General features: G+C 36.4%; 1 protein-coding gene across 1 annotated transcript; it reads left to right on the forward strand.

Moving 5' to 3' along the window:
• Positions 1-1,267: 1,267 nt before the first annotated feature.
• TTLL7 (tubulin tyrosine ligase like 7) lies at positions 1,268-58,875 on the forward strand. The gene is made up of 20 exons (XM_026057640.1): positions 1,268-1,429; positions 1,614-1,748; positions 3,424-3,545; positions 4,249-4,316; positions 10,737-10,895; positions 11,882-12,098; positions 16,402-16,566; positions 17,124-17,282; positions 28,046-28,140; positions 29,026-29,173; positions 29,264-29,337; positions 32,327-32,462; positions 33,281-33,367; positions 37,739-37,934; positions 39,034-39,242; positions 42,185-42,319; positions 45,365-45,445; positions 50,350-50,510; positions 55,086-55,259; positions 58,755-58,875. The coding sequence occupies exons 1-20, from the start codon at positions 1,405-1,407 to the stop codon at positions 58,873-58,875; spliced, it is 2,667 nt and encodes an 888-aa protein (XP_025913425.1). The 5' UTR covers positions 1,268-1,404.
• Positions 58,876-72,089: the final 13,214 nt, after the last annotated feature.

The raw sequence follows: 72,089 nt of genomic DNA on the forward strand, positions 1-72,089 counted from the left end.
AAGAACTATCCTGCATGTGATTAAAAACTGAAATGAAAAGAGCCTTTACATTGTTTAAATGTGCTTTATTGTATATTTTACAGTAATTTAATGGTGTATTTGTATGTTTGATGTCCAGGATTTAAAATCTACATGCCAACTCAGCTTCAGAACTCTGTATTTTGTCATCATGCTTATTCTAGGTTGAAGACAAATACAGCAGAAGAAACTCATCATGCTCTATATAAAGTTATTTTAAATAATTTTTGGAAACGCTGTGAACAACAATGTAAACTCACCTAAAGCTGGTGTAAGGAACTTTAGCCACACTTACAATTGCAGAAAAGAAGTCAAAGCATTTTCAAATCAGTGACTTATATTGTATATGTTTCACAAGAAAAATCCTAGGTTAGTTTGAGGCAGCCTGCCAAAAATGGCCTTTGTCTTCTTGCAAACTTTAATAACAGAATGCTGCATGTCTGAATCCAATCTGGTGGTATAGTTAGAACAGTGTTTTACTCCTGAGGGTTTCTTTAATCTTTTAGCCAGTTGTTCTTATAGGCTTAAGTTGGATTTTTTTAAAAATGTTTTAGCTTATGAGATTTCACATCTTGCATTATATTCCTCTACAGAAAAAAAGTTGGAATTTTGTATCGGTAATGTAGGTATGAAAAATAGCATTTTATGTGAATACTTGCTTTAAAAACTGACAGTTTTAGATACTTGACAGCCTAATGCATCTTCGAAATTATGTCAGTGGTGTCATGAGACTGACTATGTGTTAACAAGTGTTTATTGGAAAATCAATTTAAAAAACCAAAAAATGAAAAAGTGAAAAAATGATCATTAAGGTAATTTCAATTATTTCCCATTTGGTACCTTAAAATACATAGTATGCACTGTATGATTTTAAATTTTTACTTATATTATGGTTTAAAGTTACCATAAATTCAATGAGTTTTGTGAAGAAAAAGTTTGAGGCATTGATCTAATTCAGTGTTAGATATTTTCATCCCCAAATCTTGCGCACACAAATGAAAATAAGAAAGTGAGATAATATATTCTTATTCTGAAAATGAATACAGCAAAATGATTTTTCCCAGAAACAACACTACTGAATTGTAATGAACAAAGCTTCATATTTGCAATAACTTGATTAATCCTTTAAAAGAAGCATTACTTTTGACTTGCTACTAAATATAGTTTCATATTTGCTTCTCTACTGTTTATTTTCAGAATCTCTCTGTAACAGTCTTTCTTATTTTTTAATGCTGATATCTGTCTATTTCAGAATTAATATTTGCTACAACCAGAGATTAAAATGATATGACTAGAGCTTTAAATAATTTGGTTTTGATAGCCCCATCATTTTCTGAGAACTTGGAACRGAATTTGGACTCTGCTTCTGTACTATCCTAGATTATAATGCCATCCTTGCCTAATGAAGGAGGTATGTGAGTTATGTATTTTTAATGTATCCTATTAATTATTTCAATATACTTGTACCTCTAAATTAATTAAATGTTTGTAACAGACTAGCTCAGATGTTGCTTTGTGGTGAGGCACTTGTAGTTCATTTGTATACATTATTTGAGTTATAGTCATGTTGATTGTTACAACCTTATATTTCAAAGATAACCATGGAACCACTCATCTGACTTTGAGTTCGGAACTACCTTATCAAAGCACAATTAAAAGAAAAGTCAGGAAGAAGAAGAAGAAGAATGGAGTCATCACAGCAAATGTTGCTGGCACAAAATACGAAATTGGTAGGAAACTACATATTTTTTCATCATAATAGCCATTGACGTGAATGAATTGCTAACTAATGGGGTGAATTAATGGACTCTGCAACAAGCTGACAGTGAGTCATTTCCAAAGGATTTTCTTTTCTAAGAAGCCTTTGTTCTTTTTTTAACATCTAGTTGATAGTTTTGCACACTGTGCATCTATTACTCTCCATTTGTTACTCAGGAAAAGGCCCTGAAATGCAAAAAAAAAAAATTAATTAATCAAAGAAGCTGAAAAAAATCTTAATTATGAGTTGCATACGTGTTGGGGAGTATATGTAAAGCTTTAAAAGATGAAAAGGGTAAGTTTAATGTTAAATACAGGGATCCCTTATACAGAGATTTCTTGATTAAAATCTACTCATGTTTTATATTTTGATTCTTGGGGCTACTATCACACTAAATTTGTAGTTTGTCTTTCTGTTGTAGAAGAAAAAGCATACTAGCATACAAAACTAGAATAATATAATTTGGCTTCAGCATTTTAAATAGCAGGCTTGTGGGAACAACTTTATAGTTCAAGCTTTTGGTGGAATATGAGAAGAGAATTTGGGAGGTGGGACCACTGCTGACTCTTGGTTAACAGTAAACAATGACACTAAATATATGCTTCTATTCAGCCTGTAATTTGCATGACGAGTTTGTTCTGATAGCTCTCCAAAAACAAAAAAAACCCCAACCAACCAAACAAAAAAAACCCCAAAACACCAAATGGCTCAGTATCAAGGCATGAAGCTTTTCCTTCTCAATGGAATAGTTATTTGTGCCTGAAGAATAACACTTCCTTCAGCCTTATCTCCTTCCAACTATATAAATGGTTCAAGGAGTTTTCCAGAGAAGTCAGAGCTAAAAATTATTTCTGAGACTCGCAGTGACATCTGTTCCATATGGACCATTTAGATGGGAAGCAGATCCAGTATTTCTCTCTGGCTCAGGTTTTGAACCAAAAGTAGTGACAAATTTTCAAACTCCAAGCACAGAATACTGAAATGGACCTTGCTGACTTTTACCAGGTGGGGAAGATGTAAAAATCCAGAGATATGTCCTCTCTGGGGAGAGGTATCAGAATAAAAATTCATTATGCAGATAGCAAAGTGGATAGTTTAAGGTAGAAGAATATATATATATATTTGTTTTGTGAGTTTTTCAGAAAAGTCTTTTCTCCTAGAACCTGAGTAATGTCTCAAATTTCCCCAAACTTTTATATTTTTTAAATTTTTCTCTTTTTGATGTTCAAATAATGCATCATTTGCTCTTGCAACTACTGTACCTTGCCTTGAGAAGCCGCCTTGTTTCCTGTCTGCAGTGACACTTATATTCACCACTGTTTTAAAATTAACGTCTATGATAGCTAAGATTAAGTCTTAAAGCCATTCAAGTGCAAGCGGACTTGACTAAATCATTGTGGCATGCCTTGAAGCTCTTTACGGTTCCTATTAGTGGTTGCACTGTGCTTCCAGCCTCAGTACAAGGTCCTATAGTGACAGATTTGCAATAGACTGATAGAAATACTACAAGTTAAATAATAACTTGCATACTAATATTGTTCTCTGGCAAAGGGCTGAATATTGAAAAAGTTCAAAATATTTTTTTTAATTTTGAATATCTCTTTTAGATATTCAGAATATTTCTAAACTATGTAATTTCTTTGTAGTACGTGTAGTAATACGAGAAATGGGATTTGTGAAAACACGTGATGAAGATGAAACAGCAAATCTTATTTGGAGTGATTGTGCTGTGCAACAAGAAAAGATTGCTGAGCTTCGGAACTACCAGGTAGAGTGGGAGATGGCATTTCTGAATGGCCAGTAAGCTGTTTCAGGCTGAAACATTCCTTGATATGCCACTCTTGGTCAGTTACATCTGCATGGAGAGAAAACACAAAACAAAGCAAAAACAACCAGACCGCAACAAAGTCAACCACATATTTTTAAATCCTATTCTCTTTTCCAGAGTTATTTGTTCATACTGTTTGGAACCTGGTGTTTAAATATTTGGGGCTGTTCTCTCATGCTTTTGTCTGCCAGTTGGGTGTTGTGATTGATCAAAGAGTTTGAAAGAAGATGCAAAACATCATTTATAAGTTGCTCATAAGCTTTTAGGAAGCAAGTTAAGCAGAGCCTCTCTCCCTAGTCTTTGTGAATAAATAATTCCTTTTTTGCTATTACTTTGTGACAGCATTCTTTGTTCCTAGATAACTTTTTGAGTGAAAGAATGATAGATCCTCCTTTCATATGAAGTGAAATCAATGGGGATGCTCAGGTGAAAATCTGTTGGAGAAGGAGAACACAATTTATAGTATCCTTAGTAGTGTTAGGGATACCCAGGTTAACATTAGATATTCTTTTGGATGATTTATATATAGTATTAACTACATTTGTGTGAATATGTAGTTGAATGTTTTAAATGATTTCTTGTAATAGTTACGACAGGAAAACTAAAAAGTTCAACTTCCTTTCATTTTTCTCTCCTACCTCAGAGAATCAACCATTTTCCAGGAATGGGAGAGATCTGCAGAAAGGATTTCCTGGCAAGAAACATGACTAAGTAATCTTTTTCTTTTAACATTAAGAAGTTTTTCAGCCATGTTATTTAATGCAATACAGTACTAATTTACCACTTGTGAAGTTTGTTTATTTTTACTGAGAGGCTATAATAGAACCAATGATAGTTTCCAAGGTTCCTTAATAGCTTTAGCTTTGGTCCTGGGTCTGTGGCATCTGAGTGGACTATTGTATCTCTGCTGTTGACTTCAGTGGAAAATAATTTGAGTTCAGTTCTCTTTCTACATGCTGCAGAATGCCGGATAGGGCCTTAAATTATTAGATAATACATGTAATACATAATACACCCAGGCATATATCATGTAATGGTAGAACAGGAAAAATGACTAATACCTGGGTGAATATTATCTGTTTAAAGTAATTAGTGACTATATTTTTGTATATATCAAATGCAAAAATGTGAAGTGTCTTACTGTTTATAGAAGAGTCAGAGAGACTCATTTGTCTCAGTAAATTCTCCTGACTCTAGTGAAATAACTGGGTTCTGAAGAATTATATTAGCTAAGAATCTGTGAGTAAGACCTGTTAGAAAACAATGCTAAATAATGATTCATCTGCCTGGTAATAAGTAAGAGTTTAGGGAGAAATCTGTGTGAATATTTTGATTCTTCTAGGCTAAATTACTTCAAACAGCGATTAAAAACAAGTTAATGTTTTGGCCCCAAATCTTACCTATAGTACACCATTACCAAAACAGAATTTATTTTCATATATTCCTGTAATTAGTGTGATATCTCCTCTCTCTCTTGTTCTCCCTTTTCTGTTTTGTAAATGCTAATTATAGTATGTAGAATGTATACAGATATTCTGGTGCAAATATTATTTGCATTGCTATATTGCTCATGTGTCCTACCTGTGGTTCAAAACCCCATTGCATCAATAAATGCTATACAAGCACTTCTCACTGCCCCTTCCAGACCAAAACTCTAAGTAAAAGCATAGAGATAATACATGGATGCAAACAGCTATTTGGAGATATCCTGGAAACAGTGGAACAATATTGGTCAGCATGGTAAGCAATGGTATCATTGTGTATTGCTACAGTTCTGTAATGTTTGGAAAAAAAAAAAGGGGGGGGGAAGCTTATGTTATCATGCTCACATTATTTTCAAATATAGTCTGATAATATCTCTCTCAACCTGCTGAATTCTCAGTTTGTGACACATTCTGAAGGTATTGAATATGGGAATTACACATTATACATAAAGCGGAACAATTTCTCTGATATGATAACTCTGGGTCAAATATATGTGTTATGACTTCACTTAATGTCAGTAGATACACTGGGGTTTTATCAGTCTGTTTTTCATAATACTGGCCTCACAATTCAGTACTTGGTATTCATAATTCACAAAAATCAAAGTGATATACCTTGAGACAGCTTGTGGAATAGACACGTGTATGTCAAAACAAGTCAGTTGCATGTGTCTGGGAAGGTGTGGAATGGAGGATTTTGTTCCATTTAGCTGCTGTTCTGTCTTAATATTTATTTGAACAGGGAAGTGTAGAAACTAATTCTGTTCTCATGCTTTTCTGCTGCATACAGTCTTTTCTATTTACTTGTTTTCTTATTTGCAGCATATACTGCTTTTTTGGATCAACCCACATTTGAACTATGCTAGTTTTCCTTGAGATGGTGCTGGATTGTTGGTGACATCTTAAAAAAAAATTATTTTCCCTTTTTTTGCTTCCCTTAGACAGCTCCTTTAGTAACAGTTGCATTTTCAGTATGATCAAGTACAGCTCTTGGATTTTGATGAGGCAATGAAACATGAGGACAACCAAGAACAGAGTTCATTTTTTCAAAGAGAGGCTGCGGATATCCAGAACTTACCTATTTATCTCTACAGCCATTCATTTGGGGAAGTAGACAAACAACATAAAGTGGCAATGAAAGGATTTAGAATAAAATTTTATTCCTAAAATGATATATAATTTAAGAGTTAGAGGTGCATATAAGAAACACTTGCATATTTAGCACTGTTGTGCATGGTAGCATATTGTGCCATTTGCATTGGTCATAAATGGAGAGGAGATGACTAGAAATTGAGGTGCAGAGGAACGCAAGGGGTTTGGTAAGAGATTTCATTACAAAGGTCTCTTAGATGTGATAGCAAATCTATGAACAATTACATTTTTTGGGCCGTTCTGAGGAGATGTTACTGCGCAGGATCTGCTGTAAATTCCTATTTCAGAGTTTGAAACTGAATGTCAGGACTTAATACCTCAGTCTGTCTGTCAGTAAAGAGTATAATGCTAAATAACATTTGCCACATAGCAGTCATCATGAGATCTAATTAACGAGCCATATTTGCCAAGTGCCCCTAGGAAGATTTGATGTGCTGAGATAAAATGCCCTCTCAAAAACCAACAATTTTAATGATGACTTTTGTAATACAAAACTGGAGCTTTTTGACCTTTATTGGCAAGTTTCAAAATGTTATTTTAATCACATGCTGTATTCAAGTAACTGTGATCAGTTTACTTCAACAGTTGTAGAATTAGGATAAAATAAGCATAGTCTATAGTATAGTTCTGTACATTCAGTTCAAAATAATTTTTTTTTAATTTACAAATTAAATTTTAGAAAGGAGTTTGCTCCAATGACAGGAAAAAATAACAGCAAACTCCTGATAATTGACTCTTACAGACTAGCTGTGGTTTGTGGATCATTGAGTGTTCATGAAACAACTGCTGAAAATTGATGGAGAGTGGACTAGTGTTTATTCTTCATTTTCTTTTACTTCATTCCCTGTCATTATACTGGTCTCACTCTTCTATTTTGTGCAAGCTGTTGGGAATGGGGCAGAAGAKTGAACCTCCCTGCCTCTGAGAGGCAAATGCTACTGGGGAGGAATTGCTCTTCAGAAGAAAGTGGAACTGTTGTTACAGGCCAACATCCAGGCCTTTCCCAGTTGGAGAGCTCTGTGGCTTTTGCATGCAGAAGGGTGGAAAGGAACAGTGTAACATGTGGCGTGTGTAATGTGGGAGAAGAGGACCAAACAGAAAAGGTAGGAACACAGAGTAACTGAACAGATAGAAGCAGCAATGTAGCTGAGAACAAAAGGAGGCACGAGCATCATTTTGAAGGGGAATAATCAGCACACTGGAAAAAACAAAATTAGGTGGTAGTGTAGGGTTAACTGGATCTTGATTTCTGTGAATGGTCTGTTAGAGATCCTCCTCATGTGAGTGATAGGTGTGGATGCAGTTAGTGGGTGAGAAGGCGTACAGGATGAATGGGAAAGAGAACATGGACGTGGATGGTCTTTTATGCATCACCTTTGGTGCTTACATTTAAAAGGTTTGTGGACTGATCATGGTCCAAGAATCGTTCTCATCTATACCTACCCACTAACCTCCTTTCATACTTGGAAAGTCAGAAGATCTTGAAACGTAGGCAGTGAACCCATGTTATTAGATTGACAAGTCATGACTTTAGTAACCCACGTTTTTTTCAAAACATTTGATTCTTTGGCACAGAAAGCATTCTGGCAAGCGTGCTTGTTGGACACGGGCACAGTCTGACCACATTCATGAGTTAGAATACCACTTAGAGGAACAATAACTTCTTGTTTAATCTCAGACCTCCTTGTAAGGACTGTAAAGGCTAAAGGACAGAGCAGCACAGTAAAGAAATGGTTAAACACAGTAGTGGGTAACGTGTTGGAAAACAGGGCTATTGTAATGGAATAGGTCTTGTTTCAGCAAGCTGCTTGATGATCCTAAACCATTTTCTGAATAGGGCCAGGCAGGGAAAGAACAACACTGAATTCTTCTATTAAAAGTTTTAGTGAGCACCAGAATTTGTAAACAATAAGTGTTCAGCTTCATATTATTAAGTGTTCAAAGTCTATTCAGTTATGCATAAGATACAGAAAGTCATATAGTATTGATGTATTTGCAGTTTTAAAATAACATTAATATATCTATAATACCATGAAATTATATTATTTGAGTAGGGTATATAAGTATTGAAACCTGTAAATGAGTTAAATGTCAAGTTTCTGTCATGTAACACACTTCAGGATGTATATGTAAGTAATTTGGATAGGGATGGAAACTCTAACACCAATATCCCTTGTTGCATAAAAATAGGATAAGTTCTGGCTAAATACACTATTCAATTAACAAGATAATAACATTTGTACATATATAGTGGGTAGAGAATGGTTTAGAAATATGCATGAATGATGAATTGTAATATCTATTTTTTAACTTATCTGAATATTTGATGGCTTGCATCAAACCAGATCTTTAACTATGATAGTTACAATAAAGCTGTAGAAGCACTGAACCTCATGCAGTGCTTCAAAACTACTGTAGCTATTATAGTTTATGGCAGAGTGTTTCTTGGGTAGTTAGATAAACAATTTGGTGACAGTGTATCTATTATACTACTAGTCTTGGCTACAGTCCTAGTCTTACAGATGCGGTTGGCAGTTCTGTAATTTCTGTTAGCGTCTGAGCCACTTAAAGAAAAAGTGACTTATTGCTGCATGAGGAGTATAGTGTAGGCTTGTAGTAGAATTAAAAAATTTGGAATTATATTGTCTCTTTTGCATTTAAGTTATCCTGATACTATTAGTTTCCATTAGAAGAGCAGAAGTGTACCTAAATCTGCAATTAATTAAAAGCTATTAAAATTCATCATAGTGGTATTTTTTTTAAATCAAAGTTTGGATGACTTGCTATGTCAGGTCTTTTTTTTTTTTTTTTTTTTTTTTAAACTTTCAGTCGTGTTCTGTTGGTCTGTGGATATTCATATTTTAGATGTGTTCACACTGCATGTTAAAGTAGTGTCAAGTTACCCAAACTGACTTCATATGAGCTGCTCTGAGTACCTGAAACAAGCTAGCTGCATTAGTATTGAACTTGGTGAGGACTCATTTATCCTGCTGTGACCTCTGGGATACTAATCTATGTAGTACCACCAAATGCACATTGCCTCTATAGCTTGGCTGCTACCAGTATTCAAACTATCTTGCTTAAAACTAACTCAAGTGTATCTAGCCAGTACCGCAGTCTGGTGCGGGTATGTGCTTGCTATCTGCCAGAGGTACAGCTTGCTGCTGCTTTGGGTGATGGAGACTTCTAACTAACAGTAGTCACTGAATTCTCTGGTGTTCTTCCTCTTTTATTCCTCTTTCCTGCGTTCAGGCATCATAGCTACAAAATCAGGTATGCTTGCCACCTCAGCTGCCCCCACCTGTTAAAGCAGGGAGATCAGGAACTTGCTGCATCCTTCAATGAAATTCAGTTTAAGAAATTGTTCCCTAAGATGCCTTGACCTTATTTTTTAGTTAGTACTTATAATTTTTTTCCTTGTCTTGTCTTGCATTTCCTTACTTTCTTTTGACTAAATAAGGTGTTCAGGGAATCTTAATCACAATATGTTGGTGCCAAGCATCAATCTAAACTTACATGTTTTGCTCTACTTTGGAGGTGCCTGTGCAGTCGCTTGGCCTGTGTCAAGGTCAACTTGCTACATATTCTTACTTTTGAAATATCTTTGAAGACCAGTAAGGAACAAAAAACCCTTCTTGAATTACTTCCACTTTCTTTTAAGTTCAGTCCTTGTTATTAATATTTTTCATACCCATGAAGAAACTCCAAGGTCATTTTTTTAGGTTGGTCTCCATTTACATTTAATCTTTGCCAGGACTTAAATTTGGCTTTTGGGTCTTTCTGGCCCCAAGGGTGTGTGTGTTTTTTTTTTTTTKTTTTTTTTTTTGCTAACTAACATGTAATATGTTAAGCATCAAGAGATTTGCTTTGTGGTCTGAAACACAATTAGCTTTCTCCCTTCCCCTTTCGTTCCACCCATGAAGTGAGACACTTCTTTTTTCTTTAATTCTTGAAGTGTTTTGGCATTATATTACAGGATCTCCCTCCAGACAAAAATAGCCCTATTGAGGATATGTCCAAAAAAATGAACAACCCCCAAAATCTATACCAATATGAAAATTAAAACATATGCCAAAATGCTACAAAAAAAAAATAAAATAGGGAGGACAGGAGTCTCTGTCAGGAAGGGAAAGATTTACAATCACGTGGTCTGTTGTAAGTTTCCTCTTTCTAAGAACAGGACTATCATTAAATCATCTGACTAACTGAACAAAAGATGTAACAGAATTGAGATGAATGCCAATAAGATAGTAAGATAATAAGATATGGTAATAAGCAATAATGCATTAAATAGTCAGCTTTTGTTGTTCTTAAAGTAGGCATATGAGTACATCATAGAGAACTAACTATTCTTAACTAACCATAGATGTTTGTTCTCCTGTTACAGTACTTTGCCAGTAAAATCACCTTGTCAGATTTTGTAAATGCTGTTTAATCCTAGGATTAATACATGAAAGTAGTTAAAAGATTTCAACTCTATTACGCTTTTTTGCAGAATGATCAAGTGTCAGCCTCAGGAGTATAGTTTTATTCCTCGAACGTGGATCTTCCCTGCAGAATACACACAGTTTCAGAACTATGTAAAAGAACTGAAGAAGAAACGTAGACAGAAAACTTTCATAGTCAAACCAGCTAATGGTGCAATGGGGCATGGGTAAGCTGCACGTTAACTTCAGTCTTCCTACCTACAAAAGGCGAAATCTTAAAAAACCCCAAAGTAAATAAATAAAAAAACCCAAACAAATGATTACAAATTTTGAGATTAAAACAGCTTTTTTTTTTTTTTTAATCCAGTGCTATTTACAACATTATCTGGAGCAGTGTATTAGTAAGAAGTTTGTAGTTGAAGTTGTATGATCAGTATAAGAAAGTTAATGTATTGGACAAATGCATACCAACCAGCACAGCTGAAATATAAAGCTAAATGGAAGTGGTAATTTAGTGTTCTGAATGTGTCATGTATCATAAAATAGTAAAGGGTAGAATTAAGATAACAAAGCTATGGGAATTCAGAGTTAGAGTTAATATTGATACACTGAAAAATATTAGCTATTGCAATTATTTGAAAGCCTCTATACTCTAGGAATGCCAGTTTACAGTCTGTATATAAATGATTTTTCATTCTGATGTGGGCAAACTGGAATACAGAAATACTGAGCCTGATCTTACCATCCGTAGTCATACCAATTGGTATCTTGCTCTGCAAATGGTATCACTATGTCAAGTTACCCCTAAAATTCTTTGAAGTCTGTATCTCAGGCAGAAGTTATGACAGAGCGAGACTGGAAGCCTATTTTTAGAGCTGCATGGGGAAGAATAATGGCAGAAGCTAGAGACTTCATTCTGCCAAGCAACTTCTAACTGCAGAAGGAATGCATTATTACAAATTGTTGAATCAGGGGAAGTAGAAAGTTATTTTGAAATGGCTCATTGCCTTTTTTTCATCCAGTGAAGTATCATGAAGGACAGGAAAATAAAAACCACATAAGTGAATGACACTTTTTCTCAACCCTGTGAATCAATTACATGTCTCTTTCTTGACACAGACTTTTGCCTACCTGGCTGTGTGACCATGAAAATGTATTTCAAAGAGTTATGTCAAAGTTCCATGTTTTTAAATTAACCTTTGTTTTTAACCAGAATCTCTTTAATAAGAAATGGAGAAAAACTACAAGCCCAGGATCACTTGATTGTCCAGGAATATCTTGACAAACCCTTTCTTATGGAAGGCTACAAGTTTGATTTACGCATATATATTCTTGTAACTTCCTGTGATCCATTAAAAATATTTTTATATCATGATGGACTGGTGAGAATGGGCACAGAGAAGTATCATCCACCCAGTGACTCAAATTTGGTAAGTTGATGTTCATTCCAATTTATCCCTTTTGTGTGTAGAATTTTACCAGAGTAGTGTTTGGAGGAGGAAAAATAAGATAAGTATGTGACATGAGATTTAATTTGATATTTATATGGCAGAACTTGTGCGTTGTTACTGAAGAGGGAAAAACTCAAAATGAAAGATATTCCACTCTTTCTTTTTTTCCTGTCAGAATTGCAATTATAGCCTTATATTACTTATGCATTCAAATTTTATGACTTTTATATATGCATGCTAAAGAGTTTAAATATTCCCTAAAAGCAAGCAAAAGATATCAATTTTTAATATTCAAACCAGAACAAAAGAAAAAGATAGTTGCTTCAAGAACAGTTATCACAGAATCACAGAATGGTTGAGGTTGGAAGGGACCTCTGGAGATCATCTAGTCCAACCCCCCTGCTCAAGCAGGGTCACCTAGAGCACATTGCACAGGATCGCATCCAGGCGGGTTTTGAATATCTCCAGAGAAGGAGACTCCACAACCTCTCTGGGAAACCTGTTCCAGTGCTCTGTCACCCTCACAGTGAAGAAGTTTTTCCTCATGTTCAGATGGAAGCGTCTGTGTTTCAGTTTGTGCCCGTTGCCTCTCCTCCTGTTGCTCGGCACCACTGAAAAGAGTCTGGTCCCATCCTCTCGACACCCTCCCTTCAGATACTTGTACACATTGATAAGATCTCCTCTCAGCCTTCTCTTCTCCAGGCTAAACAGGCCCAGCTCTCTCAGCCTTTCCTCATRAGAGAGATGTTCCAGTCCCCTAATCATCTTTGTAGCCCTTCACTGGACTTGCTCCAGTAGTGCCACATCCCTCTTGTACTGGGGAGCCCAGAACTGGACGCAGTACTCCAGATGTGGCCTCACCAGGGCTGAGTAGAGGGGGAGGATCATCTCCCTCGACCTGCTGGCAACACTCTTCCTGATGCACCCCAGGATACCATTGGTCTTCTTGGCCACAAGGGCACATTGCTGCCTCATGSTTAACTTGGTGTCCACCAGCACTCCCAGGTCCTTCTCTGCAGAGCTGCTTTCCAGCAGGTCAGCCCCCAACCTGTCCTGGTGCTGGGGGTTATTCCTCCCCAGGTGYAGGACCCTGCACTTGCCTTTGTTGAACTTCATGAGGTTCCTCTCCGCCCACCTCTCCAGCCTGTCCAGGTCTCTCTGAATGGCAGCACAGCCCTCTGGTGTATCCGCCACTCCTCCCAGTTTTGTATCGTCAGCAAACTTGCTGAGGGTGCACTCTGTCCCTTCATCCAGGTCATTGATGAAGAAGTTGAACAGGGCTGGACCCAGTACTGACCCCTGGGGGACACCGCTAGCTACAGGCTTCCAACTAGACTCTGCACCGCTGATCACAACCCTCTGAGCTCTGCCATTCAGCCAGTTCTCAATCCACCTCACTGTCCACTCATCTAGGCCACACTTCCTGAGCTTGTCTATGAGGATGTTATGGGAGACAGTGTCAAAAGCCTTGCTGAAGTCAAGGGAGACAACATCCACTGCTCTCCCCTCATCTACCCAGCCAGTCATTCCATCATAGAAGGCTATCAGATTGGTTAGGCATGATTTCCCCTTGGTGAAGCCATGCTGACTACTCCTGATCACCTTCTTTTCCTCCACATGCTTGGAGATGGCCTCCAGGATGAGCTGCTCCATCACCTTTCCAGGGATGCAGGTGAGGCTGACTGGCCTGTAGTTCCCTGGGTCCTCCTTCTTGCCCTTTTTGAAGACTGGGGTGACATTGGCTTTCTTCCAGTCTTCAGGCATCTCTCCTGTTCTCCATGACCTTTCAAAGATGATGGAGAGTGGCCTAGCAATAACATCTGCGAGCTCCCTCAGCATTTGTGGGTGCATCCCATTGGGGCCCATGGATTTGTGAGTGTCAAGTTTGCCTAAATGATCTCTAACCCGATCCTCCTCAACCAAGAGAAAGTCTTCCTCTCTCCAGACTTTCTCTCTTGCCTCCAGGTCTTGCTTCCTGAGGGCTGGCCTGAGCAGTAAAGACTGAAGCAAAGGCAGCATTCAGTAACTCTGCCTTCTCTGCATCCTTTGTCACCAGGGCACCCACCCCATTCAGCAGTGGGCCCACATTTTCCCTAGTCTTCCTCTTGCTACTGATGTATTTGAAGAAACCCTTGTTGTTGTTCTTGACATCTCTTGCCAGATTTAATTTCAAATGGGCCTTAGCCTTCCTCGTTGCATCCCTGCATACTCTGACCACGTTCCTGTATTCCTCCCAAGTGGCCATTCAGACACCAGTAGATTTGAGTTTCTTATACCTCACTCTTGTACTCCATTGCTACTATATCTATCTTTTTCCAGACCCGTATACTTTTAGAGCTGCGTCAGCATAATTATGGAATAGGCAATGCAGGGAGAGACACTTTCCCTACTTGTCATTTAACATTGTGTCTGTCTCTTAGTGCTCTTTTGAAGAATGCAGGTGTAATTTGGAAGCCAGAAGAAATGGTCCTTTGTACCATAGGATTGCAGTGGAAAGAGCATAAGCCAAAACTAATTATAGTATTCGTTTCCAGCCTTTAAGACTTTCCACAGGCATCCCCTTTCAATCAACCACAGCTCTTGGAGAGTATAGAATTTTACTTGGAGATGTAGTGAAAATGTTGGTGTTTTGAACATTAGTTATTTATCCTCTGATATTCTTTCTTGAAATTATCACTTATGTGTTACTGTTTTCAGATGTTTAGGTATTGGTTGCATGCTTCCTTATTTACTATTGCATAAAGATATTTGGCCCTTGCTATAATTAGTATTCATCAGTAAGTATAGCTGTTTTCTTATCTTTTCAATGTGATTATCAAGGGTATTTGGAATAGTTTGCTATTAATATTTTTTATTGCTTGTACTAACAGTATTAGCAGCACTGAAATATGCTCTGAGCAGATAAACAGGACAGCAGAGCTGGCAGTTTTCTTTGTGTTCTTGCAACTGTTCATGTGATAATTCATCTATAGTAGGAAATAACCTGGCTTACCAGTAATGACATTGTTCTTCAGATGACATTGTTCCATGCTGACATTGTTCCAAATAACTTCAGACTAAATATTAGTTCAGATGTTTAACAAATGTTCCAAAAACACTTTTATTTTTTATAGTTTGAAAAAATAATTACCTTTGCCTGAGATAATCTGAATTTCATGGAAAGATGACACTTATAACTACTTGAAAACAATAGGTTTTAGAATGATTCTCAAAGCAGTAATCAGAAGCCATGGAAGAAATTCATTACTTGTAGTGCTAATACAATATATTGTGAACTAGCCTGCGATTAAGTTGTTCAGTTCTGTTAAYTTCATTAAGTTTTTTAAACGTAAGTACAGTGAGATCAATGACAGCAGAAGGCTTGTGTTATCTATTGGCTGTCTTATCAAAAAGGAATTGGAACAGAAGGCTTACGGTTACATCAACTAGCACTCAAGTAAGGAATGAAATATGGCAAATAACTCACTGTGATAAGGAGAGTCATTGTGGTAGTGTAGGTGGAAAGCTGAATTAATACCTGCACTGGAAGATATGTAAATTTATAAATACACTGGCCTTGGAAACGCCCTATATTTTAATCTGTTGTACATAATATACTAGATGAGTTAAAATGCAACTGATAACATGAATCAATTGCTGCTTACATTTTGTTCTATAAAGGAACCACAGCATGCACTCATTTATGTAATGTTTAACTCCCCCTAATGTATGGCTACCAGCCATTCAAAAATGAGCAATTCTGGCAGATACCAACATGGTGGACGAATTCATATGTAAAAAATAGTTTAAAGTGTCAATATCATGAGAACATTTCTCATAAATAAACTACAGGGAAAACTGAAATCGAGGATTTTCTATGATACCAGATACCAGAGTGTTTTTACCGTTTTTAAAGTAGCACTGTAAAGTATCATCTTTATTGTTTGCTTCTTGTGGAATGTAACCATTCTGTAAGTTATGGTAGTTGCTCTTCACATTGTTTTGTTGTTTATGTATAGACATGTAAAAAACGGCAGATATATTATAATGCTTAACCARATGTTGAATAGTAGATCCGTTGACTACAACTGGCTTAAATATGAGCACAGGTTTTGCTATATCTAGGCTACAACATTCGGTATATGAAATCTCCAAGAAGCAGAAATGCTAAATCCGCACACATGCATTTGCGAAATGTGAACTGTTTGACTAAATCATTATTGATCTAATTTTTTTTTTTTTGGATTGACCATTCTAGAACTGTATTTAAGGGTTTTTTTACATCTTTTCTCCCTGTTTTTAGAGCCAATTGTATATGCATCTGACTAATTACTCTGTCAATAAACATAACGAACATTTTGAACGGGATGAAACAGAAGACAAAGGAAGTAAACGATCCATAAAATGGTTTACTGAGTTTCTAGAAACAAATAACCTTGATGTCTCCAAATTCTGGAATGATATTTCAGTAAGATAAAACTCATACACATTTCTTTGTTGTGTGTATATGTTTAGAAAATTAATAGCTTCTGCCATCTGTTTTACTTGGAATCCAGCAAAACTTTTGAAATTCTCAACATGCACCACAAAGGATGTAATATAAAAGATGAGGAGGAGGATTCTACAAATGATGATTACATTTTTAAAAGGATAGATTCAGAGTTTGATTAAAATCTAGTTATTAAACTATTTCCATCTGATAAACAAAAGGCCTTTCAAAGAGTTATTCACATAAGTAATATTATGCAAAGGAACAGTTCTATTTAAATTAGTAGAGACTTTTCTAGGGCCTAAAGTGAATTTTATATCTGAATATAACTATATACTGTATAGCTATATATAAAATATATCCATCTGTTATTCAATAGGAACATTTTATTTATTATAAACCATTTATTTGGGGTGTGGGGTTTTTTTTGCATTTAATTAAAGTACCTATTAATGCATGAAACACATTATTTTAATATATCCTGGTATCTTCTCTATCTTCTCTCCTGATAATTTTTTTCTGAAAAATCCCTACAGGAGTTAGTAGTGAAGACTCTCATAGTTGCAGAGCCACATGTTCTTCATGCTTATCGCATGTGCAGGCCAGGGCAAGCACCAGGAAGTGACAGTGTCTGCTTTGAAGTCCTGGGATTTGATATTCTGCTGGACAGAAAACTAAAACCATGGCTCTTGGAGGTAAACCTCTTTCAAAGAATGTAAAGTAAATTTTTAAGAGTAAAGTTAACCAAGCCTTAGCTGAATCCATAGCTACATTAGAAAACTGCTAAAGAAAATCTGTGCCTTGCAGGAGGTACTGTTGTTGAGTAGATAGATGGCACTTTCTTCAGCATCCATGTGGAAACTCTGCCTTGCGGTGACTTTTGAGATTGGGGTAAAGGCAATGTTTTCCTAGAGGAACGTTGCATTTCACATGTTTTGTGAAATTGAGGTTTTGTCCAATTTAAATTTAAAGCAACACTTTTAATGGGAAATGTGATGTTAATGTGGGTGTTCTAGATGCATTCTTGCTGAAGGACCTTTTTTACAGAAATTAGATACTACATAAATTTACTCCTTCAGTATGGTTCTGTGTATGGCTCTGGCAACTTTTGTGAATTTATAGTCCTTATTTCATATTTTAAATATATGTTCTGTGGCTTTTAAAAACAGCCATATAAACAGAGGAAACTAACTCAGTATATGTGAAGTGCTGTCAAAAAATCAGCATGAATGGATTGAAAGAAACGTTTCTCTTCTGGTATGTCAATGGAATAGTAGCTTAAATGGTACTTGTATGCTTTTCAATGAGAAATGTTTGAGGTCTGTCTACTATGTCTCTTTAATTACACTTTTAGTACGTAGATGGAGTTCACTTGTCTTTTTTTTAGATTGTCTTATGTCATTTTGTTAACTGGTTGGTATGCTGTACAGCTGAAGGAAAAGCAAAATATATTAAAAATCTGGTTAAAATCACAAATATGATTCGGCTACTGATGAGCAAGATGTACACAATTAATTTACTGAATTATAACCTTGTTGTCAGGCCGTTAATACTGTCAACAGTTGTTTTGTCCTGCTATTTCTCTCAGGGATTCAGTATAATTTTAATTAGAAAAATATAAATTCCCTCACTGTCTGCCATGCAGACTTAAGCATATTTGCTAGCTTTTATGTGCTAGCCAAAAACAACACGTGGCATGACCTTAATCTGCACTTTACAAAAGTGATGTCTGTTTTAACGTCACTGGATTTAAAACTACATCTACATCTCCTCCTTTTGTCAAGAAAAGCCTAACATCTCTTTGATTTAGCATTCAGATTAAGATCTATAGGATATCTTTAGCTTGCATGTAGGTGTCTGTAGTTGTTTAGGTACAGACTGAGGTTGGTCTGTCTGCACATTTCATCTGGCCTTGGGGTAAATGATGTCAAGATGCTGTTTTGTCATTTGCAAGAATGTGGTCAAGCCCAGCTTGAAGCGTCAGTGCAGGATTATCAGGGAAAACTGTGATGAATTCCTTATGAAGAACACCCCTCTGTCTTCTCAGATGTTTACACATAATACAGAAATTTTAGCGTTTTTAGTTCACTATTTATGATAAAGGGTCTCAGACTAGAATTGTACTGTTCCCAGATTCCATGTTTGCGTGGGAGGTATCTGATAACGATGCAGTAAATGCTGCTGTGGTACTCTGGGTTGCTGAAGAATAGTACTTTAGGCCTTGAGGAGCTGTGTAGGGTTGTTTGTTTTTTTTTTTTTTTTTAATCATTTCCTCTTCTGCTTTCAGTGATACAGGTACTTTAGAACTTAATTTGCCACACATATTGAACTAAATTAATAGAAAATTCCAACTTTGAAATTTAGTAAATCAGTTTCTACACTCATCCTCAAATGTTTACTGTGTTTGTTTATCTTTTTGCAGCACTCTTGGAACAAACATGCTCTATACACACATTTACACACACACACACTATATATATATGTATATATACACATAAATATATCTAAAAATATATAAAAATAAAATACACACATACATAGACGTATATATATTTCCCCTAAAACAGTTCTGGCTCCTTCCCCAGCTTCTCACTGTCACCTCTTTCCACCGCGTCCCTCTTGGCAAAGCCCAGCAAAGGGGAGTGCATCATTCCTCCTTGCAGTGGTAACGAGTACTGATCACGAGGCCCTGACTGCTCTCAGTGTTATGGGAATATTGCCAAAATTGGATTAGGATGGGAAATCTAGTTTTATCGTTCCATAGCTCATTGAGCTTTTCTGTTATAAAAATAGCTTGATCAAGTATTATAAGAAATAAATCGTGCAATGTTGTAATGACTGTCGTTTCCTGAGATGCCTCTTTTTATATTCCCGGTTATGTGATGTAGCTCTCCTGCTCCTTGGTGCTACTGAACTTCCGGAACCTTCTAAMAAGGCATTGGCTCTAGGAAAGCCACCTTGTGCCATCTTGTGGCAGCAAATGTGGTGACAAGCATCTGTGCTGTCCGAGCAACCTTGATCCTTTCTGAGTAGCAACTAGTACATAGATCTTCCTTCTGTTCCCAGCAAATTCATTTTTTACTGCTTTTTTGACCCAAACCTCCAAGCTAGCCTATTTTATATAAATAGTGAAGTCATTCAGTTGAAATTCTTGGATTGTCTCCAGCCTTATTCAACCTCATTGTATCCAGCTGAGATCACAAAGTCCTTGAGAAAAAGGTCACCTTTTAATAACTTATTCATTGTTCTCCCTCCTCCTAAACTAAGCTCGAGCTGCCTGTTCCTGGGAGTTGCATTCACCAAGCTGCAAGCACAGGGTACCAGACCACGCTTCCTTTGTGATTTATGTGGGTGAGAGAAACCCACAAATTTATTATTTAGTCTAATTAAAGTATTAGCAAAATCTAATCAAAAAGTTATTATTAATCTAGTTACAATGATGATAACTCCTATAGTTCAAAGCATGCAATTACTGCTAATTCCTACTTATTAGTAGGAATTTTTGTCCTGTTTTTGTCAACAGCCTTCAAGATGTGGCTTCCTGATAAAAGTACTAATGTTTTATTAACACAGCCTAGCCAAGCGTACATCCTTGTTCTCAGGTCATTGAATTCCTTTAAAAAAAAAAGCGGGGGGGGAGTTAGGAGACATACAGATACAGTGCTTTAGTAACTAATTGTTATTAATATCTATTATGCCAGTATCGCTGGTATGCTATCAAGATTGCTTTACAGTGCTGGTGTCTTAGAGTGGTGAGCAATCATATTTCTTGTGTGCAGATAAGGGATAGCCGCATTAAAAAAAGGGACAGCACTTTCTTTTAAGGGATATTTTAGGGAAAACAACTTTAACATAGTGTCGTCTCTCAGAACTTTTCAAGATTTCTCACCCATGGTCACATTTCACAAAGCAAGGCACTTTGTTCCATATATCCAGTATTTAATCCATTATTATATGGGTAAAATGATGTGCGGATATGAAAAGGCAGATATCTGCCCAGATATGTGCAGATATTCATCTGGGTTATTATATTTGCATGTCTTGTACTACTTAGACTAGAGCCATGTGGAAATACTTTTCAACTGTATCTTGCTGCATTTCATTGGCATTTGAATTATTTCTGTGATACCGTTGTTCATAAAGCTGTTGCATAAATGTAGTTTTCTTGTTTGGGATCAAGTTTTACACTTCTATCAGCAACATGTTTTATGGAAAAAGAACAACTTTCAGCAAAGTAAACCAGATTCAGCCACTCGTGTCTCTCGAGGTGCGAGTGCTCATAATAATTGAAAATGAGTTGTCAATGTGTACTTGCCCAGCATGCACTCAGTCTTCATCACTGCTACATTAGCCTTCATCTGCAGGTTGAGCGCAGTGATCTACTTGACACCTGTGAGGCCACTTCTGGAATACTGTGTCCAGTTATATTGCCCAGAGTAAGGCAGAAACATTGACAAGCTATAGTGAATTTGGCAGAAAGCCACTAACATGCTCAGGACATTGGAGCACATGATACATAAGGAAAAGCTGAGGGAAGGGGGTTTGCTTAGCTTGGAGATGAGAGGACTTTGGGGAGGGATCCAACTGCAACCCGAAAGTGGGCTTAGAAGACAGAGCCAGGTTCTCCTCGGAGATACATAGTGAAATGACAAGAGGCAATAATCACAAGTTGGAACAAGGGAAATTCCAGTGTCTGGGAAAATTCAGGAATAGTGCATAAAGGCATGATGTAGAAAGGTTGCCTGAATGAAGAAAAAGAAAAGTAAATACCTATATATGTTTTCTGCATGACACGTTGGGATTTCTGTTATTGTTTTGAAATAGGGAAATATGTCCCTTGCTGTTTCTCTGGAAAACACAAATAGATGGCAATGCAAAGTAAATATGCAGCAAGCTACTTGGCAACGGCAAAAAGCTTTAACTTTTCTTCATACAGAGAACTTAAGGTGAGATTCTCTTCCGAAAAGTGACTGAACTGGCATTGTGGGCATCCAAGTTTGTTATGCCTCTGTGGTTTTGATACAAGCATAAATGTATTTGGGCTTTACTGTGAGGTGTGGTCATTGTTCTCTGGGCTTGAAATGTCAAGCAGGTTTTTTATGCACTTACTATTGTGTTCAGTTGTCTGTTGTGATCTTACCAGTTTAATCCCTGGTTGCCCTGAATCAAATTCTCCCTTGTGATAGAGAGCTGCAAAGCAGCCACCCAGGTTTCCAGAGGAATCACGTTTTTGTGTGCTGCAAAGGGCATAAATGAGTGCATTACAGTGACTTTTGGTTTGCTCTAATAGCAAGGGTTGTCAAGACAGCACTGACCTGGGGAAGAGCCTAGGCCCCACAGTTCATTTCCCCTGTGTTTTTGCACAACGTGAACACTGGAACTGGATGCATTTCTCTCATCTTCAAGATATCCTCAACAACAAGAGGAGACTCAGAGTGGAATTTTTGGGAAGACAACAAATACAAGATGAGAACGGTTTAAAAATGGAATCAAGAATATAACCTAACAGTGTATTTGGCATAGTTGTTATTATTATGAGTTAGTTTTATTATTAAATTGTATTTATGAACCTGAAAAGTCTTATTGTATCAGGCACTGCTGTAACTATAGCTGACAAATCATAGCTCAAGTAGCGGACAAAAAAAAAGGGAAACAGGGTTGTGCAGTCGGTGGTAGAGCTGCAATCCAACTTTCCTGAGTCTGTCAAGTACGTTTTCCAGTAGATAAAGTACCTGACTGATTCTTTCTAATTATCTTCTCATTCATGTCCATGAAAATAGACAGATATCAAATATATTGGTGAGATTGGATGAAGACAGTCAGACTCAGTCATGAGAACTACTGTGCCAAACTTTACAAGTAATGTTTAAATGTGTAGGATTTAGGAAATTGAGCACAAATATTGCTGTCATCACTCTGGTCCTTATAAATATTCTTGAGAATGTGTCTACTTGTGAACTTCCTCCTAACACTTTTCTCTTTAAAAAGGCAGAAATCAGCCCATCTCCTCTGACTTGACTAATAACACTTTTGCAACAGAAAAAAATTATATGTGGAAGAGTGCTAACTCTTCCTCAGACATCTGTCTTCATGTTAAAAAAAGCCACACCACTTTGTGAAGGGAAATCATGAATATTTCTTTCAAATTTTGAACTGTATATCTGAACTGAACTGTGTTTTGTAAAGAAGGATTAATACTACTATATAATTATTGATTTATATTGATTTATATTGATATTGAAATATATTGATTGCTACAAGTGCAATTTAGAAATCTTAAAAAAAAAAAAAAATCTATCAGGTATGACCATTGTGTCAGCTTTCCATAGAGCACATGAATTAGTCAAACAATTGACAGAGAACATTTTATGAGTCCTTTTGTCAGGTATTGACTATCTCCTGCAATATTCAGATTGCTGTCAACAGTCACAGAAGTTAAGAGGTTTTAAAAGCATTCTGTCTGAGGGAAGTGTTCATCACTTCATAAAAGCAGGCACAGCTCTTAGACTGCCATTGTAAGAATAGGTGTCTTTATTAAATGAATATCTGGTGTCCCCACCATGATGTTTCCTGTGCTCTGAACAGAAACTCAGTGTTCAATCTTCTGTTGTGTTTCAAAATATGTATATTAAAATTTTTGCACATCCRTATTTCAGCTTATTTAAAGAACATAAAGAAACATTTTACTTTGTTTCTTACAGAAGCACTGGCCAGCAATCTTTCTGTTATGTTGGAGCAAACAGCCTGCACTGTTACTTTGTTGAGAAGAAGGGCAGACCAGTGTCTCACTTAAGTTATATGAAGTTCAAATAGTATAGTATGAAAAGTAATATTAGAATAATTATATCATTGTGTAAAGTATAATTGTTAACTACACATTTCTGGAGAAAATATTACTGACTTTAACAAAGGAAATCCTGAACTCTGTAAATAAATATTAAGCTTGAGAAACTTCCTTTTTTTTTTTTTTTCAAATATCAAAAGTCTGTTAAAACAGAATGAAACCTGAAACTACATCTTTATAAAAGCATCTAATTTTTCAAATATTCACTGATTCAATTAACATTTTCTTAAAATCTCTTCTGGAGCTTATTGCAAGTTAGTTTGAAAAGGAACATTTTGTTTTCATTGGAGGTTTAAAGCAGAGAGCACCCCTTTTACTCATATTCTTCAGTAAAACCTGTACCAAAGATGTTTCACAAAGCGCTTCCATAACAGTCAGTGAGGCAATACTAACACAGGAGCAGAGCATAGGCATTAATGTTCATTTAGGGGAGCACGGAGAGCCATTAACTCAGCCCTCACGTGGTCCTCAGCAAGGTCAGCATTTCAATTATATGATGGATATATATATATATATATATATATATGATGGATATATATATATATAAAGCTTTTATATATATATATAAAAGCTTTAAAAGTTCCCTTGGCCCAAGAGATTAGCAATATTTAGAACCTTTCCAGTTTCCATTAGGAAGAGCAATTGATGAGACTGTTCCTGTAGCTCTTTGGTTCTATTCTTTCTTTTTATTTTATTTATTTGTAACAAAGAAAGCTGCCTCTTCAGTGAGTCTTGTGCCCAGGCAGCCTCTCCCTCTCTTCCAGGGAGAGTTATTCTCAGCTCTGTTTCCCTTGCTGTCTGCTGGCTTTTTCCTGTCTCACGCTTGTGTGCTGGTTCTCTTTGCTCTTGCAAGCATTAGCAGTGAATCCACTCAGCATGCTTTAACTGGCTCAGGATTTGCCTTTAGTGGTAACTCCTAGTCTTCCTAACTTTTTAAGTGCATGAAGAGAGGAAAAAAAGTGCAGTTTGATGTTACATGTAGTATGGTGTTACTGTGGGCTCTTGGCCAAAGAGCTGGTCCAGCCACTTGCATCTACCTGGCAGTCATGTATCTGTTGGATGAGGTGTTTTGGGTTGCAGTTTGAATGAAAATCTGATTCACCTTCCCACGAAAATATAATTTTCCGCTAAATAGGCCTGCTGAACTTCTTCATTCTTGGATTTCACAACCACTTGGTTTGGTGCAAGGAAGGGGTAAGGGACGTGAAGGCAGGACTGAGTGAAGGGCAGCACCAGTCCTTCATGGCAGCCTGCAGTCACACCAGATTAGGTAAAATGTGAAACTGCACCTGTAGGATGCAGTGCTGTGGCTGCCTCACCTGATCTGTGTGCAGGCTGCAGGATCTTTGCTCTCCCCCTTTTCAATGTGAATGCATGTTCCCTGTCCCCTTCCTTGTGATGGCCCTGGTACTTCTCTCATTCCTTCCTGAGATGACTAAGGGCCAGTGAAAAATAATTTTTGGTGAGTTTAATTTCCATGTGGGTCAGTTAGATCATCAGGATCAGCTTCCTGACCCTGTGAACCTATGAGTGCCAGTGCCAAGATAAAGTAGGTACAGTAGGACAGCTTGGATTTTTATTAGTTTGAGATGCCATGGAAATACAGCCTTCTGCTTAAGCTATGAAAAAGGTGGATAGAACTCACAATTTGTGAAGATTAGAAATGAATGATTAGAATGAACTTCATGGTTGTCTCTAATCAAAGATCTGCTTGATGATAGCCATTAACAACATCCTGCATAAAGCTTTTTTTTTATGGCTTACCGTTTTCTTTTGTTTTTTAAATTCTATTATTAGCAGAAAGTTCCATCACTTTATTAAACAATGAGATTCCTTTCAAAACATTCATACTGTCCTACAGATTGAAGAGAGATTAAACCCCTGCTTTTGAAAGGATGTAATATTTTATAAAGTCATTCATGTAAACTCCTTTTATATTTGAAAGGTCTTTTCAGTAGGTATGTGTTACAGCATTGTGATTGTGAAATATTTCTTTCCAACTCCTTGCTAATAGGCTGCAGCAGTGGGAGGTGAGAATACACTCTCTGACTGTTTTGGTAAAGAGGTGAAATGCTAGGCTGAAATTTATCCCATATGTCATTGAAAACGTGAGTTACAGTTTGATAATCTCATTTTAGAAGGTATTTTATGCATTTAGACTGTTTCATTTTGTAAAATCAGATTCCTTTGCAAATCTAGCTGTGGATGGGAGCCTTAGCTACTTCAGTTTACACTACTTTATTTAAGTATCACAGATATGGCAGTAAGTCCTTTAATACATTGAGCTGCACAACTGCAGTGCTCACAAGCAATTCAGTTGTGCTGTACTCAGAGAAATTTTAATTGTGAAACCAAAATTGAAGGTTCCAGTTGGAGGAATTAAAAACTTATGTGGACAATCCTCTCCTGAAAAATCATAGAAACTAAAGCAGCTAAAGAATCATCACCAGCAAAAGCAGATATTTGGGAAGTAAAACTGTGACATTATAAAAATAATAGATGTAAGAATAGATGTTTTGTCCAAGAGGACAAACTTGTCTTGAGGAGTACTGTTTTTATTTATCAAGCAGTTTTTCTTTTTTGTGCATTGTTTGGAAATTTTGAAGATAGCTTACCCAAAGAAACCTAATGTGTGACACTGCCAGAATTCTAGGGTTTGTGTTATAAAATCCATCATGAATAGGTTCAACCAGTCAGGTGCTAATCAAGGATGGTATCCAGATAGATCAAGCATGTAGGAAAGAGGTGAAGGTGAAAGATTATGAAAGTTCTATTTCACACATCTTGCTCAAAGTGGACAAAAGGACCTTCTGAAGTCAGGTACTGTACTCTTCCACTCTTCCAGTGAAAAGCCTCTAGTGTACTTTTTCCATAGTTGTGTGTTGATCAACAATATATTTTGTTTGAGCTTTTTCTTATATGAAGACACTGTTAAAGAAAAGGCATTAGTTACCCCTGAGAAAAATTGAGTGGAGCTTTGAAAAGGTACTTAAGGGATTGTAAAATGATATGGCAGCTTTAGTTGGCTGATGTTGGCTGTAAGGACTGCCTTTCGAAGTTTTCTGTTGTGACAAGGGAGATTTGGGGAAGGGATGAGGAGAGTTAAAGAGAGTGGGTTGATAGTGAAGCTTTCTTGTACAGAGTTGCACTGAATTGAGAGGCAATTCAAATATCCACATACAGAGTTATTACGGAATAGCTAATGCACTTAAAGTTCACACTTGTGTTCTATATATTAACTTTCTAATGTACCCAGTCGCTCATTGTATTGTATTGGACTTGCATCTAGTGCTACCAGAAATATATTCTACCACCCCGAGTTTGCAATAGCTATCCAGAAGTGGACCATGGTTTTTACTGGTTCTCTGGTTACTCTTCAGGACTGCGATTACAGTAGGATTGGGATTTCAAACTCCTGTCGTAAATGACATCCAAAAATTAGAGAACACAGGTGATACAGAGGCCCTCCATTTTGAACCGTAAATGCAGTAGCTTTTCAGCCTCTTAAATGAATGCATGAAAGTGGCAGCAAGAGAAACCTTAGTGCAGTGGTTGTATGATGTCTCATAACAGCATTTCACATGCCTTCTTACAATTTTCTTACCCCCCCTGCCTTGAACTTTCTGCTTAATAAGCACAGTCAGCATGGTTTTGCTTGCTCAGAAGTGCAAGGCATAGTCGTCTTGCCAAAATTCACTTTATAGGAGAGAAGCAGTTATTTAAATTATTTTACACTTTTCAGAGTGTTAATTCCCACATGTGCTCATGTAAGTAGCATATATTATTTTTATAACATTTTTTATTAATGCAGAATTTATGCCCAAGATTTTATTGTAAATTGTTGTAAATCTGAGAAGCACCTAAAACAAATATAAATACAACAGTGTGTACTTTTGTATGGCCCCAAGTTGCATGCTTCAATGCTCTGTAAATGTGTGTGTGTGCATGTATCTCTAGGAATTCTATGCCTTTAAAAAATTGGACCAAGATAGCATTTTACAAGTTGCAAATAAGTTGTCATACCTAACTCAATGGATTTATTTTGTTGAGAGTTTTAATAAATATATTTCTGTCTGCTCAGCTGTTTTTAGTGCATGCAAAATATTAAAAACATTATTTCAAAGAGTAACATTGACTTGTACTTGGATCGTAAGCTTTTTGTTACTGAGACTTGTCAGTTATTTTATGTTTTTATACTACGTACTGATCTAACAGCTTAGACCTCTGGGTGTTGCTGGAAAGCATATCTGAATAGTTATTTAAATATGCTTGAAAAGACCTTGAATTAAAACTTTCTGTTCTTGTCTAGTTATTACTTTTCAGAGAAGAACCATATTCAGTGGCAACCAAGGAAAGATTAGACTGGATTTACAGTGCCAATGCTTTAATCATGTTCTTTGTAGGTGTGTGTCTGGTACGTCTCCTGGCTCCCAGTACTTGTGATTTTTGATGCTCTAATTTTTAAAAAATACAAAACATGATATGAGCTTCTCAACATGTATTCTCCTAATCTCTGCTATATTTGAAAGAATGGATTCTCCAAAGCCTGTTACAGTATATGTATATCTATTCAATTTAAAAATCCTGAGTCTTCTGTATCTCATTTTTTTTCAGATTAATCGTGCCCCAAGCTTTGGAACTGATCAAAAAATAGACTATGATGTAAAAAAAGGTGTTCTGCTAAATGCATTAAAGCTTCTCAACATACGGTAAACTAGTTCCCTAATCTTCACTCTGGTTCTCTTTCTGTTGGCTTGAGTGCAGGAGGAGGGTTTGTATTTGAATTGGACTAGTAGAAAATGGCGACCTTGTTTCCACCTTCCTATTTTCAGAATGTTAATGTTTCCCTTGCTGTCAGTTTTGCTATTGAAATTGACCCACATTTAATTTTACTACATGTTCACGAACCTGCCAAAAATGAAGTGGCAAAAGTCATTTTCATACTTTTAATGACTTTTCAAACAGGTCTCGAAGTGGGGATATGAATGATGGCATGGGCATGTGGCCACATAGGAAATTTGCTTTGGCAATAGTGGCATACACAGTCAAAAGCCATAGACCTTTATCGGAAAACATGGAGTTGGGATATGTTGGAGAAAATCCAAATTTTAAGAAAATAGATTCAATCATATTTGTACATTAAATTATAGTACAGAGTTGTTATAGTACACCTTAAAATGTAAAGATATTACAGCCATAAAAGTTAGTATTAAAATAGATTTTCTTAATGAGTGTTTGAATTTTAATTTGCATATCATAAAACACATATGACTGATAGAAAAATACAGATGGTTTCCTTGAAGTGAAAGGCTATCTCAGTTGTGTTATAAGTGACAGTTTAACATGCTTGATAATACAGTAAATCTTGAGTTCTGAAAATTGATTCCTGAATGCTTACTGCTATAATACTATCAGAACCTGCTTTGCATGGAGTTCCATGGAAATGAATGTGCTAGATATATTTTGCAATATATTTAATTATAAAAGGTATGAACTGTAACATATTCTGCTGCGTGTAGAAGCTTTTTTGTAACTCTAGTTGAAGAATACTTCTCTCTGGATTGTGTTACATCATAATATCATCCGTGTTTCAGGACAAGTGATAAAAGGAGAAACTTAGCCCAACAGAAAGCTGAAGCTCAAAAAAGACTGTATGGTCAAGGCTCTATGAAAAGGCTGTTGCCAGGTTCCTCAGACTGGGAAAAACAGCGCCACACTCTGGAAAGGAGAAAAGAAGAACTGGTATAAAGGAAATTTGCTGTACTGTACTGTTTCTTTCTCGCTTATGGTTTCTGCTCTTAGTTTTATTTATCTTATTTTCTTGATTTCTAGAAAGAAAGACTTGCACAAGTACGTAAACAGATTTCCAAAGAAGAGCATGAAAATAGGCACATGGGGAATTACAGGTATTTCACTGTTGTAGTAGGAAGTATTCATGGCTTTCATTAGGAATAATGGAAGCAAGTATTTGTGAGTAGATAGTAATTTTCTGCCAGAAATGTGTAGGCATTTATAGTAAATATAAATATGTACACCAGGTAATAAAGTTTTTTTCAGGTAATTTTTTCTGATTCAAAATTTCTGTATGTACTTAGGAATCTATATGGCATCACTCTAGTATTTGTGCAACACATTTGCTTGCAAGACATGATTTTTCACATTCAAAGTACCCAGCACCATGACTGTCATTATGGACCAGTCTTATATTCAAGTTTTGATGTTTCTTATCCATAGGGGACCAATTTGGGGTGGGAGTATTCTTGCATTCATCTACAGAAGATGAAAAATCAGATCTGAATGTTAAGTTTAATGTTGATGAAAAGTTCAGAAACTTTATTGGCTCCTCCATCGCTTTTGAAAGAGTGACATTTGAAATACCTTATTCATATTTCTGCACTTTCCTTTTGGATCTTAGTAGGCTTAAACCTAAGCATCTCCACATTCTGTGGTAAAATATGTTCAGAAGGAAGCTTTAACTCATTGATTGTAATTGGGGTTGGCCAGAAAACAAGAATTCTGTTTTATGATGTTTTTGTAATTATTTTTATTTTTCTTGACATTTGCTTCAATGAGAAGTGAAAGCAAGGCCTGTGAACATTTGGTGAAGTGGAGGGGGGAACAGCTGGGAAGAGCTGATGGGAACATTAGCCCAATCATTATAGCATTTATCTAGGATGTAGGAGGTCTGGGTTCACATCCTTTATTCTGAATTAGTCAGAATGCCTTTACTGCTGTTCTTAATCTCTTCTTTTTTGAACAGATGTTCTGTACTTCCCAATAAAGTTCTCAATAAGCATTTCATTGGAACATATATCTGTTTCTGAAAAAAATTTCATTTTTCATGAATTAACATTTTGCTTACAAAAATTGTTTCTTTGTAACATTCCCAGTTTTAATTATATCCTTTCTTGATGTATGTGGAGCTGAAGGAGTACATCAAAAAAACAACACAATGAAGCAGATGTTTTCATATTACTTAGACCGTAAGAAAGAGAAATGACATGATGTTTTAATACACTTTGGTTTTTCAATTACATTGAAGTCTAACTTTTTAACTGATTCCATCTGAAGTTGCTAATTCTGTTCTGGGTTGAAAATGAGCCAAAGTTCTCTTTATTTAGATTTTTGGTAAATCTAAATCAAAACAAATACAAAATATTTTTATTTTTTTCTCAGGAAAAAGTTGTGAAATATTGTTTCATGAGAAATGTGCACATGTAATAGGGAAGAACAGTTTTCTTGTGGCCATGCGTGTGCAAAAAGGCTGAAGGATCATTATGGCCTGAGAAGTCAAGGAATCTTAGCTAGAGATGCAGAGAAATTTTATCTAAGCATTATGCAGTATTTTTTCCTTGTGATGTCCTCCTGCAGAGCAGGACTGGCATTTCTCAGGCATTCTCATAGAATTATGGAAAAATTGGGCATTAGTATTGCTGCATGGATTAATATTGCTTTCTGAATAAAAATCCAGAGAAAATTGTATGTCTACACAACTTTTAAATACTAATCCTATGAACAGGTTCTTTCTATCAACCTCAATAGGTTTTGATTTAGGCATTATGTCTATGGATATCAGTTCAGCAAGTGGCTTAACCAAGTGTTTGTTTTAAAGCACAACTAATCCATTGAGTTCTGTAGGACTGCTTGAGTGTTCAAAGTAGGAACCATGCTTTTAAGTATTTGTGAATTTATGAGGAACTGAAAATAATGTATATGACTTTGCAATGGCCTTTAGCTGCAATGTATTTCTACATATATTGAAATGAATATCCCATCTTTAAAATAATTATTCTATGCCTCTTTTCTAGCAGTAGAATTAACACCATTAAAAAGTGTGAGTGCAACTAGATTAGAGCTGGTATAGACAGTCTATGCAAAGTAGAGACACCTTTAGTTTTCTGTAGAATTGCCCATAGTCTAACGGGAACACATCCATCTTTTCTCCCTTGTGTTGTGAAGGAAGCTTTTTGAGAAGGAAAAAAGTGAAAAGGAAGAAGGGGAGAGAACCTTGTTAATGTTCACAAAAAGTGAACAAAAACATACAAGCCGCGTAACGCCAGTCAATATAAAAATGGTTCCTAGGCCTTGCATAGTGCAAGCAGAATTAACTTATGAATTACTCCTTACTATAAGTGAGGAGTAATTCCTTCCACCTTCATCAGTTTTGGCCGTACTTTAGGCATTCATGACAAATGGATTGCAGTGGTTTTCTTCAAAGCCTATTGTTCCTTGATGAGCATGAATAAATCGTGAAGTCCTGTTTTTCAGATTGTCATAATCTCCTTACCTGCAATTTTAGAGAATAATGGCATACCTGCTGTAATGGAAAATCAGAGTCACCCTGTACATCCATGAGCCACATAAAAATTTTCTTATAGTGACTCTTTCCTCCTGTCCATTATGCTGGAAGATTTAGCATTCAAGTGCAGTGCATATTCAATCTTTAATTTATGTCATGCCCATTAAATCAAATCAACCGTTCAGATTTTTGTGTCCTTTTATTACTGAAACAAATTGTTTTATGCCACTGAATTTTAAATACACTGTTTTATTAATATTTCATGCATCATTCAGACCTGCTGTTGAGATTTCAGAGAGTATTGCAAAATTCAGTTTTGATATTTCTCTAGAATAAACTGCATGGTGGGTGTTTTTTTTTTTTTGACTGGTTTAAATATGTGTGTGTTCACCAAGTTAAAATTAGATTAAAGAGCATTGTTCAGAGTATGTGTTTTATAATAATTACAGATGGGATAAATATGCATCATGGAAAAGTCTGTGATGCATCATGGAAAACTCTGTGAATTAACTGCATTACTTTTGTGTTCCCAGTGTGATAAGTAGCTCCGCTTCTATGTTTCTCTTAACCTCAATTTCATTTTTTTCCATTTGTAGGCGAATTTACCCTCCTGATGATAAGACTTTACTTGAAAAGTATGAGAGTTTGTTAGCCACTGCTTTCCAGACATTCCTTGCTGGGAGAGCAGCTTCACTTCAGCGGGAAATGAATAACCCTTTAAAAAGAATGAAGGTACTGAAGTGCAGAAGTATTGACTTTGGAGTTACTTATCTTGGAATTCTAGCATTACCATGTGGACTAGTTTCACCATAATCATGTGTGATGGCTAAATAAATAGTATTTGATAATATTTCCATCATTTTATTATTATTTTTTGTGTAGCTTGTGGGCCAGATTTTGAATTTTGTTGAATTACAGTGGGTCCAGGGTGGAGACAGGCTAGATGCCTTTAAGCTACTTTTCCTTTTCCATTTCCATGATCCTCAGCCTTATTCCTGGCCAAACCAAAGGTTGTCAGAAACTGCTTACGAGCTGGTAACTGCCTCCTCCTTTGCCCAGTAATGTCCCTCAGCTTATATATCCACTTGTATGGATTGGAATAAAAGATGTCAAAACGATCTTCACTAGTTTAAGGCATCTGAAAACTCTGCTTGATTGTCTACTTAATTAGTCAAAGATAAACAGTAGGAAAACCAGCTATATTTAAAATAACCAACTAATGTGATTTAATTTGAAATCTGAGAAATTATTTCCCATCTTTCTAGTTGGCATCGTCCAGCAGTTTTACAGGAATCTTTGGCCGTTTGTTCAGACTTTTATCTTTAGTAAATCTTAAGGCTTGAATTCACCTTTCAGTATCATGTGGATTGCAAACAGAGATGCATGCATCGGAGGAAATACTTCTACATTCTCCTGTAGAGGCATTCATAGTCTTATTTCAGGAGTTAGTAATCGGAATAATTTCCAATTCTTACGAATTGCCACTTGACCTTTGGAAGGACAGGATATGTCCTGCTTTAAATTAATCATAATGACATTCACATTTCTAGGAAGAGGATATTTTGGATCTTCTGGAGCAATGTGAAATAGATGATGAAAAACTAATGGGAAAACCCACGAGACAGCGAGGACCTAAGGTATTTGACTGTTTTAAATACCCCATTTTTATGCCACTCTGTAAAGAGGTACAATCTGTATACCTACTCATCACTCTAAGTGGGGAGTTTAGCTAGCTGATCCCGGCAGAAGTTTTCTTCCTCAGACTTCCATTAGCCAGGTTTTTTGGAAATTTGAAAAGAAGGATAATTCAGGCCCGAGGAATTACCTTTTGTCCAACTAAATCCCTTTGTAATTTCAACCGGATGTGGGATTCTTTTTTTCCCTCTAAGCTGTTTTGAAGTATTGTTGTGCATGGTAGCAACTGTTGTACAAGAGATTATTTGATTTCAGTGTGTGAAAAGATCCTTTATGTCCATAGTCTATCTGAAGAGAATGCTTTGAGTTTTAATTGATTAGTGCCTCTAAAGAATTTTGAGATCCTGGGATAAAAGGCACTATGGAAGCTCGAAGAATTAATTATGATTGTAATGTATCTGCAATTTGCTTAGTGGCTAAAAGGGTTGCATAATATATCTTGAAGCCTGTTTCATATCCAGAATCAGAATTTATGTGAATGTATATTACTTTTTGCTTAATACCTTATGGTTACACATGTAGTTCACACAGATCTTTGCTTTAAACACACTGCGTATCTCTACAAGCCAAAAAGATAAATAATTTAGGTTTGGTAATACAGTAGTATGTTTTCTACATCCTGCAAACTTTTTGGGTCAAATCTGTTTGGAAAAGCTCACATTTAGGTTCCTGAGGCCTGATGAATTTGTTTTTAAAGACATGTAAAAGTTTCAACAGCAATTTATGTTTCTGAGAACATGATCTACAACCTGGGAACATGTGAATTTCCTTACAAAATGAATACTGACAATTGTCCTGAACTTGCAATGATGCTCTATACATATGCAAAAATCTACAGAGCTGCATCTTTTTACAGATGTGCGTTCTGGAAAGGGATCTATACATCCAAACGGGTATTAAGACAGATTTTGCATGAACATTATTACAAATAAAGGGATTTTGTGAGGCAGTGCTTTAACACTGAGGGATTCATTTAAAGCAAAGAACCCATCTAGCCTACCCTGGAAACGCATACAACCCACATTCTTCAGGAATTCTCCTTGAAGCTTTGTTTTTTCTTTAAAATAAGATCACTTAATTCAAGTTTAACATCTCAATTACATTTTTCCTTTTTCCAGAAGCTTGTCTTCTCCCAGCAGTCCTCAAAGAGCATCATCTGGTTGACTGCATGCACTCAGACTTGATCTATATTTGCTCTTTACTGCTTGCACACAAGCCATTTCTAAGCCAGAGGCCATAAACATTTAATAGGGTAGTGAGCGCAAATTGAGAAACTTCTCTTAAGTAGTTTTTAGATGAAGTTTGATCAATTTATAAGTGAGATCATATAACATGGTCTTCTCCTATAGCAGACAAATGGATACTGTAGCTTATAAGCTGCTCTACCAGTACAATATTGTTTGCATTTATGGGAGAAATAAAAAATTACGTATGACCAAAATTCCCTTTTTGCCATAAAACTGGGAGGTTGGAAGGGAAGACGATGAAACTAGCTTACCCAAGCAGATTGTTTACCTACTTCTTTTCCTTGAAGTGTACAGACACCATGCTCTACAGGAGCTCTATTTCTGCATCCTTTTTAGAGTCCTGATATGCTTCTCAATCCTTTAAACCATAGCTACAGTGACACCATAGTACTGGCGACTTCTCTGGTTGCATAATATCCTATGCACTCCCTTTGAAACAGAAGGGCTAACTGTGGGTGGTCCTTGTACCAAAAGAACATCACCTCTTTCCTGTATGGGGTGAGGTGCATGTGGGTAATGATATGCATTTGATGGGCCACCTCTTTGTAAAGGGTCTACTGTGAGATCTCATATATGAATCTGGTGAGTGAGGCAGGGGGTGGAACTTGTTTCTGCCTGTCAGTCTATCAGGTATGAGAATAATCCAGCTGTAAAAACCCATCCTGTGGTAATCAAAAAACCCTACAAAGTAAAGATCCATTAGGGTATCCAACAAGTTAACATATACAAGACAACACCTGATAGACAAAAAAAAATCTGAAGCTACAGGAACAGTACTTCTCACCGCATGTTTTTCTATATAAAAGTTTTTTTCAGAAGGTTGTCAAGTCCTGTCCTCTCTTAAACTTTATTATTTGGTCTGCTGACAAAAGCTACTGTCTAGGGAGTTAGACTCTCTACCTTGGGCACACTGTCTTCCCTGGATAAAGGAACCTGGTGGCAGTCAGCACTTGGAAAACACTATATAGAAGAGCTGGAAGAATTAGCAGAGAGAAGTGTTTTCCTTCTCCTCCTCCGCCATACATATACATAGATGTGTGTGTTAGTAATAGGCTTTGCATATAACAACTATACCATATTTGTTAGGCATTTCAGCCTCAGTTTTATTTTAATGCAATTAGGATTTCAGGCTAGAAAATGAGTTGAGAATTTCCCAGAATAAAGGTATTTTTAGCTGCAATTAAAATATTACTGAATTCTCTTTAGATTGAGAAATACATTCTGGAGTTCTGTCTGGTTTATTTGTAGCCTCTAGAGGGCCCCTCATACTTGCACATTGGAAGGTTTACACTCACGTTTATTGCATTGCACCTGTTCTTTGTGCAGGAAAAAAAAGAATGAAGGAAATAAAATAACACAGATATTTTAGAGGAAATGAGCAATTACTTTTTTATTCTTCTGATGTACAACCAGATGGGTTTAATCAAAGAAAAACTAGGTTAACATAAGGAGAAAATCAAGCTGATTAGAATTGCTAAGCTGTTGAACATTTCCTATTCTAAGAGGTCAGTTTAAACTCAGATCAGACTATTATTTGTCATCACTGCTTTTTAAAATTTCTTTGACCTTTTTTATTCTTGTTGGTTAATTGACATGAAGTCTTGGTCAGGATGTTCTTATTGTTTATGGTGGAAAGTGTCAGGAATATGCATACAAGTAAGTGGTTATACAGGAATGGGATCTACTTTAAAGCCCTTGTGAATTTTGATCGGAAATGTTTATTAATCCTTGTACAACTCATCAGGGATGTCTAATCAATATATTCCCATGTTACACTGCATTTTATGGTGAGGACAGCTATTTTTGAGAAAGTGGTAAGTGTTGGGGCACCTTAATTTGTCCTTTTGGCAGGTAGATAGACATAGAAATATTCTTTGTGTAATCTGAACATTTGCCAGGGGTCTCCGCAATGGAATACACTTCTTTAACTCTTTCTTATCTGGTTTAACAGATTGGGCCACATAAGTGTGCTGTCACTGTTATGTTAGTGTCAGAAATGTCTTTTCCTTCCTTGGCTAGAATAGAAGTTTATGGAGAAGATGTTCAGTTATAAAGTGCATCTTGCAGGAACAGTATCTTTGGGGCTTTGTTCTACTGCCCTTCACAATAAGTTTTGGTGCATTACATTATACTAAAATAATAGGACAATTTAAATTCATTCTGCAAGTTCTTCCATTCCACTCTGACCCAAAATATGTTCAGAAATTACAATATTAATTTTTGTAGTTGTAGTTTTAATTGCATCCATTAGAGGAATAGGAAGATGAGGCCATCACTGTAGCCTCTTATAGCTGAGAGTTACTGGAAAGGAAACATGTAGGAAAAAAAAAAGACCACACAAGACTACTTAGGATAATAGCTATAATGCAGGATATTGTTAGCACTTGCATTTTTCTTGTACGGCTGATGGTTGATAGAAGAAGAGAAATTTTCAGTTTACTTTCTGTTCTTGCATCAGTTTCTCTGTCTCCTGCTTTTTGCTTTTTATCTCACAGTACCCTTGGTAATAGCACAAGATTAATTACCTAATGGCACTGAATCCCATGTGCATATGGAACGCCAAAGACACCTAGGATAGCTTGCTATATTCTTCCAGTTTCTGCTTTCCACATGATGCGGACTAATCATTTTCTCTTTCAGAAGTGTACCAGCCAAAGTTTCCTGATGTATTTATTTACTTCACACTGATTGTTGTTAAACCTTAGCTTCAGTTATTACAAATATCAGCTAGGGATTGAAACTGATTGAAAATGGTATGCTATATCACTTGATTTGTAATTTCAAACTAAGATGCAGGACGCCAGGTAACATAAGCCATACTTGAAATAAAATCACAGTATTTTTCCCTCTTTATATAAAGTACTTTGCTGCCAGTTAGTGTGAGAAAGATTAGGATTATTATGTCATCAGTTTAATAAAATACTTAAGCATTTGTTGGAAAATTAAGCACAAACTTCAAAGTTAATTTGGAAGGTCTTAAATGTGTACCAATGAACCTCCCTGAATCAGGAACCTAGTCTGATAAAGTGTTCTTTCAGGATTATGAATGATTTTTTTTTTCTTTAGCCCTTGTTTTCTATGCCAGAAAGTGCACAGACCTTAAGAAAACTTAGGAACTACAACAGTGACAGTAGCTGTGATAGCAGTAGCAATGTGTCAGAATCGGAAGAAGAAACTGAAAAGGAGGATCACAATGAAAAAAAGGAGAAAAAAGTATCATATGATCTTGAAGAAAATAAATATAGAACTTTGGAACGATCAGGTAAGTTAAATTATCATATTTCCAATTAAGTTTGGCACARAATGAATTATATAAATGCTTCAGTATTTCAGAATGTAGCTACTAACAATGTTTGTAACTCAGGGTTAAACACTGGTTTGTTTGTTTCATCTTCTTTAAAATCTTTTCTAAATTAATGAAAATGAATTTAAAAAAAGGAAAAAGTGAATGATTTTTTGCCAAGACAGCTAAAGAGAGAAATGCACATGGGCTACACTGGGAAATATTGTGAATGTTCCTCTTTGCTCTTAGCTTTTTTGAGAAAGCCACTGTTCTTTCCCTGGAAAGGGAATTCTTTTAAGCCTGAGTTTGCTGGAATATAGTAAGGATAAAGAAATGTATCAGGGGAAGTATAGAAGATATAAATTTCAGATGAAATCCCTGCACGTATATATATTTTTTCATGATGGTTTTGTTGCTTGTTGCAGATCATTAGTGTGACCACGATCTGTTGAACATGGTTTATATCGTATGTTATTTTTTGTTTTAGCAGTGTATTGTCTAGAAGAATTGCATCATGTAACTGCACACATAGAATTCTTCTATAAATTTATTTTTCATAGCAGTGTCCTTTATTTAGCAGGAGACTGAATTAGAAAACTGTACAGCTATGCAGGAGCAGACTGGGGGACTGGCCTGCAAATGGATCCATCAACCAGATTTTCTCTCCTTTCCATATTCTTCCAGTTAAGAAGCCACACATATCAGCCACACACTGCCTTTTTGACCTATAAGCAATATGTGCTCTGTCATAAATCTGATGTATATTACAGCACCTACCAGATTAAAGCTGACTTTGAGGAAGAAATAGTTGTTCTTATAGAGTGTATGAAATATATATTATTAGGAGAACTGACATGACTGACTACTGCACATACAATCGTTAGTCAAAATACATTGTAGTACAACATATGTACACATATGTTAGTCATATGTTAGTCACAAAGACTGAAAAATGGGTGTTAAAAGAATAATAAATAGTTGCATCATCCATTTAATTTGTCTGCAGGTAGAATGAACTGGAAGCCTCCGATTAAWAATATAAAAGCTCCATCACATTCATCCTCCACATCATCCACAGGTCCAATAAGACGTTCTGTAAGTTGTCCTCGTTCAATATCAATATTGACTACGCAGCCGCAAGCAGCTGAGCAGCGTCCCCTTTCAGCCAAAGCATCTCTGCAAATCCAGCGTGCGTCCTCTGTGAACAGGTCCCATTCTTTAAATCGCAGCCCATGTTCAGCCAGAGTGTCTCAGACACCCAGCTTGGGAACTATGAACTCTTCAGGGGTGAGTTAACATAGCAGTTGCATTCAAAATGTGTTCCATTTCTCTAAAACTAGATACATACATCACCAATTTTTACAGCGTCAGAAATCCTGATGTATTATAGTCAATTCTATTTTGACAGATACTCAAAACTATAAGATCTCCAGACCTTTACACTAAACATTTACTGCTAGCTGTGATCTTTTTTTCTGGTGCAGCCATACAGATGCCAGATTTTATGAAAATGGAAACCTTAGAGTTTTTGTGACTGGAAAATCTGATCTCCAAAATAGTTTCTTGAAGGTAGAGAGTGTTTTTACCCCTCTTAAAAAGTTTGTGTGATTTATCTGAAGACACCTGGTTCTAAAATTAAGGATTTGCCTACCTTCAAAAAAATTTTACATTAACAAAGATGCATCAATATTTCGAAATCAGTGTATTCTCCGTGGGTAAATATGTTGTACCAGAATAAAGCACTGCCTGCTACTATTAAGATTTTGTCTGGGTCTTCGTTGTAGAACAAGGTCTAATTAATTTTCAGGTTAGTGTAGCTATTTCAAATAAACTCTATACTGCTGCAATAGGACTCCACTTCCAAATAGTTAACAGCAGTTTAGAAACTATAGATAGTGCCTTGTCTTATTTAGGATTTGCCACTGCAATAAGCATCTGAGAAGTCTTTTTTTTTTTTTTTTTAAGTGAAATTAAAAGCTTTCATTTTGAAGCTTGTCCCTGGGGTGGACAAGCGTAAAGATTCAGGTAGCCTAACTAAAGAATTAATAGAATAAGTAGATGATATTAAAGATTTAACTGTTTGAAACTTGAGTTGTTAGTTATAATTTCCCAGTGTGTTTCTGACCTGTACATTTTTCCCTTTTGTGACTGGAGTGTCATTCTGTTTGGTATCTTCTTAACAACCAAGCCGTGTCTCCTGTGTTTCTATGGCGAAGCATGTCTCCACTTAGGCAGTGTTTACTGAGGGCTAGTGCTGGTGTGTTTCAATTCATGTTTTTGTGGCTGATCTTTATATTACATCATGCAAATAATTCCTCTGGAGATGGAAGCAGGGGGGAAGGGCAAAAGAATTGGCACTTTTAATCCACATTTGCACCCTTTCTGTATTGTGGTGAGGTTTGAGTATGAGAAATCCTTTTGTAATGCTGATTAACTTGCTGCTTAGTATTTACTAACTCTAATCATCATTTTATCCAGTAGAAAGCTCATTGTCCATTTTGCCTGTGAGGCTTTGTCTAGATGATGAAAAAGGATCCTTTTAAAATTGTGTCAGCTCACATCCTATGAAATACTCCTTAATATGGTTTTCCATCTTTAAAGTCAGCTAATAGGATTGGAAAGATATTGTGTCTTCACCACAGAGTGTTAAAGTTATTTTTTATCACATTAGCTATCTCAAGATTAAAAAGTATCCTTTTATTATCAAAATGTACTCTGAGAGTTTAATGAGACAGGGCTAATATAGATTTTTCTATTCACATTAATTCTATATCAAATACAAATTACTGAAAGATTAAAACTAGTCTCTCACAATATGACATTAAAAGTGGGCTACTCACTTAAATGAAGATTAGTAAAAAACCATACTTACTTTTTCATTGAGAATGCTTCACCACAGAAGTGGTCTTGATATACAGAACAATTATGTTGGGTGATAGTACGTCATGTTTCTTAAAATAATGTGAATAAAATTACTTACAGAATAGATAAAAACTGCCCATAATTTAGCACTGTATTGTGAATGGAATTCTGTTCGTAATTATTTTTTCAACTAAGAATAATATAATATATATTGTTGCTAGAATAAAATTAAAATTGCTAAAATATAACTTTGACTATACTCAGAAGAAATTATATGTACGTGATAAAGTATTAGTGTATCGATCCTTTTGGGAAGGAGGAAGCAGTATGTTGCCATTTTTGAGGTTGGTAAAAGCCAAATGCACTAAAGGTATGGATAACTAAGTTTGAAAGAGCCATTTACACTTGGAAATTACAAACCATTATTATAGCAGTAATAAGCAAGAACCGATTTAGAAATATCTGCTACCTCATTATTTCAGCCTCATTATTATATATTATATAGGAGAATATTTTGTTATGCTTGACAATATTTATCACTATCTTAAGACAAAAATGTCCTTAAGTAAGTGTCATAGTTCTTACAAAATACGAAGACATAGAAATGCCTAATAATTCTGAAATAACCTTTCACTTTTGAAAAAAACCCATAAAACTAAGCCAAACACAAAGACATGCAAAGACAAAAAGGATCAGAAATACTCCTAACTAATGGCTAAGATCAAAAAAATGGAACAAAACAAAACCCCTTCCAGAGACAGTCTTATCCAGACACTGTAGAGGTTCAAGTTGCTGTTGATATGAAAAACACTGATACTTTAAACAACATCTTTTACCATTGGAGACAATGGCAGAATCTCCACTGACCAGAGAAGAGGGTCATCCTTACTTTTTAGTCTTTCCATGAAAGCTTGGCACAATGTTATATGATTGGCAGTTTCCATTAACTTGTAACTTGAGTTTATTGCAGTGCAGAACTGAAATGAAGTTTATTATGACTACTGATTTCTCTTTTCTTCATTATATTGAGTTTAAATTCAAAATGTGTTATTTAAATTTCAACTTCATATTTTAAATGTCAGGCACCATAAATATCTAATTCATTTTTGCTTATTTTGTTTTAAACAAACTTATTTTCAAACTCTGTTTTTCTTGCATTTCTTGAAAACCATAAGTACCTCTGATAGATTAGTGTACATGAGATGTAGGTGTGTATCTTAAGTGTGTTTTAGATAATTATGTCTATACCTGTTAAAAATATTTTATGTCACCCTATTAAAAAATATATATTTTTATCAAGGAGGCATCTTTGCAATGGTGATCTAATAACACACCTGAAATCTTACCTCTGCTTCATATTATTTTAGACTGAGTCTTTGCTGCAACAGAAAGCAAAAGAGCAAGAAGATGCTTTGACAAAAGAGGCTCTTCTCATTTTCAATGACATGAGAATGAAATTCCCAGGAAAAACAGATGAAGAGGCAGAATTAATTATAGAAGATGTAAGTATGTATCAATAAGAAAGAAGAATTACATACAGACTAGACACTTATTATTTAGGCCACTAAAATGTAGGAAAGTAGAAAGTTCAATTTATGATTTGTGAGCTCCTGTGGCCTTATAACTTCCATAATTCAGGATAATGCAAAAGATTTCAAAACCTTGGAGAGTTGCATACTTTCTGACCTTAAAGGAGCAATAGTGAAAACATTCTTATGTCTTTATAAAATACAGGCATACCTTGGAGATATTGCGGGTTTGGTTCCAGACCACTACCTGTTACTGTCGCATGAAGGGAGGAAAAGGGGTAATCAATGTTTGCCTGCCAGAGCCCTCCTCAAACGGACTTTCACTGAGTCAGTTTCTCAAAGTTGATCAAAATAAGAAAGGCCCTCCCTTATTGGGTAATCAACTTTGCCTGCCAGAGCCCTCCTCAAAAGGACTTTCACTGGATCGGTTTCGCAAAGTTGATCAAAATAAACAATTTATTAAAGCAACAGATCAACAGGTTCAGGATTGCCGGTGATAAATGCACTTACTGCAACAAATTCTACTTTTTCTGAGCTCAAACTGATAATTAAGCGCTTTCAACAATGGTATTTTTCCCGGGGTAACATCCGACGTTGTCGGAGGCGCAAACCTTACCAAAAAGGCGTCCCTGTTTTGGGGAGGAGAGAGGTCCAGGCCCGTCAACCCGTCTGTAGGTTGATGTTCTCGTCCTCCAAATGGAGGATCCTTTATGCACTGAATTTATACTCCTGGCAAGGTGGGGCTGAGTCAAACACTGTGGGATGTTTGGTCCTTGTTGGGCTCAGCAGAGGGCTGCTGGCCTTTTTTTCTTTTGCGCCTATCAACAACACCAGGCTGCAAGACTCCCGCCTTGCCCGTGTTGTTTTGGGTAGAGCAATGTCGAGTGGAGAGACCTCCGCCTCGCCCTGGGCGTTGTCTCACCCCTCACCAGCATGGGCATCAGACTGCAAATCACCCTTTGTATCCACTGTTTACCCCACAGCAGGGAGGATCACAGATAATCATAGACCGTTATCCCACACCACCATAAAGTGAATATCGCAATAAAGCAAGTCACGTGAATTTTTTGGTTTCCCAGTGCATATAAAAGTTATGGTTACACTATACTGTAGTCTATTAAGTGTGCAATAGGATTATGTTTAAAAAAAACCAATGTACAAAATGTGACACAGAGACATGAAGTGAGCACATGCTTTTGGAAAAATGGTGCCGATAGACTTGCTTGACGCAGGGTTTCCAAACCTTTAAAAAAAAAAAGGGGGGGGGCAATATCTGCGAAGCGCAATAAAGCGAAGCACTATAAAACAAGGTATGTCTGTACTCGAGAAACAATCAGGAAGGTTAGGAAACTTCGGTTTTTTGTTGTGGAGAAAGTTCAAACATCTAAGTAAGCTAAGAAGAATGTTACAATTCATTAACAGTTTATGTTTCATGTGATATTGCTAGTGCAGATCTTGACATGTGGAACTTGTGCTGAAATAGGCGTACTGGAGAACTCAGAATGATATGTAAGGCAAACTGGAAGCTTGTTAGTGTCAAAGAGTACCACTCATATTCTTTTTGGCTTTTTAGTTCGCCAGCTTACTTTTCCTCACATTCAACATTGTTCTGAGGCTCATCACTTGGTATCAAAGAAATGTGAAACTATGCTTGATGTAAAGGGGAATTAAAAAGCAACCCCTAATATTCAGATATATAAACAGAAAATACACAGTATTTAAACCCCTTTTAAATATCTAACTAAGCTAAGAAATATCTAAAATCCCTTTTAAATATCTAACTAGCTAAGAAAGTAACATCAGCTTGGAAAATAATAAAAAAAAAAGACAGAAGTTCATTTCTCAGCCTGGTAGAAGAAGCCATTTTAAAGAACATGTGTGTTCTGATGTAGTGAGCACAGCCCGTGGTGTGCTAACAACCGTTTTGTGAGTGGAGACAAGTGCTTCAATCTCATGGATGAATTCTGCATTCATTCACATGAGGATATTATCAATTCATTCTTTAACTGAGGACATTATTCAGTCGGAAATGTCCGTTGTCTCATGAGCTTTCAAAATTTTGGAAACGTGTTGATTATGTCTCTAGTAATCTGTGCTATCTGTGGAAAAGAACTGCCTTGTATTGATGGCTGATTTCAGTGATTCTAGAAGACAGAGTTCATAACTAGCATACTTAGTTTCTCATTTTAGAAGTAGAATAAAATGCCTCATTAGATTTTCTCCTTCAGAAATGTGTGTGTGTATATACATATGCATGTGTGTTTGTGTATGCATATGTCCGTGTGTGTGTGTATACGTGTGTATATATATATATATATGCACTCCATCTAGTGGTGCTTTCTAATACAGCATTTGCATGATTATAAATGCATTTCTGTATTGCAGAACTCTAATTTCTGTTGGAAAATAATATTTCATCATGGAAGGAAATAAGAAATGGTATATTAGTTGTCAGTAAGGCAGAACTTTCAATAGGTACCGATCTGGAATAGAATAGAAAGATAGGATAACAAAGCRAAAATAAAAATTCATGTTCAGAGCTCAAGCTATTTTGGGAGCGTTTAGACATCATAGAAGGAAAATATTGCAGTTCACATATGATCGTTTATAGGAAGGATGTTTTCAATGTATGTCTAGTGTCTTTTATGAAGCAAAAAACTTACTATTTAAATATATTAACAGTTATGCATTATTGAACTCTATTGCTGTGTTGAAGGAATCTCAACTGTGACAGTCAAGACAAGTTTCTACCTGCTTTGTAGCGTACAACTGTCAGAATCAGGTGGAAAAGAGGGTAGGATTAGACTGAAAGACTGCGAACATCTTTGCAAATGCTCCCCCACATAAATTTTCAAATATTTTTCTATTTCTTTTCGAGAATGAGTTCTTCTCATAGAGGTCTGGTTTGCTTTTAGATACCCACACTGTTTGACATTAGGAATGTCTGTGAATGAACTATCAGATTTATATATATATTTTTATGTATTTATTTTATCTTATGTTTTGCAATTACTACAGATTATGGATAATTGGAAACACCATAAAACAAAAGTGGCATCGTATTGGTTGGTAAAACTGGATTCTGTAAAGCAACGAAAAGTAAGTGACATGTATTTCATTATCTGAAGATAATCTTAAACAGACACACAGTGTTTAGTAGTTTCTAGCTAGGAGTGACTTGAGATGCTAGAATATTGGCCGGTAATACTAACATACATATGAGTTAATTCCATTGAAGGAAATGATGCTGCATATTTAGAGAAGCATAAATTATCCTGGAATATAATTTCAAAAACAAGCTCTTAAAAATTAGGCTGCCAAAAGAAAACCAAACGAATAAATGTTTAGCCCTCAGATCTTATATTTTTAGCAAACATTCTGGGAAGTGTATTGATTCAACAGATTTGACTGATTTGGGATGAACCAGTCAGCAATTTCAGATTAGGCATATTAAAGCTCCATTGTAGTTAGTGATATTGCACTTGTTTATTTGAATCTTTGACCCACAGTATTGCAACAGATCATGCTGAATAAGAAATAGACCTGCCAAGCAAAGTTTATTAACATTGTTTTACTGTTCAACTGAATGGTTTGGTCTTACAAAGGACTAATTAGATTTGTTATCATGCTGTCCTCAGTTCATTTCCTATCTAGGAGCTATTGTTGTGCATAGCATCTAAAAAGTTCTTAATCTGTTTAAAAACTGACATATTATAGTATGTCAGTCATCCGTATGTCATGTCATATAGTCAATATGTTGTGTCAGTCAAAATCATCTTTCCAATGTAACATTTATTTTCCTTAATGTGGCAGAAGTTTTATTTGTGATTTCTGTTAATACTTTGGTGGCCTGAAAGCAGTATTTTGGGTCTTTCTCTACCTCAACCACTGACTCATTATGTGGATTAACATTTCTGTTTGAGGCACTTAATCTCTGTATGTCTCAGTTTCACAGTCTATTTTTATAGACCATAAAAGAAAGCAACTTAATCAAAATGCTGCATACATGATAAATATTATAATTAGAAAAGGTTGGTAGATTGTTACAGAAGATTGCCCTTCCTTAGCTTCTGCTACTGGAGATTCATGCTTTTAGCTGTCAGGTTTAATTTTACCTATGTCTGTCTGTCTTTTTTCTGTTGTTTTTTGTTTTTATCTTTTCAATCTAGTCAGAATTTTCTCCTGTAAACATTGTTTTAGAAAGCCTATAATAACAGGTGGTTCTGTCCTTTCTTTAACTGACAGTCATGCAAAACTAAGGGCACATTCTCCAAGTCAGGATGATACAGGTTGATGTACCAGGTCATTATTAAAAACAACTGTGTAGGTAGAAATGTAGATTTCTTTCTTGTGAGGACACCTCTTACAACTTAGCAGACTAACACTTCCTGAAGCACTAGTGGGCCCTTCATCTTTGGTTGCACTGGAAATGATTTTTTCTTTTTTTCTTTTTTCTTTTTTTTTTCCTCCTTTCCCCTTACTGCTTTTAACCTCGATCCCTTCAAGCAATCAGATAGTTATGCTTAGAAAGGTAGTTTACACAAATGTATTAACTTTGACAATGACATTGCAGCTAAGGACTGTCAAATGTGTAAGCTTTTGTGGATCTGAAGGAAGAGTGTTTTATATTCTAGTGGGGTGAGGTGGGGTAAAGCAGAAAACAGCTCAAGGTGGAGAGTATTTTTGCAAGTAAAGAATCTGTCCCAAAGGTATCTTCTGCAACTTTGTGAAATATGAAACAAACTCAGTCCCCTTCACTATACTTTAGAGTTACTGGGAAGTTCTAAAATACGAGAAGAAAATACCTGGGCAGTGTACTAGATTTCACAGTGCTCATCCCTGACATAAGTTCTCTTAAGAATAATTCAACATGATGTAGAAAAATTAAACTCTTGCTCATATTCATAATGTCTACTATTACAGCATTGCAGCAGAGGTGCAGGAGGTATTTAGGAACAAGTTAAGAATAAACTAATGAAATCAATACATGATTAAATGAGGTTTAGTCTCCCAAGACTTTTAGGGGGAAAAAAAGAGACTCTTGTATGGGAGGAGCTGTGACTGCTGTGTTATCTCACTTCACATAATTTCTTTAAAATCTGTCTTGATGATTACCAGAGGGTCCATACATCTTGTTTTGAATATACGCTTTATATAGCCTCTTGTTCTGTTATACCTAGATAATTGGTTATGTTGAAGAAAATCATGTAAATTAAAGTAAACGGAAAGATGAAGGCAATGTAGGGAAATTAAGTTAAAAAAAATGGATGGAGGTTTCATGAAGATCTGGGCCCTTGTACAATGCCTTGTCTCCTTCCTTAAAGGGAAGACTGATGCCGTGTTTGCAAACTAAGATCAGTTAACAGAGACATTTTCTCCTATGTCATATTGGCGATGTCAACACAATAAAACAGTAAGAAAGTTTTTTTTTTTTTTTCCAGAGTATTTGGCAATCCGCGGCTTGTTCTAAGATGCAAGGTTCAGACCTTAGATTTCTTCAAATCTAAGTGCTAAAGGAAAAGAAAAGACTGCACATTGGCATCATAGTTCTTAGTACATGCTTTTTGGGTTAATAAGAGAATCTGTACATGATAAAATTATTCTATTTTACACATGTAGACAAATTACTACTAGTTAATGTAACAAATTGTAAAGAAATGTATGGTTGATCCTTTATGTAATTTAGGGTCTTAGTTGGTTCAGAAGGATGTACGCAATGGCTGCTGCTGCAGTGGCCATTTTTGTGGGGAAAACCTTAAGTAGGGAAGGCAAGGGGCAAGGAAAAGGCTGCTTGTGCAGGATCAAGGTACTAAGCTAATGCTGCCAAGGGAATGTCTGAAAATTTGGATTCATCCCACAAGTGTGGGGCAGTTCAAAACCTGGGATTAGCTCCTGCAGTCACTAAACAGGACCACCATGGTTAGGTTATGATTTACTACAGTTTATATCTCACTGACCACAGGTATGGTTTTTAGTGTGTTATACACTTGCGTTCACAAAGATTCCCAACAGAGGACAGCATAATATTCACATAGGGTAATTACGTGCATGGAGTTAGCCCAAGACCTATGCATGCAGCAATCCTAAGACTTCAAAAAAGAGCTTAAGTAACATGTAAATGACATTTCATCCAGGCTATTAGTATTAGGCATCTACAGATTTTCTGCCCACTAAGCATTTTTCTTTACAAAGCTTCATTTTGCTATTGCAAGTGTTTTATTTATTTTTGCTTTGTTTCATTCATTAGGTCTAATCAGACTATTCACGAACAACAGTTTTTATGCAGGACCAAAAATTGAAGTTCTACACCGTGTTTCCATTTTTTAGTGTTACTTCTAAATTTCCTTCACCTTTTGAGCGCCAGATGTTTAGCCATAAGAATCAGTTTGTTATACACATGTAAAAATTTCCTGGGAAAGTACTGCATCTTCTGAATTTTTGAATTTGCAACATCTTATACCAAATAAATGAATATGTTCATCAATTCACCACCCGCTTGAGTCTGACGACAGTGTCTTTTGAAGATACCATTTTGCTGAAGAGGCAATAAAAGTCTCCCCTTTACAGGAAATCATGTTGATTAACTGACTTTTTTGTTAAGAGGCTACATGAACCATAGGCTTATTTTAGGATGGAATTTACTCTGTTCAGAGTGCTAGCGAGAGGCCTAAATACTGTCTTAGTGAACTTACAGCTGACATCTTAGGCCAAATACAATACCAGTTCTGTGTTTTGCAAATAATGAGTTCAAATTTTTGTTTGAAGACATTCACTGTTTACCACAGCAATGGGAATTTAAATATATGCAGAAAAGGAAGTATCCACATTGAAGTAAAAAAACATTTTGGTTTGGGTTGCAAATAAAAGTTTCTTAAGGGGAAAAAATTCAGGCCATATTTTAAAAGTTCAGTATTCTACACTACAAAATCTACATTTGTGAGATGGAAGACATTCATGTAAGGATAGGTTTAGAGGATCAGGTCATAGGTATAAAATAATTTTTTGCCATAGACTACTTCATAAAATAAAAACACAAGTGTATATACATATGTCTTTTTGCATGCAATATACTTCTTTTTCTCTGTAAGTATATGCAATGTATAAACAATGTGAAGATTTTTGATTTAGGATGTTTAAAATTGGGCAAGATGAATTCCACCTTCTACATCCCAATTCAGTGGGATTTGCAAAGGTGTATCAAAGAGGAGCAATGTCAGCACTGTTTCCTGATGAGCTGGATATGCTGCTGCCTGGGAGTGTACGTATGTGTGCACTGGATAGCTAAGACTTCCTGGAGAGCAACTCACAGTGCTGTACTGAATGCAACTTAGAATTGTCATCTTTTCTTTGTCCACATCTTTACCTATTTGCATTTAAATGTAGTTTGTGTATAATAAATCTGTTGCATTTCTATAAACGTTGCTATTTCAAATATCTTGTTGCTGTTTTTTTTTTTAGTTTTTTTTTTTATTTCACTGCACTGTTTCCTGCAAGAAAGATAAACTAAAATAGTCTGATCTAGGGTAACACTGAGCTCAACAGACATTAAATGAAAAGCAGCTTGTAGCTTTTCAGACCATTTTATTTTTCTGTAAAATAGATGGTATTTTAAAGGGAGGGTGAAAAAAAGACATAATCTTCAAGTATATAATATTTGGGTTTGTAATTACATTGCTTGTTGCCTGTAATGGTATCAATATTGTTTCTTTTTAAACTCTTTCTATCATTTTAACTAGCTCGTACTGAACAGACTGAAAAAAAAAATAGAAATGAACTCTTCTGTAATAAAATATTTTGATTTAGTTTTGCAAAATGTTATTGATGGAAAAAGCATATCATGAAAGTTTGCTGATGAATGCACAGAAATGAAATGTAGACAGCTGTGGGACTTTATAACTATGCAGTCATCTGTGTGTGTATTTGTGTGTGTATATGTGCAATCAGAGAACAGTTGGTTTTAGGTTTTGCCTTTGCTTTGATTTGCTTGGAATATTCTATTCTAGGTTTTAGATATAGTCAAGACAAGCGTTCGTGCAGTTCTACAGCGTGTCTGGAAGGCTCCAGACATTGAAAATTTACATTTGTACCGTCTTTTTAACCGCATATTTAATCGCTTACTTTGGAGTCATGGCCAAGGCCTGTGGAACTGTTTCTGTAATTCAGGGTAAGCCTATTACATTTATTTTCTTAATCTGCCTTCATAACTTCACAGTTACAGTCTGGGCTGGCATACTTTGCTCCTCGTTTTCATTCAAGAGAATTTTGTACTACATTGAACTAGTTAAAAAACTAGAGTATAATTAGAAATCTAATAATCTAGGCAAACCATTTCAATAATGGAAATAAACATTTAGGAGTCTGTTTCCAAATCTAATAATCTAAGGGAACAATCTAATTTTCAGAATAGCTGAGCTCTAGTTCAACTCCTTCAATTGGATGCTTTGCAGCTTTGAAGCCAGGCCACTGTAAATGTCTAACTTGGACTTACCATCAACAGTCATCATTGCCATATCTGTTTGATCTCAGGATTTGCAAGGGAAGAATTCAGTGACAGATCCAGCTGACACATTATGCCAAATGCAATGTCAGTTCTGTGTTTTGCAAATAATGAGTTCAAATTTTTGTTTGAAGACATTCACTGTTTACCATGGAAGTGGGAAGTTATATGCAAAAAAGGTAGTGTCCACACTGAAGCCAGGAAAAGTTTTTGGTTTGGGTTGCAAATAAAAGTTTCTTAAGGGGGGAAAAAAAAGGCCATATTTTAAAAGTTCAGTATCGTACCCTACAAAATCTACATTCATGAAATGGAAGGCATTCATGTAAGGATAGGTTTGGAGGAACAAGTTATGGGTATAAAATAATTTTTTGCCTTAAACGTCTTCATAAAATAAAAATACAAATATATAAATACATCTTTTTTATGCGATATATTTCATTTTCTCTATAAGCATATACAATGAATAAATAATGGCAGGGGTTTTGATTAGCTACCATGAGGTGATTTAGGAGATTTATTAAAAATGAACTACAACAAAAACATATGATATGATGATGGATATTGTATGAACAAGGGAATCAGCTTACTATGTTCTTCACATATAATCATTTGTCATATGTAGAGAATGCATGTAAAACACTTGCTAATTGTTTCGCAACAAAATGGAATCACGTGATAAGAAGAATAAGAGACTCAGAGATTTGAGAGTATCCCATAATGTTGTCAGTTACTTTATTTTAGGATTATCTTCTCATTGCTGAAGGTTTGTTGTTGTTAACTATTGTTTTAACTCAAGCCATTAAGAGTCTTCATGTTTTTTCGCAGAGATGGACTCTGCAAGTTCCCACTTAAGAGATTGTCAGCCTTAAGATGTGCTAGAAGCAGCTGTTGGGAGTGTAGCACAATCCCTAACTATCCAAAAGTTAAAACTAGGGTGAGAAAAAGGTCTCTGTGTTTCCAATCTGAAACATTTCCTTTGCATAATCCTCAACAGCTGCAGGGTCCCTTCTTCATGCCAGCAGAGGTGTATGAAGTCTTGAGTCAAACCTCTATTTCTGTTGTCATAAAATATTATAATTAGCTTCCCTTTTAATAGCACTGTAATTATTTTGAATCTTACTTTTAGTGTGTCCTTTTGCAAATCTTTCAATATGCATGAAAATTTTCCTTTCAGATTTTTTTTTCCTCTGTAAAGAATGTTGGTTGCTCAAAACCTCTGAACAACTCTGCGGTTCAGCTGGCTCAGGAGAAGAGTCTTTGAGCCAGCAGAAGAGTTCAATGAAGAGCAGGATTTCCCATGTAGCAATAATTTCATTCATGCAGAACGAGACTCAGCTGACTCTAGAGTGGAGCTAAATTATCTGACAAAGATCCAGTTCCTTCTAAGAGGGGTTGCTGTGTGAGAGAGTCTAAAAATACTGTGAAAATAATATACAAATATCCAGAATATGTAGAGGTCACTCTACACATAATATACCTAATACAGAATCCACAGAAGCAAGAAGACAAGGGCTTTTTGTACCTACCCTGTATTTTGTCTGTTCAGTTACAAAGATCATTCTCACCCTGTAATCCACAACAGAGAACTCATGACAACACCTCTGCAGCAGAAAGGCCAACCTCTCATCACTCTTCCTTAGCGTTAATTGCGCCATTTTAAAAATGGATTGGAATAAACTGTGGACATGTGTAGAATTTGGGAGACATGTTGGGAAGGGGTGTTGATATGTTAATTAAGAAACAACATGAATGTATGAAAATATATTGAGAAGTATGGTACTTCATCTATTAATAAGATTGATATCTTGGGAGAAGAGCAGCAGTAATAGCTTTAAGTTTCCTTTTGTTAGTTAAGATTTCTGCTAGGCATATGCTATTTTAGCAAAAAAACCCAAAGAAAGAAACTGAAAAACCCCAGTGAAATAATCTTGATGTAAATGCTTACATAAAGCTACATTTGTTTTACTATATGGTAAACAATTAAAATTAATAATGGGAAATGGTTAGACCCAGTTGACTTCAAAAAGTTTTAAAGAATAATGCATAATTTACAATATTACACAGTCAAGCATGATACTCTCTTCTGAATCTTGTGAGAACTCAAAAATTTCTTATTATCATATGGAAAATAAAGTTACAGCCTAACAAATTAAGTTTTCTTAGGTAACAGTACTCTGATCCCTGTTGAATACAGTATAAAGGAACATGAATTGAATCTGTGTAGCACGGAGAGGAGATTGCATAGGCATGTTTATATGAAACCTCATTAAAATTCATATGTATATTTCCAAATCTCAATCTTTGTTATTATGTTATTATTAATATATTCCAACAGGGTAATTGTATACCACTTTGCTCATAATCGGCCATAGTTACAGTGGGCTACATATTCTTCTTCACTGATAAAATCCCTCATAACTGTGGGAAGGTGATCGCAGACCTCAAAGCCCAAAACTTAAGGAATGTATCAGGAGAGTTTCTATCAAGAGATGTTGGAGATTTATAAGTTGAATTAGAATGTAATTGTGTAGCACTGTAAACCTGGTGAAGAAATTCTTAGAACTTTATCCTGCTGCTTTCTTCTGGATATCACATCATAGAGGACAGAATGAAGACAGGAGATTAATTTTGATGTTGGGAGTTCCTATACAGGAAACAATATTGAGAAAAAGATATTAAAGAAAATAGTTCAAGTAGTAGAATTATCCTACTATTAGATAAAACAGTTTTGATGTGTTATAGACCGTATTTTAAACAATCCATTATATGGATAATAAGTAATGAGAAAATGCTTCTATCACTTGAAAATTATTTGGGCAGAACTGAATAGTTTCAGCTGGAACGTGCTATCTAGACTGGGGAGCAGGCTGAAAAATCAGTTAGATATACATGTAGCTCATGTATGCATGAGCATATTTTACTCATTAATGTTCACAATTGTATCCTAATACAGCATAATTTTTTACATCTCACTTGGCTGAAATAGACATACTGGTTCTTTATTGTGTACTAAAATTCTTTGATTTAAGGATAAAATCCTAACCCCAGTGATGTGAAATCTGCTATTGATCTCAGTGGAACAAGGCTAAATATCCTGAATGCCATGTTGAACCTGGACAATGGGTGCAATGAATTTTCCTCGCTCTGTGAAGTGATTCTTTCAGAAACAGAATAAAAAACTCAAGCTTACAAACCATCTGTGGTACTCGGCAATGTTTTGACCAAAAAAAGGTTTTCACAGGGCCCGTGCTGCCTTTGAAACATATACAATGATCTGTAATCTTATCAGAATTTTGTGCCAAGCATAACATATATACAAACACAAGTGTTAAGGTCTATGCAAAGGACTATTGTCTTCTTCTGTAATAAAACATACTTGTTTTACATCGATGTGGTAGGATTTGGGTTTTTTTGGAAAGGGAAATGGCTTTTTAAGAAAACAAAAGCACTCTTTTCTGCTTTTCAAGAAGGAAAGCTTATACAGATACAACTTGCAAGCTGCATTTAATTGGAAAAGACCAACTCCATTTCATCATCCAGATGACCAACCCCATATAACCAGATGGAACAATAAGTAGTATTTTAATGACTAAAATGAGAAACTCTCTTCTTTTCAGTATTTGATAGCTCATACGAAGAACAGAACATGAAATGTTTCTATTCATCTTTTGGCTGAATGAAACTAAGCAGAACATTTTGAACATTTTTTAACATATACTTTGCATGTATTAATCTCCTGTACATTTATTTAGTATTCTCTTATTATTATGATGGGCTTGCATTAAAATTAAAGTATTATTATGCTTTATAGACATTTAGAAATAATTTATTACTTTTATTAATTTCTTTAGTATCACACCATATTCACATGCAGGTGGTAGCTTGTTAAAAATAATCTGTTTTCTGTTATTCCTGTTGTAAGGCACCACAAAACAATTTTCTGACAGTAAATCTTTATGTGCTAAACCTACACAATGGCCCTATAAATGCTTTAGGGGACATACCAAGTGAAAAAAATGGCTTGTGGACATTTCAAATATGAAGATTAATCTCTTAATTTGTGTTTTGTACTCTCAGCATCTGCCAGTATTTGTGTTAAATAGTATGGGCCTTCCCTGTAAACAGGCAAGGTCATGCTTTTTCTCTTGTTGCTCCACTGTTAAATGTGATCAGAGCTGTGAAGCTCTTAGATTGCCATTTGCGACGGGGAACATGAAGCCATGTCTGTTTCCATGCCAACAGGAGCTCCTGGGAAACCATTTTCAGTAAAAGCACAGAGGTGGTGACTCCCGAGCAACTCCAGTGCTGCCAACGAATAGTACAGCTTTGCAAGCAGTGCCTGCTGGTGGTCTACAAGTACTCCTCRGACTCGAGAGGTTCCCTGACTGGAATTAGCCCCAAATGGGATGATACAAGGTAAACATTTCAATACTCTCTATTTTCTTCCTTAATTATAATTACAAAGGATAATAATGGGCAGATTTCCACCTCTACTGCTGCAACCCAGAGAAAAGCCATTGGCGTAGTTCACTCTATGTGTGTCGTCCCGTCCCCCCCCCAAGCCAGTGTTTCCCTTCATTCTGAGTTTCTGCCATTCTAATCTCTCTTGCTCCTTCATGAAGTCTACTAACAGGAGACTCGTTAAACGTGTTTTGTGTAAAACTACACTTATTAAAGACTTGCTTGCCGATTGCCTGAGTAGTCACAGCAAGAAGGGCATTCTGTATTTAAGTGAACTGAAAATTTCCTTTCTTCCCCTTCTCAGATCCCTCAAAGTCACTGATTCCTGATTTGCATTCCTAGAGGTATCCTAACATGTATTATACTTCGGGCTTCACATTCGCAGTTGGATCCCATAGGGGCACAGCTCCAGCCAAGGGTCAGGTAAGTGCCATCTGATTTACTGTATTGCACAGTTTTGCAAAGTTGATTTCTAAAACCTGCAGATTTAAAAAGTTTTATTATTTCATCTCACAGAGCACAAATATATTTTAAAACCTTGCAAAACAGCATCATATAGTAAAAAAATTGTTTGGCACTTACCTGATTCTCCATTGGCTGGTTTAGTTTTCCAACTGAATACAATAAAGATTATAATATTGTCAGTATAGGGATTGCTGAAAATGCTCCAAGTGTGGGTGTCTGTGATCTGCAATTTAACAGTCTTAGATGGAGAATTAAATGGAAGTTTCAAATTACTTAGGTTCCGGATTCTATTCATGATGGCAATTAGGATTATTATGTATATAAACTTACAAATAGTTTGTTTATATAAAACATCTTACAGACATTATTTCATAGAAGGGCTTTATGAGTTAAGAATATCATATGAAAAGCAAACCTTTGATATATTACCTGTTAAACATATATAACTTAAATGCTTACTTGCTCTATCTTGAACTAGTTAGTTGATATACTGTACTCATTTGTTACTGTTATATGAATCTTAAGGTGCTCTAACATAATTTACAACACCTAGAAACTGAATTTTTTTGGTCACAGCAAAAACATAAGTATCTTAGCCACAAAACAAATCATATTCAATATTAATATCTACTGAACTATAGCAAGAGTATGGTAAAGTCATTTGGATTAGATAAGACTAGAAAATCTTCAAGCTTGCAGTTTTATTGCTTCTACTGTTAATACTGCAGAAAATTTTTCATCATAGACAACCACAAACTATTCAAACTGATCAGATTACTCAATGTCCTGCAGCTAACAAACCTGCGTCTGCAAAGTAGTGACATGGATGATCCAATCGCACTTTGTCATCTCCAGTTTCTGTGTTTCTTTCGATACTGAATGGAAGTTTATTCATAAATTTGAAAGGCCGGAAGGATCTATGCCCTAAATATCTGTATGTCTGCAGCAATGGAGTTGTCATGACAACTATGATTGATTAAAAGTTGTAGTCTTCATGTTACTCTCCTCGAATGTTACACCTATCCTGTGGTTACAGTAATATGCTAGTTAACCATGACATTCTGAATTTATGAAACTGAATATGTGTATGGAAATAAATGCTCTTGCCCATTCTGCCCCACAATATGTAAGATAATGAACTGTTTTTCTAGAAATGGGAAAATCACAGTACCATTTCACTTTTCATCAAAGTTTCTATTTTTAAATTATCAAGGAAACTGTATATAAGGATCTCAACTACTAATAATAGTTTTCTTGCCTGAAAGTAAAATTGTGTGAAGTGCAAGAAGACAGCAGAGTATAATTTAACAAATGTACAAGATGTTCATTTTTCAAGACTTTTAAAAATCTAATTTGTAGAACTTCTTTGGGGTTTTTTTGAGCAGAAAACTATTTTAAAGCTTTGTTTTTATGACTAAAGTTTTCAAAAATTGCAAATGGATACCTCTTTAGATGGGGAAACCTATTTGTACAGAGAGAAAAAAAAAAGGTATAATGAAAATAGAGCCACAAACTTCTTTCTTTGTCACTTTTTCAAATTAGTTCTCAATCTCAGCTCCTAACTGTAAATCCAGTGGATGCGATGGAGAGAATGAATAGGAGTATTAATGTAAATGATAAAATTTTTTCTTATAAAATTTAGAATGTAAATAAAACATAATGAGAGCTCAAAAACTATATCAAAATCTCTTAAAAATAATAGCTAAAACACAAACTACATAAGAAGACTGACCTTTCACATTTTGATAAATTCACCTTTATTACAAAAGATAAGATGCATGGAAAATACCATCTACTCCTAGATACTTACCACTTGCTAAATAATCTTATGCATAGCATACTTTGAGAAGCACTGGAACTTTTTAGTGTATTGTCAAGCAAACGTAGGACTCAGACTTGTGTGAGATAGTGAATTGTCAAGCCTCAGCTCACCACCAACCCATGCAAAATTAGACTTTTTTGGTAAATTGGTTTAAAAAAAATAAATATAAAATTGAATTGGTGATTACAATTTGATAATAAAAGCTTCTCACAAGGCTTAAACAAACCAAAGATGCGCACTTTCAATGTATACATTGTTTCCTATTAACAGTTGTGACATTGCTCCTATCCATGTGATTAGTAAGATTAATCTTTTAACTTATTCATGATTAATCAATATGATTCACTAGAACGATGCAATAATTTTTAAGCAATAATTTATACAATGTGTTGTGTTCCATTCTAACACTGCACATCATTCCTTATGAAATTCTGATTTAGTACGGATGTTATTTTTGCACACTTACTGTGATCATCTAATGGCTTCTGTAATTAACTATTAGGACATGATAATACAAAATGGAATTAAGAATGAATATTAGACATATGATGAATTAATGTTTGTAGTGTTATATAAAATATAGGCTATATTGCTGCCTGATTTTAAAAAGTAAATAGTCACTGATGTAACTTACTAGGTCGTAGCATCCTTGTTTCCTGTTTAACTAGAGTGGTGATGATGGGATGTCTGTTTTTAGGGAATCAGAGCTGGAAAGTGAAGCTGATTTTTTTTTTTTCCTACGTGACTTTTTTTGCAACTTAATTTCTTATAAGCTAGTTAACATCAATTGCAGTTTTTACACAGTTTAAAATGAACAAATATTACTATAATAGCATTTTAACTCAGTGAGTGAAATCTAGTTTTTGATTGCAGTGTTACACAGGATGCTACTGTTTTATTTACCTACTTTTTTTTAAAAACAAAGGGCTGGCAAGATGTTTGATTGTCTTACAGCATCCTGTAACTTTGCTAAGACTATCCCTGAGCTAAGGATCCATTTCCTAAGGTAACTAATGCCTAATGCCCTGTACATTATAGAAATGATATTTATTGTGCATAATTTCTTGCATACAACAATTGTATGGCACATGAACAACTAGTTCTTTTGCTCTTGAATGTTACTTTGCCTGTAAATTCTGCTGTATTTTTCATATCATTTCTAGGTATTTATTGCCAGGACCTTCACAGTTCATCATGAAATCATCTTCGTCCAACCTTAGCTGCAGTTCATCTGGAATGCCTCGTCCTAACATTTTGTTTACACACAGATATAGTCACTTGTGAAACAAAAGGAGAATTGCTGTTCCTTGTAAATAATGGCACTCCATTTTTTTCAAATTAAAATTTGTGATGGAGCAGAACATAAGTATTGTTATATTTACTACCATATTATGATAACATTTAGCTGAAAACCTATTGCAAAAGCATAGCCTTTCTGGAAACATAATAAACCTTGTTTAAGTTGTTTACACRCATATGTGAAATGTGTAGCTCTTGCTAGGTTTATAAGGAATTCCTTCCTTCTAGAAATGTTATTTTTGCTGCAGAATATATAAAATGGAATTGATCTTGAAGATCCTATTACAGTGTTACATTATTTTATAAGTAGAATACTTTGACTTAAATATTTATTGTAAAATATACTATTTATTGTCTCATATGTAATTGATCCTTTAACAAGATAGATGATTAAAAAACTGTAGTAGAACAGTAGAACAATAATAGTCGTTGAATGTAGTCTGCTCATTTCTAGGACACACAACCCCCCCCCCCCAAACTCTACAAGCTAAATCTAAAGCAGGCCTCATTTTATTTCTCCTCTGAAACTACAAGATCTATTTATTCATGTTATCCTTCTTTAAGGAGATGGTATAGTATCTTTTAGTCAAAGTCAAGACAATCTAATAGGCAAATATTAAAAATATCAGTTCTGGCATTCAGTTTCTAATTGGATTCTTGTAATAAAACAGAGGCCAATGTTTGTTACCAGACTTTCATTCACATTACCTATGTCTTGTGCCTTTAAGTTTCCTTTGGGAGCAAGCAGTCATCTGCAACTCATACAAGCATGCATAGTGCATAGTTTTTCTGTTTTACTGCACAAATGGTAAAGCAGACATTTTTAGAAATTACTGCAGCTATAATATATTATTGAACCCTAAACTAATTGGTTTGATGTAGTTTTTAGCATACAATCCAGTATGTGCTGTGGAATGTGTCCTGGAATGGACAGTATTTTCTAGCCTTGCTGACTCCTCTAAATGCAGGCAATATAATTCAGTAGAAAGCTCTCACTCAGGTTCAGCTTCTTGGGCTTGGCTGAAGGGAGCAATAAGAAACTGACATATATCAGAGCCAGAGCAGGAACCCAGGAGTAACAGGACTTGTAACTGCAACACCTCCTTCAGGTATTGCTACATGCACCCATTCATCCCATTCAGCATTGTGCCATATGGGCCTTACTCATTACATAAATAATTATTAAAAATTCAGTTAGTTTAGATTTAAAAATGAATTAGGTTTTCTAACAGAGTAAAAAAGAGAGTAGTTATTATTTACCAAAGACCTGTTTACTTTTCAATAATGTAGCCTTGAAATTTTGTTTGGAAGTTATCAATGTGTTTCGGGTAATTAAAAAAAATAATTTAGGAGTTAATTGTCCTCAGGAGTGAGTATGTTAAAGGTTTTTGATATCCAGAGATTTAAGAAAAATTGAGACTGAAGTTGTCTGGAATTTAATTTTTTAAATCGTAGTCAATAGTATATATCAAACTGGGAATTTTGGTGAGATTTTGATGCCTGTGCTGTAGTGCCCCAGCTCTGGAATTGCAGGATACATCATAGCAAGACTATTTGTAAACAATTAAAAAAACTGAGGTTAACCAGGTATCAGCAATCTTCTGTTCCAGTTAAATCTTTTCCATTTTTTGTAATATAGTATGTTCACATCAGTTCACTTTGTATATCTCTTTTGGTCCATACACTGACTACTGATAAAGCATACTATGATTATCTGTAAGACCTAATAAAATCTAAAAATTTTCTCTTCTTGGGAGTGGCTTCCACTGTATATTACTTTTGGCCATAGGGAGAAAAACGGCTTCCAACTTAGTCTGCCGAACTCAAATGGAGCCTTATAATAGTAGATTCATATGCTTTTTTAAACTATGTTTGGACCAGTATTCTCAGAAGCCAGTGCGGGTACGGGTCAACTGTATAGAATATTTTGCCAGCAGAAAGAGGGCTACTAAGTATAGGTATACAGTATGGATAGATCTAGAAAAAAACTCATATATTTAGCATGTACAAAAGTGGTTGGTTTGAGTTTTCAAAAATCGGTTGGTTTATGTCTGATATTAGTATGGTCATATTTCTGATAGCCCTTCCTGGAGTGGTACTGTGCTCAATAACGTGTAAATCCCCATTTAAAATAAATGTAGTCCTACGTTCTGCCCAGCTCCTCCGAACGCATGGGTATGTTCTGCAGGTGAAGTACAGGCGCCCCTACAGGCTGGGTCTCTGCAGTACCGCAGGTGCAAGCATTTACCCCCTTCACTCTGCCAAACTGCTGCATTTTAGTCCTGTCCTTCAGAAATCACACAACAAATCAGCTGGGTTTTTGAGCAGGGATTAGCTTGGACCTTGGCTCTCTCGCAAGCACCTCGGGGCTGAAGCCCTTCTGCCTGGTGACCGGCTGGTCCCCTGACCAGTCCTCTCAGCCCTACCATCGCACCGCGGCTTGGCAAGCAGCTCCTGAACCAGAGACGGAGGTAAGCCCAACTCTTCAATGCCTTTCCTGATGCAACAGGGTCCCATCTGTGTTTCTAAATTATACTGAAATTGTAACGAGAAGGAAGAGAACACAGATAAAATTGTACTGAAGATTAGTCTTTGCACATTGACGTGACTGAGACAGGCCTGAAATACGGTTAGTATATTGTGACAGTATACGATGGTCTTAGTAAGTAAAAAAACTCTCCAACGTGGAAATAAGATGCGCAGTGACCGTGCTCGGGGAGCTGTGTGTTTGCAGGTCTGCCGCCGGGCGGCGCGGGGAGGCGSCGCGGGGCCGTGCCGGGGCCCGCCTGGCCCCGCCGGGGGTCGTGCCGTGCCGGGGGCCGCGCCGAGGCCATGCCCGGGCCCGCCTGGCCGCGCCGCCCGGCGGCGGACAGTCGGTGGGAAGCGCCGCAGCTGCTGCGAATGGAGCGCGGGATTTGTTTCCTCGCCGACCCCTGGGGAGAGGCAGGGAGGGACTGGGCTCCCTCACTAAGTATGATTAGTTAATAACTTGATCTCCAGAAACCCGCTGGTAGTTAACCAAAATACTACCTTTATCGGAGGTTTTTCTTTTCCGTGACGTTAGTGGTTTACTACAGGAGCCATCGCGCGCGGGCGGYGGCGGGCGCGGGGTGGCGCCGCTCGAGAGCCCCAGGGACACGAGAGCTGGTGCCGGGGCAGGGAGAGCGGCACGGGGCGGGGGCGAGCCCGGGCGGGGGCGCGGGGCGGGCGGGTTACCTCAGGCAGGGCGCGGGGCGGCCGCGCGGGCGTTGAGCGCCTAACGGCCGCCGCCCGCCCCGCTCGTCCGAGGGGAGGCGGCAGCAGGTGGGGCGCGGCGGCGCCCGCGAGGGAGGGCGGCGCTCGGCGATGCTTCGAGACTGCGAGGTCACCTTCCCGGAGGTGCGGTAGCCGCTCTTCCTCACAGCTTTAAACAGGCTTTTCCAGAGTTGATATTGTGGTAATTTCTTACAACACCGCTTCAAGTACCGCCAGAATGGAAGAAGCGGGGCAGTGGGTGATCATAATCATCACCGAGGATGCCTGTGTCCTAGCTGGCTGTCTAGAGAGAAAACCTGTGATGATAACGGCGAAGATAGTGACAGCAAACCAGTGTGTTGGGTAGATGTTTAAAACGCACCAGAAACTCTCACTTGATTCATGTAAAAAACCCTCCCAGCAGTTACAGTTCCTCAAGAAAGCYGCGAGTGCTCAGGCTCCTGGCGGCCGCTGCCATGCTGTGTGGAGGCAGCGCYGGTACCGGCGCTCGCACTCCTGCTGCGGTCACCTGTGGCGGGGTGCGCGCCCTGGGCACCCAAACAACTGTGCTGCCGTGATCGTTGCCACCTAGAAACTGATTCACAGTTTTGTTCTCTGGGTTCTCATACTGTGCTGGTGTGAAAGATGTTTTCACTTTAAAGCAGGATGAACAGCTGTAGAGTTGGGCTCAGAAATACCAATTATGAAACCTTAAAAAGAATTCACACGTTATTTGTGGTGAGAAACAGTTCTTACCCTGTAAGAGAGTAGCCTGATGGCATCTGCTCTGTTAGTCTTTAATGGAGAAAAACACCCACTGAGGTCTGCAGGAGTCCTGTCTGTGAGAACCGCAAAATGGGCCTCCAGGACTGATCAGAAAGGGTAGAAAGCTACTGGTATTATTTGTCTGCATGTTCTAAATACACTACAGCTGCATCTGGTCTGTGCCCAGGAATATTTAATCTTCTGCTGAAAGAAAATGCATATAAAACTGCTGCTTCAGTTCTTGGTAACAAGCTTCGGAATCTAAGTACAAAGTCAGAAGAGCATAGAAAATACATTTTTGAAAGCATTGCTTCACCTAGGTCGTATTAAAGGAAACACCACTTAAAGCACCTAATAAAGGCACCCATTTGGTAGACCTTAGCCTTGGGATAATGGTCCATCTAGCAAGGAATGTCTTGGCTTCATTACAGAAAAATTATAGTCTCCAGTAGTTGATTCTCTGTGCAGGAAAATAAACTCATACATTGGGCTCTAAAAGTACATCTGAGTGATTTCTTAGTTGGGCTAGGAGATCTAGAATAAGTTCACTCTTAAATATAAAAACATGTATTTATAGTTTACAACTTTCTCCATATCTTCAAGGATAAGGATTGAATTATATTGACAGTTGTATAATATCTAATGTAGGTGTTAGCAAATGCAAATATTTGCAAGCTAGTGGTATTAAAACAAAAACATTAGCAAGCATGTGGTGTTAAAACAGTTAACTTGAAGCTGTTGCACTTATTTACATTTTCAGAAGACAATTTGCTGTTAGATTTTATACTTATTGGAAAATCTTTCAGCATTTGCTAAAAACGTTTGTAATTTTTTCTGTATGTGGCAAAATTCCCATGCATTAGTTGCTATTCTGCATCAGTGTTCTTTGTTCTCTGTCAGCCACCTCTGTGCGGCTTCCTGCATTGCTGAAGTCTTTTGTTAACTCAGAAGAGTCTTTGTTGAGATGTAAATAGCTACAGCATTTAGGACTCTTAAGGAATTCACAAAGAAATCAGTGGTAATTTTACCATTTACCTTATTGGGGACAGGGGTAGATTTTGCTTGTAAGGACCCAGGACTGATACATTATTGTATATATATATTTTTTATTGTTTCTCCTTTTAAAACAAATGACAACGTTTACTTAGTGAGGAGAACTCTTAAACTTATTACTCTTAAAACTTGCCTCCTTTCACAAAACATGGTAACACCTGTAAAATAATACAGTTAAAACTGCTGTGTACAGCCTTTAAATGCCCTCTGAATGGCTCTATCTGTTTGACGGGCGAGTGAAGAGTTAACAGGACTGAAGTTTGTCAATTGATATGCAGAAGAACTGATAGCACAAGAGCTGACGTGCACAAAGCTGCTGAACAGAGGACTTAACAGGACTAAAGAAGTCTACCAACCGATATGTGCAAGGATTGACATGCGCAAGGCTGCGGAATGATTAACAAGACTGGAGAAGTGAAGTCTGCCACCTGGAATTTGCACGGACCCCCGGGGAGGGAAGAAACAATACGGAGGTGTTGTGGTCTTGCCTCGCTAGCAGGGTCCCCCCAAGCAGACAAACAGACAGTCCTGTGATTGTGAAACTCGCAAAAAGTCAGCAAAAGCAGTGTTTGCCCAGAGCCCCAGCCGTATAAAAAGAGGCTTGGCAGCTAGGAGAGTTTGAGCAGGGACGGGAACGTGACCTGATCATCCTCTCCGGCTGGACCGTGAGTATCCCCCCCCTCCCCTTTTCCTGGGACGCTGGGTTAAGGTAACTCCTCGAGGTTGAGAGCCCTCTCACTAGGAGAGTGAACAAGAAAGCTTTCAAGTAGGGATAAGCAGTCCTTCCAATTAATAACGCAGTAATCGACGGTTTCAGGTTACCCTTTCTAAATTAGTAACTGATGGTTTTGTGTTATCCTTCCTAAATTAGTAATCGCATTATTTTAATGGATGTTACTAATCCAAGAACTTGTGTGAGGAAATAAACATCTTTTTTATTATTATTATATTACTGTCTCAGTCGTTGCTATCGAACCTTCATAGCATGACAGCATGACACTGTTCTTAGTGGAAAAGAGCAAAATGGAGCCTGCCCTTGACAGAAATGGTGTCTGACACTGATCCCTGAGCGTCTACTCTGTATTCCATGTTGGCTTGAATGGCTGTACAGCAGTCTGTCGCCCTTTGCACCTGCTCCTGTTAAAAGTTAGCAGTCACATCATGTAGGGTGGGAGAGTTTAAGGAAGTGACCCATACCTGCCTTTTCTGTTGCACTCTGATCAAGCAACCGGTCCCTGCTAGTATAGTGTGGTTCTTGCTGAGCGTTGTTGGGCAACTTGCTGCAGCAGGGGTTGATGCTATATGCAGTATTGTTGCTGTGAAGGACTGACTTTGAAAGCTGAGGGGGTGCTTGTCATGAAATAGGATGAAGTCCAAAATGACTAAGAGAAGTCAGGATGTCTGGTGGGAAGATGCATCATTTTGCATTATAGATTTTCCTTGGGCCCATTCTTGTGGAAATAATTTGCTCAGTCACAGCAGAACAAAAGACTATTTCATTTAATGCTATATATGACTTTTAATGGAACAGCATTGTGTCATCTGAGTGTCTATAACATTATACCCACTCAGTTGTTTCTGCCACAATTCCCCACAAGTCACTGTCTCTTTTAGAAAAAGTTTCTCAGCTGGGCATAGAGGGGCCTGCATGTCCTAAATCTGAGCTTTCCTAAGCAAGATGGGAAGAAAAAAAAAGTCAGGGTATATCTGTATTGCAAACTGCTATGTAGTGCATAGATTCTTGAGCTGACTGCAGGAACTGGAAGTGTTCTGGCTGTCATAGCATAAGAATTCTCCATGAGATTAATTTGTTTTGCTCAGAGAAATGCAGGTCTGAGTGGCACACATCTGTACTCAGCAATATACTGAATGACACATGTGACACAGGAGTAGATGGAGGTGGAAATTCAGTACATGTTTCCAGGGATATGCACCTGTACTCCAAGCAGCCCTTGCTCATAGACCCATTTATACTGAGTGTTGGATGTTCTCAGCTTTCACCAAAGTCAGTTCCTTACATCTTTGAAGTTGTTTGCTCTTGTGTGCAGCATACAGCTGCAGGCTTCATTAGTACAAGTTTTTTTAGTAACTGGTGTGTAGTATCCCTTACAAATACAGCAAGCTAGTCAAACAACTAAGCTTTGTTAATAAGATGTAGGATAAATTGTCCTGTGCAGAGAGCTGTGCTTTTTCTGGTACCTGAATTAGTAGGTGTCAGTGTGCAATGCAGACCTATTTCTAGTAACAGGCCATATTGATAAATGGTCAGCAATCTTAGAAACACATCATGTTTGTGAGAGTTTGACTTTCTTCCAGGACCAGCTACCCTTTCCCATTCAGCTCCGTTTCTGTTAGGTATTTGGAGGCATTCTGCTAAGTAAGATAATTGGGAGTACAGTGCTTCATTTCCTCTTGTAGGGTTTGTGCTGTTAATGGGAGTGAATTCTTCTTTTTCACAGTTGTTTAGAATTCAAGCCATCTGACTTTTTTTAATTCTGATTCAGAGGATGAATAAAGTACTTGCATCAAAATGACATAGTGTTAGACAGATATGCTATAAGGTCAGTTTAAGTGCAGTCACATTGCTGTTGATTGCTTTGGTGTTTAATACATTATGCAGCTCGAGACAATTGAGAAAGCTTATTGGCATATTTTTAGATTTGGAAAATAAGTTCTTCTGACACTTAAAATACTTTCTACCAGCATTGGTAAGCTAGACCTGACAGCATCTTTTCAATTTTTGTTAACTTATTTAATTTGTGGGAAGGTTTGTAAGAAAAATCAGCACAATTTCCTAAAACTATGTGGTTAGGTTATAACCAGTGTGGACTAAACTTCACTATATCATGTGCCAAGCATGGAGTTTGTGTATACCTTTGCCCATGGTTGTTTCAGAGTATGTGTTCCTCTCCGGTCACTGTATTTAATGTGTAACATGAACCAGAGATGATTCACTTCTTCCATCTGTGACATGCCTTTTGACATACCAAGAAGCTAAATACTTTGCTCCACAGATAGGCCACTGAGTATGACAGTAGTCTGGTCTCAATTCCTGAATATTAGAAACCTAGATAATAAGTGAAGGTTTTTTGTTTTGTTTTGTTTTGTTTTGTTTTTTGAGAAAGCAGGGTATAGTGCAGTATTTTATACTTACCAGCTTGCAAACTATTGGCATCTTGTTTGCTCACATTGTAACAGTTTTCAGAATAGTGAGGCTGAATGTTCTTTTTGAAGTGCAACAGTTTGGAGGACTTTCCTTTGTCATTCCCCCCTGACCCCCCCGCATGATCAGGTGGAGGAAACAGTAGATATTGTATGTCTTGTAACTTCAAAATATTAACAAATCTGTTCTGAGAAAAAGGTTTAATAGCAATGGAAATTAATAGCTCATGTGAAACAGTGTTCAGACTGTCCAAGTATACTTTCTTATTTGCATTTGAATACAAATGTTCTTACAGAAAATACATTTGAACTGTCCAAACAATATGCAATTAACATACTTTGTAACACCCCTACATGATATATATGCATAGGAATCTTCTTTCAGATACACAGATACATGTATTACTAATAATAATAGAAAACCTTTTTAGCATTAGAGAGCTGAAGTAATCAAATGGTTACTCTTATTTTAGAAACATCCTTGTGTGGAAGAAGCTAGGCTCCAAATTAAGCTTTTGGAATGATGGTGTATATTTCACAGTAATTTTCTTTTTCTGTATAGACTACAACAACACTATGGGGATAACTTTACTGGCTATTAAAGCCAAGTCAAGTAAATGAAATTGGTATACACTTTTGTTTTAGTTGACTGCCGTATAACCTGTTCTAAAATTCTAGAAGGACAATTGTATATCTTTTTTTTTTCTTTGTATCAGTGATAACAACACCCAGTACTGCTAATATGCATATTGATTTGTCAGCAGTTTTGTTATTTAGGAGTTTATGTCTCACCTGAGTTGAAATTTAGCTTGCAGAACCTCAGCAAGAAGTATAAGACTGTACTGTAATAATTTAAACAACAATAAATTGTACTTTACTGTGTTGTGCCATTGTGGTTTGGGGTTTTTTGTGTTTGTATTTTTGGTGGGTTTTTGTTTTTCCTTTTTAGTTTGGGAATTTTTTGCTTTTTTTTTTTTTTTTTTTTTTTTGGGGGCTTTTTTGTTTTTAGAAAGTAGTGTGTCATTCAAGAGCAACTTTGATTTCATTGTATGTCTACTGGTGAGACATCACTATTCAGTATAGTCTAGCAATTGGAGTTTAGCCGTGCTCCCTTCTTGCATCCATGTCACTATAAAATTTGGTATCCGGTTTTGTTTACAGGTTGGTTGGACTGGTCTTAGACTACTGAGATTTCAGTATATTTTTAGTCCTGGAAACTGTGCCTGGGAATCTGAAAGCAACTGAGCCAGGTGTCAGAGAACTGATATATTGCAGATAGCCCATTGTCAATGCGCAGGATTCTGTATCATCGCAGTTCCTCAACAGATTTAAGTAATGTCACCAGTTAGAAAGCATTCAGTAATCAGCATTTACAGAAACAAAGAATGCCGACAACAAGATGTGTCAGACAGAATTTTCAACCTCATGGCATTAAACAAATGAGAACAAATTATTCTATTCTGTCTTTGAAACCAATAGTGACTTGAAGTCTGTACAGACTTTCCATGTTGCAATTGCACAACTGTCCTCCCTCTGAGAGGTTAATATAGTTTTGCCATTACCCCATTAGCATCACTGATGATTCAGCCTGCTCATTTTTTCCYTTTTGAGAAAAACTTATGCTAGTGATTTGTAAAACAAGTCGTAAACTAGCCCTATTAAGAAAGATGCGGACAATCTTCATAAAGGTTTTGGTCTAGCACTTCTAGCAACTATTAGCTGTTATCAGCCAAGAAGGTCATGTTCCTTTACTATGATTTATAGAAAAAAGTTGTCTGAATGTTTCCAGTACTGCACAGAGAGCACCATTTGAGAAAGCAGAGGCAATGTAACATTTGTGTCTTTAAGGTACTATCCTGTTTCCCTAAAACCAGCTTAGTCAAAGTCTGAGTTGTTTTCTCTGAAAAAAGTAACACTGTGCCTCTCAATGGAGTGTGACTCGCCCACTGAACAGGTGCAGGTCTAGCCAAAAACTTCTACTCAAAACAAATCCAGCAACAGAAAAATCTATGAATATCACGATGGAGGCATAACTACTTTTTTTTCCAGCCACAGCATAAATTTGAGAGGTTTTTTTTTCTTCCTTGTAATCAATGAACTTTTACAAGACCAGAATTCAATTTTCTGTAAGCAGGTCTTGTCCCTGAGACCCCTCTGATTCTAGGCTTGCTTTGTACTTTGATTCTGTAAATCTGTATAGGCAGACTTATCAAGAATGATTCTCCTTTCTGACAAGTGAGGTATAGCTCAACCTTCAGGATATGACTAGTTCAAAACACAGGTGAAATAATCAATTTCAACCTCAAGCCCTTCGTTTTAAAGGACTGAGACTTTTGTGGTACCATGGCAATAAAGGAATTATTTCAGAAAAATCATCATCAGTAGTGCTGAAGTATTGTTCCTGTTTTCTACAAAATCACTTGCAGGAAGGAGGGAAGGAGACTTTTCACATCTTAACTTTGTCTCCTTGTTGCCAAGGTCGAGTGAGAGAGCAGTCTAGAAATAATTACCCCAGTCTCTTTGTACTAGTAGTTATCAGTTAGTGGGAAGAATTTATTTTGGAGGCTTTAATGCCTGTGGACGTTCTTTCCTTTTATTCAAATAGTGCAAACTACCACACTTAAAAACTGAGCAGCAATTCTTAAGATAGCAGTTGTGTTGCTTCCTAGAAATTAATAATCAAATAATTGTCTGTATTTTTATTTATGTCATTTTAGTAGGCGCAATATAAGTGACAGCACTATTTGTTCAATCAGATATTGTGGGACAGTAGTTTGAGGAGCACTTTTCTCCAGGAAATACAAAACAACTAGGCATTTGACAAAMCCTCTGGTTTGGTGTTCTCCTCCCTCACAGGTAAGCAAAGGCAAACCCAGCCCTGCTGTTAAGCTGTCACAGTGTCACTTCCCATAAGCTTTGTGAAGCTGCTGAGAAGACCAGTTTCAGCAGTCGGTGTGAATGGGTTTAAGCCATCAGTATTAGACTCGCAGGCTGCAATGAAAACTGCCATGATGGTTACCGGAAAAACCGTATGCTTTGAATCAAGTTTAGTCAGGCTCTACTGGCTTGTTATGTTGCTGAGGCTGAGAAGTTGCTAATGTTAGGCCATCCTTATTAACCGCAGTGGACTGCGCTTAGTAGAAAATATTTTTGGGATCAAGCCTATGATTGTCATGTATAGAAAATGAAAATCAAAGATGGCAATGTAAGTTGCTTATTTTTAAAAGTGGTTTGCTTTTCCTATGTATTTTGAGCTGTGTGGCACCACATGAAAATTATGCTTTTAGAATGTTTTTATAATACAACATAAAATATCAGTGTTATACTGAAGTCTGAAATGACACTAATGTGGGAGAAGATTGTATGAACTACATATGTCAGATAATTTGGGGATTAATGTGCATGCATAGTTCACATAATCTTAAAGATACGGGAAATTTGCAATTGTTTGGAAGAGACAAAGGCAGATTATCAGATGTATAGAAAACCAAGGTATTTTCTAATTACTGGTTCTAATTACTAGTAACAGTGACAAACCCAAACTCTTCTTAAGTTCTCCCCAAAGGGGACTCTAGTTTAAACCAAAAATTGCAACTAAGAACATCAGGTAAAAAAAATATATAATGCAGCTCCATTTTGCTATTAAAAGATTATTCTTATTCTCTGTTAAAATTGAAAGAGGAAAGAATCCTGAAAGGGTCTAATTAACTAGTAAATTGAGTGTTTATCAACTATAGAAAAATATTTGATTTCTTTAGCAATATGATATAAATCAGCTTGGAGATTTTAAAGATCAGAGTTAAAATAATTATAAAAACAGTGATTGGCTATATATTATTTATATTTTTAATTAAGAATTTTAAGCTCTTTATTTCAGGATTTTTGTTTCCCACTTACTATGGATTATTGGGATTTGGTATTTAACCTTGCATTTATTCTGTAAGCTGTAAATTAAAAGGCTAAATAATCTGTGTGAGCTTTAATAAAACCTTAGTGGTATAAAGTTGCTCTCTGATGTATCAGGTGTATCCAGGGATTGTAACCAGTGAATTTCTGCCTTCACTTTGGGGCAGTAGAGCACGTCATTGTGACTTTTCCCGTCTTAGCAAGCATTACACTTATGGCAAGTATTTGAAAGATCCAGCTCTTATGTATTGCAGTGCATTTTTTAAAACATGCTTGCTTGTGTTGCTTGTGTTTAGGGAAGTTTTAAAATTGTTCAGAAAGTCTCATCTGATTTAACTCTCTTGTCTCCTGATGTGATTTCCATTGAGTTACAGATTGCGCAGGTTATCTCTGTATCATGCAAGATAAACAGCTTCCTAGAAGATATTAAATTATGATGATTTTGCAAATTATCAGTAAGTCTTAAGCTGAGTCAATAGCTACTTTTTTATATAATTATGCAAAATTTTTATTGTTATTTATTTGTTTTTTAGGGGAAAAAGAAGGTCAAACAGTGTGGACAAAAAATATTTGCCAAAACCCATATTAATACATCTCAGTAAAAAAGAGAGAATTTCTTAAAGGTGCTAAGCATTTCAAAAGTGCCACTGAAATCTAAGAGAACTGTAACTGTTCTCCTGTGCTAATAAGAAATAAGTCACATAGTATATTTGTAAGTTTGAAATGTTTTATTTTAGGTGTCTCTATTTTAGGTGCTTATTTTAAGAATGTTGTGCTTTGCCTGTTAGGCTTACTCATAAAATTAATGGAAAAAAAGTATTTGCCCTCCTTTAGTACCTGTAAGCCCATGTGTACCCTAAGGATTAATCTCTTTAATTTAGGTTATCTGCCCCAAGTGAAAAATAGCCTGAAGGTTACCTGGCCCTGTATAATTACTGCATGGAATTGGTTATAAACATTATTACTGCAGTTCTGCACAGCCCAGGTGGAAAGGACAGGGATTATTATTAAACACTTTTATAGCACAACAGATGTACATGCAAACAGTCTAACACAGGACACAAAATGGGACAACAATT

This window comes from Apteryx rowi, unplaced genomic scaffold (assembly GCF_003343035.1).
Source record: "Apteryx rowi isolate R43461 unplaced genomic scaffold, aptRow1 scaffold_14, whole genome shotgun sequence".
In the NCBI taxonomy this organism is placed as follows: Eukaryota; Metazoa; Chordata; class Aves; order Apterygiformes; family Apterygidae; genus Apteryx; species Apteryx rowi.